We start from the raw sequence: 72,089 nt of genomic DNA on the forward strand, positions 1-72,089 counted from the left end.
AAAGGATGGTCATGTATACACACAGCATATGTACAGTACATGCATCAGTCTTTTGTACTTCTGTCCACTATAACTGATTTGTAATATACGTAGATGTGCAGTACAGAGGTGCTTGTATGTAGGAATGCACGTTCCACATTTCCACAAAATGGAAGATAAAGAGCATATTCTCCATGTAGTTTCCCCTTAAACTAGACTTTTTACATCAAAATAGTCCAACTTCAACAGTATGTCCCTTTGTTTCTATACTGATTCTCCTTAGTGCTTCCCCAAACTGGGGCCATGCAACCATCCATTAAAGGTAACAGTAAAAAGAAGTCATTAACCCCATTTAATTCAAACTAGCCCTTTAAAATTACAAAAAGGAATAAAGTTTGCAAAAGTGCTAATTTTATTCCTCACTCCTACCAAACTGAAAGACTGAGCAAAAGACTGGGGGACGAAGACAGACCCAAAAAGCCTGTGATTTAACTGTGTTAAAATACAACTATATTAAAATACAACTATTTTAATAATGCTGCTGAAAAACAATATTTTTTTATACAAATTGTTCAGGGGCAAAGCTTTTAGGCACCTCTCTGCTTCCCTGAAAGTTAAATTGATTTCTGGAACTGAATGGATTTTCATCATTACTGACTTTTTGTAAATATTTGTAGGTAACAAATGTAAGAACACATGGAGTGGATTTTGTCAAAGGCATAAATATCTGCATCCAGTGATACTTGTAATAAACTGTTTGATCCACAAAATGAGCACAATGAGTTGAAATTCTATTTAGGTCTTAAAGTACCTCCATTTTACTGTTAGCATCAGAAACAAACATGATTAGGATACTGTCCACTTATGCAAAATTAGTGCAGTTTTATAAGCATTACTGTGTGTTTCCTGTCTATCGCTGCCAGATGTAAAATATTTTAGTATTCATATAAAGGTTGACAATGGTCAAAAAAAAAAGTTTTAAATGTTAATGTAAAACTTTAAATTTACTGTATTGGGGCCCCAATGACAACTACTCACAGGAATTATTATTGGATGGAAGTCTGTTGTCTTCAGGATGTTATTTTCCATGCACTCTAGTGAAAGCCAGTTCAAACCATGCAGCCCCACGGTGCTACGAAGTTTCAGTCTTGAAAACAAATGTTCTCCTGTACAGTTAGTCACCATCACGCACATGAACACTCTGAGTGCAATGTAAACATTTGGGAATACAGATTTCAAACAGTCTGAAATTCTAGTACAAAATTAAAAAAAATAAAAAAAATCTGAAAAAAAAGGATTGAAAAATTTTGGTACAAAATAAAAAAAAAAAAATCTCTAAAATGATTTCAAAGTTTCAATACAAAATAATAAAATCTTTATAAAATGATTGAAAAATTCCAGTACAAAATGATAAAATCTACATAAAATGATTGAGAAATTCTAGTACAAATAATAATAATAATAATAATAATAATAATAATAATAATAATTGAAAAGACCTTAAATTAGCAATTAGTAAAGTGGGTGTGTATCATATGATACAAGATGCATTGAAGGGTTTACATTTACAGATTAGCATGGGGCCCCTATGGTTGTGGGGCCCACGGGCAAGTGTCCATCTGGCCTATGAGTTAAGACGGCCCTGCTCACCACATGAAATATCACCCTATTTTAAAAGTTCTGAATGGACAAACACAAACAGTGGATATAGTGAAAGACTTCTGCAGCTGCCTTAGGTCAGGGGGAGATGAGGGCAGACCAGTTCAGTCTGGAATCACATTAAATATTACACACTGAACCTATAATTCATGAGTCTTTATAAATGTTGAACACAAATATTTCGTACTCCAGTATGTGAGTCTAGCGCATGTCTTACTATAGAACATTTGACTTTTGTCAAGATGTATCTGCAGTTCAGGAGGATAATTCAGCATGAGTAAACGTCAGTATGCGTGCACTTATCTAGCGCTGCTTTCTTTTGTTGCTCATTTTGCAGCCTGGCTGTCATACACCACTTCTTTTACCTCTGTGTCTACACACTTGGATCAAGCTGCGTATGTTTGTATCTGAGGGTATTTTGGAAACATTGCTTCTGATTCAAAGCTATGCATCATTTCTATCTTTCCCCCACCCTCCTATGCAATCTCCCCACTCCTTCCACCTGCTGTGGGAGAAACCTGCCCTGGCACATCCTCCTGGCAGAGCAGTAAACACTTCTCCGTTTCCTGTCTGATGATGTTCTACAGAGCTGTGGATACATATCACTCACTCCCTGTGACTCGGTTTTGAAGAAAGTTCTTACATTTTTCAGGGGTGGGAAATTGGATATGGAACTTAAATTTGGCAGCACAGTGACATCCAGAAATGTGATGATATTGTGGTTTTATTTTCCATATACCTAAATGTAGAACACGAAGGATGACTCTGTGCTTAGAAATATTCCTGGGAATAAGTTTTACAATGAAAATACTGTTACCGTAGGGCTTCCGCACAATAAGAAGTCCACAGAGAAGGGCTGCTGCTTAACTGGACTCTGATAGAACTAGTGTTAATCGCTCTGTCTGTCATCCCGCTGCTCCGAGGCAAGATTAAACTGTGGTGTAAACGCAAAGTCAGGAAAACCCCCTAAAAAGACTCTCTGTCTCACTCTCGCTGGCAGCTTGGAGGCACGTGCCAACCATGAGGCGTATCGGTTATCGTGGAAATTAATCTTCAAGACTTCTTGATTACTGAATGGCATCAATGACCCGTCGCCAGCTCTGCTCTGCTCTTTGCCCATTTTGTGAAATAGCCTATAGGAATGTAGGACAGGCGGGGGGGTGGGGGTGGTGGGGTGGTATCTTTTCAGCAGCAGCCAGCCACCATTGTTAAGAATAACATCTGTCGCCTGAAGGAATGATTTGTCATGTACAGAGAGTTCAGGTTTGGTGTCTGTCACTCCCTTTTCAAGTTGGAAAAGCCTGTTTGTTTGAAGATCACTTGACTGTGCTGAATCAATTAAGTCATCCATGGCTAATCCAGGAAGAGTGTGAGGAATTGATTTGGGGACGCTGCCAAGTGATGGGTTTGGCAGTGCATTGTTTATCCTATATGTGCTGAGCCTTGATGTGCTGAGTATGATATAGTTCACTCTGTTAGAAGAGGAACAAAGATAGCAGAGCAGGAAGGCAGTGTGCATGCTGAGACTACTGGTGAACAGAAACAGGACCGACTAAAGAAGAGCTCCACAGAATGCACCCATGCAACAGTGTTTACCAATGCAGAAGGTATGAAGAGGGTTTTCTTTATGGTCAGTCAGTTTTATTTCTAAATACACATCCATTCCATCTAGGGATGCACAGATACAACTTTTTTCCAGACCGAGTACGAGTACTTCCATTTGAGTACTTGCCCATAACAAGTACCGATCCTAGTCCTTAATAATCCCATTCCAGTTGTTAGTTCCTTTTAAATGTGCTTTATTGTCGTTGTCATTAGTCTGACTGGAACAAAGTGCTGCTACTGACATTTAATGTGTTGGAATGAGCATTTGTCAATTAATCCACCAGGGGGCGCCGCTCTGAATTAACCATACTGGACAAATACCACGAAGAAGAGGAACGTTTTTGAGAAGAAGAAGAAAGTCAGTAATAACAAACCTGTAGACGACAGAGGCAACACTATACGCAGATTACAGACAGAACGCTGCATCTGTATCTGTCTGTGTCTGGAACGGTACTGTCAGTCAGCCTTACTTTTATCACCGTCATTTATTTTGAAAAATCTCCATATTCTTTACACTCTTCACTGAATTGTGAACATCACACGGCCGTAAGTGGTATCAGTGCATTCGCATAAGATTACTTCTATGAGTATGAATACAAGTACACACACTAAGTATCGGAGCTGATACCTGATACTCGTATCGGAATCGGTGCATCCCTAATTCCATCCAGATTCCTGTAATTCAGGCCTGCAGACTAGTCCAAACAGAGTTGGAACAGTCATTTAGGACTAGTAATGAGATCAGAACTTTGACACATCTGATGGCATCATGGGATTCATGTCATCATGATGTAGTTCAAAAGGAGCATTCAGGAAAGGTCTAATCCTTTGAGAACATTGACAGACTGAATATTAACAATTTGTTCTCCCAAAAAGAGTGAGAAAGTAAAAAATACACTCCTCAAGGAAAGATAAGAAGATATGTGTGTATTTCACCCTCTACGGTGCAGAACAGAATTAAAAGATCCCATTTGGGGTTGTTGTTTTCCCTCTGATGTGACCCATTGCGGCGTTTGATAAAAGAACAACCCAGGAGAAATGAGGCACAATTCTACAGAAAACATTCAAATGTTCAAAAAGATGGTTACACGTGGGATGTGGTAGTGGTTCAGGGACACAGGTGAAGTGCTCTTTTAGTAGTAGCTAGATTGTGTCCAGTTTTAGACACAATCTAGACCTCTGACCCATTACTATTTGCCTTCCACCACTGGGAGTCTTCCACTTGGACTTGAGTCAAAAACAGTGTAGTGCAGGGAGGGAGGGAGGGAGAGAGAGAGAGAGACAGTGAACATATATAATAAATCCTCCCATAGACAAATTATTTCGGCCAAAACAATTAACTCTTTCCCCGCCATTGACGAGATATTCCGTCAATTGCTTCCCAACGCTTCCCCGCCAATGACGAGATTTTCCGTCAATCCGTGTTTTCACTGTTATACTGTAGTTGGAGGTGTTGTGGATCATGTGAATTACTTTCCTTAGTCCAAAAACAAACAATTAAGCAGCTTTTTCGGAAAAATGACGGGCCGGGTTTAACGTTTTTGCACTGGAGTCTCCGTATCCCATGGCAACGCATCCAGCGGCAGTCACTGAATGAGGAAATGAAGACTGCAGGAACCGCGCGCAGTTTCAAAAGCCTTAAAGATGATTATGGAGACAGAGTCTGACAATTCAATATATGATGGAGCTACAGAAGAACCATTTAGAGACAGGAACGGAGAAACAGAAGGTGAGGGAGACGAAGACGGAACACGGGAAACAAGGAGCGGCTCAGGTCCGACACGGAGGTGCGGGTGGGGGGGGGGGGGGGGGGGCACAGAGCGACACGGAGAAAATGACAGACAGGAGGAAGAGAAAAGAGACATTTGTAGAGGACATTCAAGGAGAAGACAGACATACAGACATGGGACAAGACAAAGGAAAGCTAGTCTGCATCTGTTAGAGTGAGTTCAGATTCAGAGGACACAGAACAGATTCAGCTGTAGAATGTCAGCAGGACACAGGGAAGACACTGTTGGATTTGGCTTTTGTATGAAATAAATAAATACATATATTCATACAGAGATAAATAACTAGATGTCCATATAATTATTTACAGATCAAACACAGCAGCTGGTCCAACAGGAGGACCTGGTGCAGCCAAAGGCCAGAAATCTACAGTATTTAGTGCATTTGTTTCTTTTTTTCTTGAAAATGAGGAATATTGAGGTGTTTATATCCAAAAGCTAAACTACTATGTGTTAGACTTATAACTGATGTATGTAAATGTGCAAAGTTTAGAAGGAACCTGGTGCTTTACAAGATGTTCGGTCTAAAGTTTGGTGTGGATTCCCCTAACATTTTGTGGAATGATGGGATATCTTAGAGCTGTTTGTTACTATTATTGCTGTTATTATTATTTTATTTTGTGATTTTGAAGACAGTGTTACTGTTGGTAAATAAGAAAGAGTCAAAAATGTAAATAGGAAATCAGTTTTCTCTTGAAAATCAATATCTTTGAAAAAAATGCAATTTTCTCAGCTTTTTGCTCAAAATTCAGTTTTTTCCTGAAAATGACCAATATTCAAATGTTTATATCTCACGAACGAATAAAGATAGAATAAAATAGTTTTTTGTGTTTAAAAGTTGAAGTTCTGTTCTTTCTTTTGATGTATTCAGTGTTCACATACTCCTAACACAACATTTTCAGTGAGCCTCCAAAGATTAGTGAAAATGACCAAAACGGCTGGCGCTGGCTACCAACTCACTGGAAAATGCTCTGGCGGGGAAAGAGTTAATCAAACATTAAATTACAAAAACCAAATAATCAGTCTGGATATTGTTTGGACAAGTATCAACATAATACAGAAACCACAATGTAACCTACATCTTACAAAAAGGCACTGAACTCTTAGTCTTCATCCTGTAGTTTGGAAATTCAAATTAATGAATAATTAATGAAGAAGTGATGTGGTCAATGACAAATGCTTATAAAGTTGACAGGTTGCTGTTATGAATGTCTAGATTGTGTGTCACCATATGTGGGTAACATTTCCTGTAAATGGCATATGCGTGTTCTGCTAGTCTGTTGTGTCAACATTGTCTTGTCCTAATGTAAATCACCTCACACCAACAACATTCCAGTCCCCTGGTTACAAAGAGATTTTACAGTCAGTGAAGGGGTTAATGGTTAACTTCTGAGATGAAAACTAACCAGTTGATCAACCAACCAACCGACTGACCAACCGACCGACCAACCAACCAACCCATTGACCAACCAACCAACCAACCAACCAACCAATCAAATGTTACTTATATAGCGCCAAGTCGTAACAAAAGTTATCTCATGATACTTTGCATTTAGAACTGGTCTAAACCAGATTCTTAAGCCAATTCACAGACACCAACAGAATCCTCCAGGAGTAAACACTTCAAAAACCTTCAGAATCCTGAAAAGTGTTGCTCTGCCTTATGTTGGTTGAAGTGGGGGTATGAGGGTTTCAGCAATGCTCCTAAAAAACAGCTGAACCTGCAATGAAACGTGACATCGTCTTCACTTAAATCAAATGTGTAAGGAGAGAAAGTGTTGAGTATAAATACATTTAATTCAACTGAATTGTAACGTTAGCTGTTGCTCTTAAGGGGGAAGTCCGAGGACATTCATCCATTTAGGAATAACCTTCATCCACATAAAAAAAAAAAAAAAAAGATATTAAAACTTTTCTATCCTATAATGGACATATTCCACTCTATTCCCTCATTAGTTATTCTGTTATCCAATGGAAACTTTTCTCCAGATCTTCATGGTAAACTATATTTTTGTTAAGAGCAAATATTTCAAGTGCTGCTCGTCTCCATAATTAGTCCCAGTTAAACATAGGCATCCCGTCACACTGGTCTCCGGGCTTTCTTTCCTCCCTTTGTGGTGGCAGTGTTTACTGAGCACCACTCACCTCAGCCCCACTCCACATGGAGGACCATCACTCCACACACAGATTACTGTAATTGTTCCAACTTTGCTCTGTACCTGATAGAACAGCATAGCAGTCAATGAGAACACTCTCCAATGGAGGGCTTTGAGGACATTAGTATGCCTCAAATACATTTCTGTCAGTGAACACTGTACAATTATGCTGCACCTTGCCCTGCATAATACTTGGGTATCATTCTTTAGGACTTCAGACTGCTGTTGGTTTGTTCTCTATGATAACTTGTCAAAGATAGGTTTGATAAATTGGTGATGTTTATATACACACTAAAAATGGTATGTCTGTGCCTGGGTTGGACACAAATGGTGATCTCAACAGAATGGTGGAAACTGCTTACTTTTTCTACAACGTAGTCTGACTCGTCCTTTTGAAGAGTCATCACATTAACCAGCGTGCCTGTCGGACCAGCATGGAGGTGAAAACACATTCAGAGACTTTCAACACAGCTTCACTGTTGGTTATGAATTTTTCCCAACCTGACAGTGAAGTTTTATTCAGGGCTCCAGACAAACTTTTTTTCCTAGGAGCACAGTGGCCCCTAACTCAAAATTTTAGGGGCGCAAGCAAAAAATTTAGAGGCACACACCGAAATCAAATTGCAAAGTAAATATTCACATTTCCTATCATTTTCACATTTTCTTTGGTAGCATCATATACACCTTAAATTGAAATCACGTTATGACTGTTGAGCACAATTATTTATTACTACTTCAATATTTACTGTAGACCAGAAACCACCAGCCTGTCATCACACCTAACAGCTAATCATCAATTATTATCATTATCATCATATGTTGAGTTAAAACATAGTTTGATTTCAAACATATCTTGAGCATGTGCATGTTGCACTGCCATGTGGCTAATCAAAACATTTGTTGGTTTTCCTTGTTGCAGATTCCTTGCATGTATGATTTCACACTCCTTTGTTGAAACATCGGTGTCCCCATCGATCATGATGGACAGATAAGTAGAGTCCTTAATCTTCTCGTACATCTTCTGTTTCAGTGTATCTGCAATTATGCCAATAAATTGTGCACATGCTGTGTCGTTACTGTAGGTTGCGTTCAGTTTTACACCGTTCTTCCTTTGCAGATCGATTTGGCCTTTAAATTTGGTAAAAGGCAGTTCTTCCTTGGCAATGAAGCAGGCCGTGTTAAACTTTATTATCAATTTCGCCTCCTCGGCGCACTGGTTAGCAGCCTCTTGTCTTTGAAGTGCAACTGGGAGTGGAGTTGCATTTTCATTACACAGGTCACAGCATATTTGATGTTTCAGACTGGCATTGTGCTTGCTCAGAGTGTCGTGTTTTAATTGCGTGGTGCCAGTATTATGAGTGAATTTCGTGTTCCCCGTATGTTGTGGGTATCGACAGCAGAATGTGCAGTTCATTGAATTAGTTTCCTTGCAATACCTCAGCCAGGTGAACTCATGCAGCCACTCGTCTCAAAAACAGAATTTCCTGGCTTTTTTCGCCATGACCGTTTCATCATGATCTGAGTCAGAATCCTTTTCTGTATTTGTCTCCTCAGGAACACATGGCTTATCAGGAAGAAAGTAAGATCTGATAGTCTTCTTTGACATATTCTTTCCGAGAGTCATGTGTTCAACCTGTGGATTCGTGCGACAAGCCCAAGACCCGCCTGTTTTCACACATAAGCTAATCACAGTGGTCACCCCCCCGCACACACACAAACATTGTCCCGCATTCTTCTTCTTTGGTGTTCGCCTCCTTTCTTCTTCTTTTGCAGTTAATATTGGTTGGCATTTGGGCATTGCTGTAAACTACTGGGCTGAAGTGTGGAAGCAGGTGTTTGTCAGCAACAACACACACACACATACAAAATAAAAGTGGCAAATTTACTGGTTGCACATGCACGAGTAGATGAAAAATTTACTTGCACTGTCTCAAATTTCAGTCGCAAAATGCGACCATTTACTCGCAGTCTGGAGCCCTGAATTTAAAAGTTTGACTACAATTTGCTGTGCACTTAATGATGAATTAGAAACTCTGTAATTGAACATACCTTGTTGATATGTTTGTCATTTGTTTTAATTCGCTGAATTGAAGCTTATAGGCTTTAATGGCCTTTCTTCTGTATGCCCAAAAAACATATATGAGCTGTTGGAACAGTGGCAGGATTCTGATGTGAATGGAGATGTAATCCAGTCTAAAAACATTTAAGGAAAGAAATAAAGTCTCAATCACACCAAAAAGCACAGTGTATGCTCCTATATCCACAAAGTTACCTGTTTGACTGAATACACACTCAACATGATTCACTCCTTCTATATATAAAGGAACATCCACCAATGTTAAAATAAGCCATGCATTTCTTTTCAAGCATTCATGTCTACACAATTCAACCCCAAATCTACAATGAAATGTAAACTCTAAACAAGCCACAAAGTCCTACTGCTGTTCAAAATAAACCTGTGATCCTCCTCACTATCACTGTCATGTTATAGTTCTTAGAGTTTACTCCTTTAACTCAAACTTTCATCACAGGACCGTGTTTTCCTCCACATTCATTCATATTTTTTTTTAATTACAAGGGTTTCCTGTAGATATAAAATAGTTTGTAAGAAAATATTTTAAAAATATCAAAATGAAAACAGATGAGGAATAGTTTGCTATCTCCAAACCACACCAGAGAATAGGTGATAAATAATGTATAGTGTATATGTATATGTATTTATAGAAGGGATGTGATTCCCCACCACTGAGGCCGATTCCATACACATTTCCATAGGCTGCCGGCGATCTGATACATTAATGATACAGTGAAGACCCCTGCCGATACGATGCGATATGATTCACCCCATTCATGATGCAATGGAATTCATTAATGAACAATTTGACTTTAAGCGATGCGATTCAAAACGATTCAACACAATACAAAGAATTTACAAGCCCTCACCTGGTTTCTAAACATCATTATTCTTTTGTCCTCTTTCTTTCCCTGTGAAATAAACAACTACCAAACTTTTGATTCGTGTGTCTTCAGAGGTCTGCTGAATATCTCCTCTTTACCTGTTGTCTCCTTCTGTCCATGTTTGCTGTTTACTAACTGCGGCTGCGCCATCCGGCTCCCGTATGTTTTAATAACAAAACACCAAAAGATACTGATGGTGCGTTCAAGGCACCAAGAAAACACAGGTGCAGAGGAGATAGACCAGGGCTGTCAAACTCATTTTAGTTCAGGGGCCTCATTAAGTCAAAACTGACCTGAAGTGGGCCAGACCAGTAAAATAATAACATAATATATAAATAATGTCAACTCCAAACTCTCCTCTATGTTTTTGGGTGAAAAAAGTAAAATTATGTGATGAAAATGTTTACATCTACCAACTATTCTTTAAAACAATGTGAATAACATGAACAAACAGAAATTTCTTCAGAAAAATAAGTACAATTTTAACAATATTACTTCTCAGTTTATCATTTACACATGTGAATTATAATGTACAGATCACAGTGGATCTACAAATACATAAAACATTGAATAACAGGCAGAATATTGGTAAACTTGCACTTCAGACATTTCAAAACGTTCACATTTGTTCAGGTTATTCGCATTTTTGTGAAATGTTAGTTTGTTTTAGTGTAAATATACTCAAATGACATGAAAATGTTTACATTTACGAAGAGAAAAATTTGGAGTTTAGAGTATTTATAGGTTATTATGATAGTATTTTACTGATCACTTGAGATTAAATTGGTCTGCATGTGGAACCTGAACTAAAATGATTCTTATCTTCAGCGTAATTTTTGCATTTCACTAATTCATCCCACAGACCAGACTGGACCTTTTGGTGGGCTGGATTTGGGCCCGGGGCGCATGTTTGACACCTCTGAGATAAACTATGTAATATTCAATGTAACCATGGGTTTTACCGATGTAGACACGCTAAGAAAGACACATTGCGCATTTAGCCGGCAGTTGTATCCGATGCACACTGAAGCTACCGGAGCAGTCGCATCGCAAACGTCTGTCTCGGACCACCGACTCAAATCTGTGAATCTCTCCATCCCTAACATACAGACGGTGTTTCAGTGTCAAACAGAGCTGAAGCCAATAAATACTCTGATTACTCCTGAGTCATCAGACACTTCAACCTTTTTTTTTTTTAGTTTTTTTTCTAGCTCTAGTAGTAGTTTTTATCATAAAACATTAAACATCATAACAACGAATGGAAATATATGAGCGAGCCACTGAAACAGGCTATCACCAGATCATTATATGCATGAAAACATAAAAACTATTTTAACCAAGGAGAGTCTAAGTGCAGTCAGTCAGCGTGTAACTGAGAATATATCAACAATACTTCATATATGAATCAGGATAAATGTTTGAAGTCACACACTTGGAGTCTGTCTTTGTAACACAATTTACACTGAGCGAAAATGTTTAAAGACAACACAGTGTGAATGATATGTCTGGATAGCAACAATTTCTAACAGTGAAAAAGAGGCACCGCTGCTGCAAAAATGCACTTCAAAATTACTACTGTACAATGGAGGAAATTGTAGTTTAGACAAAAGCCAGAGAAAAGTGAGCATTCTGTCAATAAAGGGAGTGGTAATTACAGTAGAAAGAGGCAACTATCGCATCTAATCCTCCATCTCTAACCGACTGCCCGAATCCTCACTCTATCACACACAAAGTAAGTGTGCATGAACACACACATATAAACACAAAGCATCTCCCCCTGTAATAACAGTTTACGCAGAAACATTGTACAGCCACATAATAGCCATGTTATAATTTGCTCTAACAGCTCTAATTATGCCTCTTATTGATTCAGCCACACATTTTAATAGGAGCAGCCACGCCTCTTGTATTACCGCCCATTGAAGGTGTTCAATGGTGAACATTTGAAGCTTCTCCTCCTCTTCATCCCGCATGGATGTGTCCCTGACAGTGTAATTTGTCGCTCCGATTCTGAGGCCACTGTAAACATCACCACAACAACAGTCATTTTAGCACTCAGAGACCTTGTTCCCCCACCTCACCTCACCTCCCTCCAACTACCCCCACCACCACCATCACACAGCAGAGGAGACAGGGAGAGAGGAGACAACAAAAGGTAAAGAAAAGCCAGTTTATTGTTGACTGCACCCAAGTGGGTCAATCTCAGCGACACCTCACCTCATTTTGTTTCTAATTGCAGCCCTGGATGGATTTGAGTCGAGGTTGTTGGAGAGGCGCTGTTGTATACATTTAATCATTTTCCTGTTTGTGAAGCTTTCCTTATGTTCCTGTGGTAAATTTCCAGTTCAAATACAACCTTCAAACTTTAAAAGATCCCTTTCATGGAATGTCTATCTGATATAGATATATTGATTGTAAAAAATAAAAAAAAAAATAGACAAAATATAGAGGATAGAAAAAAACAAACAAACAAAAAATACCCATCTCGACATGACAGGACGTGAACAGAACGGAACAAAACAAGCTGCACCAAGATTACAGCCACTGAAAATTACAAGACCAGAAATCATCCACAACTACTGTCTTCATGATTATGAACAGTTTTGTTTATTCAGTGAATAAAGAACTAACACAACAAGCAGACAGAGGTCAGTTCTTTGCAAGGTCATAACAGTTCTGGATTTTTCCTTAGAGTTGAGTTTTATTTAGTTTTGACTTTTCTTTCTTTAATTCAGTTCATTTTAATTCGTTTTTAGAGCAGTTTTGCTAGTTTTTTTTTTATCAGTTTTCATTTTTTTCTAAATGCTTAGTTTTAGTTTAGTTTTAGTATTAATTTTAGTTTTGTCGTCTCTTTTCTCTTCTTCTCTGTCGTCGTATTCAAATAAATCCCACACAGGACTCTGCTGCTTTCTCCCAACTTTAGTCTCCATGTTTCCAGGTAGAGTGGGGACCAGAAGACGACTGGAAACCACAAGTGAACACAACTGACGGAGCCTTAAATATCATATGGTGACAGCACAGAAAACTAATAGAGCGAAATAAATCGCTTTCGTATCAATCTGACATCGAAAAAGACGAAAACAAAGGAAATTTTATCCATAATTTTTATCCGTTTTAGTTTTGTAAACACACAATACAGTTTCAGTTAGTTATCGTTTCTTTCTTTTAATTATAGTTTTTATTTATTTCAGTTAACGAAAATGTTTTTACAATTCTAGTTTTCGTCATTTCGTTAGTTTTCGTTAAGGATAACCTTGGTTCTTTGGTGACCTGGAAGAAGGCACAGTCACATAGCTCTTTTTTTTTTTTTAACCTGAAAAGCCAGTAAGTGTTTTACCTGATAAAACCACAGCATTTGTTCTCTACTCACTACTGCTCTTCAGTGAAAGCTGTTGTCTCAAGCAAATTCATGATGCATTATAATACACATCATGATACATTTGTTGTTATAATGCACACATACGCAATTCTCAGCGTATGTGGGAATATGTACAGCGTTAAAAATAAAAGTTTCAGGGAAAAAAGTGAAAGTGTAAAGTACATAGTTTGCCCTCCCTTTACACTTAATATGTCTTTACATCTTTTGTTCAGGTTTACTGCATACACTTTTGTAATGTTTCACACCAGGTTTCACTCAACACATCCAGCATTTCTAATGAGTGGGCTGTGTACTGACGTTAGCCTGCAGAAGCCACTAGTTTTTAATACTGAGAAATGAATATTTATGGTATGTTCCATACAACCCTGTGAAAAACACTTAAAGTAGCGTATGACTTTCATCACAATTTTTTTTTCAAATCAGTAAAACCCCAGTCATATTCTAAGTATCACTAATCCATTACTCTTCCTGTGCTTACGCACCTGAATCACTTCCCTCATGGTGAACAACTTCGAAGATGACTCCATCATAAACAGTCTGTTACATAACAAACGGGGCCTTTTCGGAAATTTTGTTGCAAAGTGCATTGTGGGAAGCGAAAGCGGTTTCTCACAGATTCGGCAAGAAATCAAGCCAGATCGCTACAACCTAAACTCCTCCAGTCCACCAGGGTTATTTTACAGAATGAATCTAGTCGGTGGATGGAGGTAAAGGACACATTTGGGTTCAGCATTCACCGAGAGACAATGAAATTACTGCTGCGTGGAATTTCCACTCCCACAATAACCTTTGTGTCAAAGTTTCCAAAAAGTCCAATGTGACATAGTGGTTTGTTCTGCAAACAAACGGACTGTGTTTATGATGGAGTTGTTCAGGTGATTCAGGTGCATGAGCACAGACAGACAAATGCATTAGAGATAATTAGGATATGACTGGGGTTTTAAACATTTGAAAATCATGCACTGCCTTAAGTCAAAGGTGGTATCAGACTTTTGCACAGTACTGTATTGTTATCGTGCCACTGGAGTTTTTCACCACCAGCAGTGATCATAAAAAACAGAGTTTAGCCTCTGACTAAATCTGTTTGAGGAGATGAGAGGGTATGGAGTTTCATTATCTCAGGCAGGAGGAGAAACTCTACCACAATGACTTCAAGACATATTTTGGAACGTCTCTGAGGCAGCAGGAGCCTAAGCTGGAGGTGTTTGTCTCACTCCAGATGTCTCAGTGAAATTAAAACATATGGATGGCATTTGTTTCTCAAGATGCCAATAATTTTGTTGCTTATATGTTCATTTTTGGCAGCACAGAACCTTAACAGCTCTGCTTTTCATCCCAAATTATAGAACTACAGTGTTGGCATAGTTGGCATTAAACTACAATAGTTTTTCTAAATAAATGAAGGGTAAAGGTTGTCTTCACTTTATTGTCCCCAAAGACAAATTCAGTCTCTGCATTTTAACCATCCTACAGTAGAACCTCACAGTACGAATGCACCATCGTACCAGTAATTTATGAGCCATGGCTCCTGAATATTTGTGTCTGGAAATACGAGTGGAAATCTGCAGCACTGGGGAGCTTCGTACTAACCGCCGCTAGTCAGCACTGAGCTTGCACATGCTCAGTGGAGCAGTCTCCACTCGCTCAGTTCATGTGTTCATTTCATCGTTTCGTTCAAGTGACTTTTCTTTGTTTTGTGTGTTTTTTGGCATTACGATGTGCTGATAAATTGCGTTAGCCATGAGTCTGAAGAAAGTTAGTGCAAAGAATAGTGCTGCTACGAAGAAAAAGCTTATTACCACAGAGTTGAAGAAGGAAATCATCGAAAAGCATGAGAGAGTGCATGTACTAGACTTACCAGGGGTCTTGTGGACTTGTTCTACCTGACGTTTAAATAGAAGGAGATTCTCTTTCCAAACAATAACCCTCCTCCTGCACAGATCGTCACATCGTTAAAGAAAATAAATCAATAAAACCAGTTTATTTCTTTTACTTTCTCTATTATTATGTTTTTTATAATCGCTATTTTCTTTCCAACTGCACTTTTTTGTTTTAAAAAACCTTAAAAAAGGATTGTTGAGTGGTTTTTGTGGGCTGGAACAGATTAATTATATTTCAATTAATTTGAAAAGGGAAAACTGAGCTCAGTCATTGGATGAATTAAACTCATACTGCAAGTTTCTCCTGTATACACACACAGTGCCTAGCATTAGCACATAGCACACACTGGGAGCAGTGAGTTGCCGTTGACAACACTCAGGGACTGACTTCAACTCCAGATCTTCATCAGTACCATGGGCACTGACAGCAGGATTAACCTGTATGTATCTGCTTTTAATACAGGGAGAAAGCAGATGAGCTGCAGGAAACCCACATGGTGTGGTGAGAACAGGTGAAGCCAACACTGAAAGGCGCTAACCTGTACCACCACAACACAGCCAATAAATCATATATGCACACTGTTTACACTTTTACATCTGTCTGAAGAGGAAAACTGATACAGATGAAGAAAATCAACCATAATTTGACATTATCTCCTCATTCATAAAAATATGAGACAGCTGAACCACGCAGTAATCCTGAAGAACACATGTGGAATGAGGTGACATGAATTTTTTCTTGACCTTTCCTTAACCCACAACAAAAGCTGTAAAATTACACACATGCAATTCTTGAGCATACATTTCAGATTTTAAACAATAATTTTCAGTACAAAATATTAGTGTCTTGTGTGAAAGTTGTCATGACATAAACAGCCATTTGACAAAAAATATTGACATGTGAAATAGTCACATGTAGGGTACAAAAACAAAATAGGACCAACAGCAGTGGATCTCACCAGTATGTTCTATCAAGAATCAACCCCCAGTTGAATGTGTGAAGTTGTCAGGTTCTGTCTCTATGTTAGAGTCCTGTGGTCTGGATGCCAGAGATCAATCTCCCATTAGAAGTGGGCGGTACTTTCACTGGAGGAGAACTCAACTAATTCAATCAAAGTCCATATATGACTTCTATCAGTGATCAATAGGAACTATTAGGGCATTAACAGAAAAGCCAGTTTGTTGACGAGTCAATGTCTGTGGCACAAGTCGACATTGCTTTGGAGGAGTCGACTAGTCGTGTGTTATTCTCTCTCTCTTCCATAGCCTGTAAGGGTGAGCCTTCATTCAGCTCATGTCGGTACTGTCATCTTTCTACATGAAAACATGGAGCGCAAGGTAGTGATGCGGATCAGCAGACCTGGGTCGGGTTGGTGCAGGTCCAAAAAGTGTCACTTTATTTGCGGGGCCGGTGAAATAATTCCACAAAAGCGTGTTGGAAGAAAAAAAAAAAAAATGTGCATTACTAGCACAAGGCCAAGACTGAAGGAAGAAGACGACTCAGTAGGATTATTAAACTGACTGTGATCCAGAAAAACTCTGGTCTCAGTAATGTTTAGTGAACCACGCAAGCACCACCAAGACCGAAGAACACTGTGGACAGACAGTGGGTTTGGATGATTCTGTTCATTTAGTTCAATCAGACAGTGCACTCTTTTCTCTAATACACTGTGTGTCTGTTCTGCTGCTGTCTGAACCTTTTCCTACTTTATGTTGTTCAGTTAAATTTAAAAGAAAATTCCAGGTGTTAGCCTGTGTTTAGTTTGGTTAAATGTCTGAGAAGGACTGTTGATGATTGTGTCTTAGTTTTTTCTTCTGCTCTTTCCTGTACATTGTTAATGTTCCAGTGAATGTTAGTTCCAGTTGCTCATTGTTGAACGGCTGTGTGTCTGTGTTGTTCCTCCGCTGTCAATGTGATGGCGTCATCATACGATTAGTCGACTCAGCTTCGACTTTATTGACAAACAAGTCGATCTGAAAAAATCTGGAATCACTAATGCCCTATTAACTATATTGATATCCGTAACCATTTCCATGTTATAAACTGTAGTGTAACATTCATTCCAGAACTTTTACTGCCATGCTTCACTTCATAACACAATGGTGCACATGTGCAAACCAGCAATCTGGTCTCTACAGTGCTCACAGTAGTACAAAAATCTTAAGTACCCATAACATAATACAATTATTACATGGTCAATACACCACATAAACCATCAAAAGTAAATTATAAATAAAATAAAAAATTGTCAAATTTCAAAAATCAAAATTTGTCAAAACTGTGAACAAACTTTGTAAATATTGTCCTGAGGAAGCTAGATAAAAAATGTGAAATGAATCCAACCAGTAGTTTTGGAGGGAAAGATTGCTGAAATGTCAACATTGGTGACCTTGAGTTTGACCCTTCAAGGTCACTCAAGGTCAAAGGTCATGGACCCAAATTAAAGTCCATATATGACTTCCTATTGGTGATCAACAGTAACTATATTGATATCTTTAACCATTTCCACTACACATCAATTTTTTAATTAATCTGACCAGTAGTTTTGTCGCACAAGATGTCTGAAGAAATTGCTAATGAAGACGAAGACGCCACCAGACACGCAGTAGCTGATTGGCTGGTGAGCTTAAAAAAAAAAAAAAAAAAAAAAAAGTCCAGTATGTAAAGATGTGTAGCGTCAAAGTCCTTATCACTAGTGTTTTTTATTTAATCTTACTAAACTGGAGACATTTAAATGCAGTCATCTCAGTGCATTATTGCTCTTTGTGGAAGTGTATATTTGCTGCTTTAATCTTACTCCACAGACATGTTCATCATCCTCTTGTTCTCCCACCCTCTCGTCTCTCCATGCCTGTTTGGGAGCCTTTTTAAACCACCTCCTACCCTCGGTGGCCCTTGCAGCCTTTAACCTTTCATTTGTTTAGAACCCCTGTCCTCACTCCGCTAGCCCTTTAAAACCTTGCCCTTCACGCGCCCCTCACTCAAATCCCCACCATAACTCATTTTCAATACACCAGTAGAAACGGAGAATGAGCAAAGATAAAACACAGGTCACCTTCAAAGTACTTGGCATGGTTATGGTGAATTCGCCATCAGAGCAAGTGTTTTATTAGGACTTTTGACAACTAAGTCTGCTCAAACTATTGCATAAAAGCTCTAATACAGTCCACCATTGTCTTCTCAAGGGCTGGACATAAAAATGAAGTGCCGAGCGAAAAGTGTAAATTGGATCCATTTCGAGAACTATAGAGATCTTTTGGCAGTTGGAGGTAATGTGCACATTTTCAGTCATGGCAGCAGCTGAAGGAAAAGTACAGTAACCTTACAAAGACACCTTACATCATCTAGTACCTCAAAAGACAAATTAATAGAAAGATGACGGATGGCCCCAGTTTATCACAACTCGGACAAATCTGTGACAAACGTAACAGTCCATATGCTCACTTCATCATGTGAGTGAAATTCCTAAAAGACAAGTCAGACCAGGCAGAAGGTTGTGAGCTGACTTTAAGAGACACTTGTCAAAATACTTTCCACAAGGTCAATATTGAACCGTTTGGTCAAGGAGATGATTTAAACCAGGGGTGTCCCATCCTGGTCCTCGAGGGCCGGTATCCTGCATGTTTTAGATGTTTCCCTCTTCCAGTCCAGCTGACGGTCATTATCAGGCTTCTGCAGAGCTGGATGACAGGCTGATCATGTGAATCAGCTGTGTTGGAAGAGGGATTGTGGTGTCAGAAACCAGTATTTTAATCAGAAACATTCAATTTGTATTCAAAAGTATTTAACCTGTATTCATTTGCATGCCAGAAGTTATTCTTAGTATAATGTGAAGTAGAGCTGCAACCGATTATCGACTCAAAGTGATCCAAAAAATCATTCAACCACAATTCTCCTGAATCACAGCTTTGTTTCCTTCACTTCTCTGCTGTTAAACATTGGTTCCACTGTTGTGTTTCACACAAACTCTTATTGTGACGCACAAAGAAGCTTCAGCTCAGGAAAACTGCAATAGAATATTTCCCTTCAATCAATTCGAGTCGATTAATCGAATCGGGACTTTTTGCATTGAGTTCAAGCACCTAATCAATTAATCGGTTGCAGCTCTAATGTGAAGATTGTACCAGAGTAGCTGACTTTTTTTCCTGCAAAAAGACACGTGCGCCAATTCAAAGTTTTCAAAACATGGTGGACAAAAGTACACGTGAGTGGAAATTTTGGACATTCTGGGAAATAATTTACATATTCTACAAAAAGGTTACATAATTACATATGATAAATTAATACTGGAAAATAGTTGCATATGTATATATGCTGTCCAATCTAGACAGACACCAGTAAAAATGTACCCCATCGTGGACAAAGCCAAAAAGGCAGGCTCTAACGTGACTAGAATAATTTTCTAAATATGGTCTATGACTAAAACCCAAACTATTTTTTGGGCAAATACAAATGGTCTCCCAGAGTGAAAAACTCAGTTGTTTCTGCAGATATCAACTCAGTGTTTATTTTGTGTATGAATAAACACTTTATACGGCTCAAATTCTGCTCGATCTCCAATTTGACTCTATGTGCGTTTACTTGACAAAGCTCCACTACATGGATTAGGGAGTACAGAGACATAAATTCAACATTCCAGAGCACTATGTGGAAGAGTGTCAAAGGGACCAAAGATGTCTCCCACCTGCAGCCGTAAACTTTACACGACAGGATACATCTAAAACATGCAGGATACCGGCCCTCGAGGACCAGGATTGGACAACACTGATTTAAACAAACTGAAGCTTAGTCCAACTTATTTAGAAGAGAAAGCTGTTGGATCATCTCAGATAATCTTGCTAAATGTGTTCATTTTTTTTTTTTTTTCTTTCCATTGTTATTTTTTTTGGAGTGGCTACCTTCTTGTGAAGTTACACAGCATCTTCACTCTGGATGGATATAATTTTGTACCAATTATTCGCTGATTACTGGTTCAAAGAGTGTTGACTCAGTGTCACATGAAAATATGTTGATCTCCGAGTCTGTAAATATCTGCTTGTAAATTACTACCATAACTAGCGTGTTGACCCGTGTGGATCCAGGGGTTCTAGATGTGGTAATTTTTATGCTGTTGTGTATTTGTGTATGCTGTACCACATTTGTCCATCCGTCACCGCCAAAGCATTCAGGGTATAGAAACGTGATTGTAAGGCTTGTTCTGTTTAATGTACTTATTTTGTTCCCAGTTCTGTGAGACTGAGTGATGTAAGGTTTTCATGGTCCTTATCTGCCATCTATTGGCCAAAGTTGGTAGTGTTTAGGGAATCTACTGATGACGTCATAAATGTTGGACTTTATTCTGCTCGGAAGAAGGACCCAGTGTTGACGCTTCCGATTTTCTCTGTTTGTTCCTGAGCCTCGAGTTGGCCTTTGAAGGCATCGTCGGTATGTTTACATTATGATATGTTATGAATGTGAATATATGAGTTTAACATTAAAATTTGTTGGCCTAAAGCCTTGAAGTTACAGTACAAGATCGTATCTGTGTGTGTTAATGAGCTGGCTAAGCTAATCTAGCTTCAAAGCTATTTCAAAGCCTTCTGTTAGATCGAATTCTAAATGGAATTGTATTTTCATTTCTCAGTTTTACCCTACTTCAGTGACCATAAAGAGTGGACTGGAACTCGTCGTCCGTGTGGTTTATTGAGGAGGAGTTAACTAACTGTTGTCCTTGGCAAGGCGTCGGGGCAGGACAGTACAAGGCTATTGTATTCCAAAATTACTAATATCTCCCAAAATACTGGTCCTATCAACTTGTTGTTTTCACTACTCTGTTCCTTGAACAAAATACATAAGTATGGTAAACAGCAGCAGTCAGCTCTTTAAGAATTTTGTGTGATTCCCAAGACACACACGCACACAGAAGCCACTTGGCTTTTATAATATAGACAACCTATAAATAAGGACAACTCCAAATTTGTCTCTTTGTTTTAGTGTAAAGAAAAATGACATGAAAATGTTAACATTAACAAACTATCCTTTCACAAAAAATGTGACGAACCAGAAAAAATATGAACAACTTGAAATGTCTTAAGAGAAGTATGCGCAATTTTCACAAGAAAAGCACTCGGAGAACGCAGACCTCTGCCAAGACAGATCTGCCCCCACCCATCACCACCAAAATGTAATCATTTCTTCCTTGTGCCAGTATCAACATAATAAGGTAATAATAATAAGAGGTAATAATATGCCTTTTACTAAATGTTTTATGCATTTATAGATCCAGTGCAAGTTGTAATGTGTAAATGATAAGCAGACGCATAATACTGCTAAAATTGCACTTATTTTTCTTAAGAAATTTGAGGTTATTCATGTTATTCACATTTTGGGAGCACAGTTTGTAGAAGTAAACATTTTGATAAGTGTAATTTTAATTTTTCATTGTTATTATTTTACTGGCCCACTTGAGATTATATTGGGTTGTATGTGGCCCCTGAACTAAAATGAGTATGACACTCCTGCCCTAGACTTAGGTTAGACTTTTTTGTAAAAATACTAATATCTTATTTTTTACTCATTCCATTCTCATCAGCTTTATTTGAAACCTTTAATAAGTGATCTGAGGGTCCATTTATGGTTTTTTCGCCAATATCAGATCTTTAGCGCATCAGTACGCTAGCATTTAGCATTACCTCTGTTTATGTTGGCTCTTGTTTAAACTCTTAAAAATATACTTATAATTGTTTTGTATCTAAATTTAAATGTTGTGTTCATCATTGACATCAATACTGATTTTTTTTATGTTTATATATTTATATATCAGCAAAGGGTATTTTATTTTGAAAACTGACTACATCCTCTGTGGTTTTCATGTATCTGACCTGTCAGTCTTGTGTGCTCTGTGCTGCTTAACAAAGTCATGAAGCAAGTTTGTTAAAAATAGACTCACTGTGTATTTTTAGTGAAGCCCTGAGCCACTTCTGGGACAGTTCCAACATGGGCGGAGCATGGCTGGAAGGAACACGGACAGTATCTAGACTCATGGCGATCAGCTTCTTCGACCATGACAGTGTCAGAATGCTACATTAGGTGGAAATCAGGGGTAGAAGCAACACTTTCATCTTTATCATCCAGAAAAAATGGAAGGTGGGGGTGCAGGAGAAGGGTGGGGTCCAGGGTCGGAACATGAGTGGGGATTCAAGGGGGCGAAACGAAGCAAAACCCAGAACCAGAACCCGGTCTGGCCAATCACACCATCTGTGCCCCCCCAGGACAAAGCTCAAAACCATGGGTGACAGGGCTTTCACTGCCACGGCTCCCCATCTGTGGGACACCCTGCCCGACCACCTCTGCCCCCCCACCCACAGACTGAGGACATTTTTAAAAAAGGTCTGGAGACTTTTTTATTCAGGAAAGCATATCCATGATCTCCACACATCTGTGCATGCTTCACCTGTTTTAATTGTCTTTATTTTAAACTGTTTTTATCTCTCTAACTCTGTTTTTATTCTCTGACTTCCCTTTAAATTGTATTTATTGTACCCTGCCTGTAGCACTTTGAGGTTTTTAGATAAAAATGTAAAGTGCATTACAAATAAAATGTATTATCATTATTATTATTATTATTATTATTATTATTAATAAAATTAACATTATGAATGCTTAAAATAACAAAAAAAAACTGATTTTTTATTATCATACACTAATAAAATACAAATAAATCAATAAAATACGATTGTACATCGCTAATGTGACCACTTTTGGAACCAAAGCAAAGAGTTGGCTTTAATACTTTTGGCCTGAATTATGACATTAAATTCCACTGCATTCCAATAAATTTAAAATGAGAAACAACAGCATACAGCAAAGGTATAGGCCTATGTTTGACAACTTTGTGGGATTTACTCAATCGCTGAATGTGTTCTGTGGCAATTCCAAGATATTTAATATTCAGTCCATGCAGTTCTATAGTTCCATCTGTGTAATAATACATTCCTTACCTTCTGTGGCTGCCCGTTTGTTTTTCATGCAGACCCAAATGCTGCTGGAATAGACAGTTGTCTCTTCATGATCAGACTTTAGTTTAGATTTTCCTCCCTTTACCATATATAGACTTTTGTCATAAATTGCACATGTGCAGTAGACCCCCCCTCAAATACAAGACATAGGAGAGCCTGGAGATGCACAAATTTGCACCCAGAAGTACACGTCAACAGACAGCTCAGTAAGTAATGCTGCAGTCTGTGATACAGAAGACTGGGGTTCAAATCCCTGCAAGAGGCCTTATGTTATTTTCCACATTGTACATGCTAAAAAAAAAGGGGGGGGGGCATGCATTGCCGAGGGTGCCAGTAGATAAATCTGCCATTGCTTTTTTTTAATTAATTAATTTATTTTATTTAACCCCCACCACCACTCCTCTTCGGAGGATAACTTTATTTTTAAATACAGCTTGTGTTTAAGTAACAGTGTCAAACTTTACATTCACATGTTCATCCGCTCTTTGCTTTTATACATATACATAGAGGGAGGGCTCATGTAGACGAAAGTGTACAGGGACAGGACAAGACGAGACAGTGGGACAAAACAGACAGAAGACAAGACAGTGGGACTAACCAGCTAAGTGTTTGCTTACTAATCAAATCCACCAGTGCTGACTTGATTAGTAAATAGGACTGGAGTATTAGAGTGCAGAGAGTGTTGCTTTAATTGTTGGTGTATTCATAATTTGTCGATCTACGGCCTACATTTCATATATGTTTGACTATTATGTGCCATCTCAGGATTAAATTCCCAACACTTGAAATTTTCAGCCTAGTTTTTTTTTTTTTTTTTGTTAACCAGTTACAATTTGGCTAATGGCTGCTGTTTCTTCATGTTTTGTGCCACTGCCTTTGTTTCCCTCCTGGTCACAGAGCTGTGAGATTGTTTTAGCAAAGACGAGGTGTTGTTCTTCCCTCCCCTCCTTCCGGGAGGGAGCTTACCCAATAAACGCCAGCCATCCCAGGTGTGAAGTGTGGCTTTGGCTTGGTGTGCTGGCTAGCTACAAACATGCTGTGTTAGTGTGTACACGGGCATGGTATGTGTGTATTTGTGTTTTGAGCGCTTGTGTTCCTTGACAACTTGGTGGTGTTTTCACTGTGTGCAGAGAAGTGTTAGAGGTCAGAGAAGCCAAGTGGTGGGGAGTAAAAATGAAGGGGGGAAGCAGTGAGAAGTATCAGTTTGTTTCATGTGCACTTCACACGTACAAGGCTACATTAATGCATCTAAGTAGCATTCACTTATACATGCTCATGTTCATTTCACTCGCAATATAAAAGCAAACCTGCGCACACACACACACACACACACACACACAGACATTTCCACAGGCCACAGGCAGGGAAGGGAGCCCCTGTTTAATTTTCAGCCTCCCTGTGAAGTTTGCAGAGGGTGCCAGCACTGACATGCAGGTACCAACACCAACAGAGAGGATCACCAGCAGCAGCCGTGTGCTACCCGTCCAGTCCACCCATCGCAGTAGTCAACTGTGACACCCAGAGACACAACCCCACACCCTGCAGGGTGACCCTGGACGTAGAGCAGTGACATGTGATGGAATGAGAAACACCAGGGTGAGGGGGGACAGGACTATAGTAGGAGAGCACAAAGAGAAGGGGGAGTTCAGGGTAACATGGGGGCAAAACAAAGGTTGTGAATGTTCACATATTTTTATTTTGGTAATCAAAACTAGGCCAGAGATATTATGCCGCGTTTCCACTACGTGGTATCGGCTCGACTCGACTCGGCCTTTTTGCGTTCCCATTACAAAAAAGCACCTGGAATCTCGTACCTGGTACTAGTTTTTTGGTCTCACCTCCGCTGAGGTTCCAGGACTGGGGACCAGATACTAAAACATGACGTGTAAACACTGCAGACCACTGATTGGTCAGAGAGTTTTCTCTGTGACCCGCCGTTTAACAAAAAACAGATGCAGATGTTGACAGTAAATCTGTTGGTAGGTTAATCCACATGATGACAGCCCGAAAACTACACCATGGTTTGTTGAGGACGTTCAGACGTAAAAATTCAGCATGAGTTTGACGAGACAACACGCAATGAGTGAGTTTATCAGCAACTCTGAGCAGACGACACCGAAGTAATGCACCGCATCGCTATGACAACCAGGTACTGTAAAGTGGGTAGTATCCTGTAATGGAAACAGTCTGGAATAGGACCTGGTACCAGAGTTGAGTCGAGTCAAGTCGAGCCAGTTCCACATAGTGGAAACGCGGCATTAGAAAAGTAAAAATGGGTAATCTAGAGCAGGGTTGCCCACAGTTTTCAGATTGTGCGCTACTTTTATAATGACCAAGACAAAATGATCTACCACCACTGTAAATTAATGCTTACATTAGCAGGTAGCTCATTAGGCAGCATTACTACCATTTATGTCAATAGTTGGATTGCTCAGTAGCTGTGGTGTGGGAAACTAGGGTTCAAATCCCACTAGAAGCACAAGCCAAACTATTTTACCCATGCTAATTTTAGTTCATTTTTAATGTCATGAGATCTACCTGCACTACCGGTCAATCACAATCATCTTATCGTACACCCCTGATCTAGAGTATTTAACCAAAACAAACCAGAGTTTCTGTTATTGTCTATTGTGCGCTGGGAACTGGTCATATGTTGATGTTCGCACACACTGTTGATGCTCACAACCGCCTCCCCCACCTACATTCATAACAACAGCGTTTAAGCCAAGGGGCTAGGGTAACGGTTCCAATATGAAGCCCATGCAGAATTATCTTACAGTTGTAATATCACTGATGGCCTTGGGGGTTATTCCAAAAGCCTTTGCTCTTATCGACTTACACTGGACTTCTCTCTACAAAAAAAAAGTCATTTTCTTCCAGGGCTCCCACAGCTCTACCCATTTGTCCAAATATGGTATTTTCCAGCAGCAAAAAGTCAACATTTAAATGGCTAAATCACAAATTATTAACTTCAAAACACCAATTCAGATAATTGGGGGGGGGGCAGTTGCTGAACAATGCCAAGGCCCCTGGTTTGCTGGAAACAGCATTAACCAGTACCACTCACTGACCAGTCTACATGCACACTAATGAATGAATGTCTTTATCACTGAACATGTAGAACAAAACTGAGAATGCTATTCCTGTTAAGGTGTAGGCAACATTAACATTTAACAAAGAAAACTTGAAGTTAGACTAACTGCCACAGTTTCTTGTTGACTTCTCTTAATAGATATATCTATATTAGGGATGTAACAGTATGAAAATTTCATATCACGGTTATTATGACCAAAATTATCATGATTATCATTATTATTGCGGTATTGTTGAAATTGTGCTCAGAATGTTCAAAAAGTATTAATACACAGACTGAAATACTTTAACCAAGTTGTGTTTAAAAAAATAAATAAATAAATAGAATAATAGGCACAATGTCCCTTTTGTGTCAGAAATATTCAAATATTAACCCTTAGTGGTCTGAGTCTATTTTGTCTGTTTTTCAGTCCTTTTGATTTGGCCTTATATACAATATAAACAAATGTTTACTATGCCCATGTTTGGGATCTGTTTTTTCAGCACAGCTTCATCTATATCATCTGTCTATTATTTTTTCACTTTAACCTACTATCTAAACATAAAAGGCCAGAAAACACAAAAAAAAATAAAATACGATTTGAAAAATGTATATACTTGAATGCATAAATAACACAAAGATGCTTAACGAACCTTTTCAAAGACTTGTGAATCAAAAGTGAATATTAGTTCCAAATATTAGGTATATAAAATCTAAATTGTAATAAATTAAAACTATACTCAAATATCTGATGTAAAAGCAGATCTTTACATAGGCGTTTTTTTCCCCTAAAAGTGCGGTAATCAAACACAGTTATCATGATAATTAGAATTTAAACGGTAATACTAACCGTCTGCAGTTTATCGTTATACAGGTAATTGTTACATCCTGGATCTATATATGCCCATTTTTGGTTAATCTTAGACATACTAATAACAGTTTTCACAGGGACTAAGTCTTGAAAGAAGTGTTGATGTTGAATTATATGTCACTCTTAATGCTTGAAGGTACAGAATTACCTTCCTTCCTTTTATTTATTTATTTATTTATTTATTTTTACCGCGGCCGAAATTCTGAGAGATATCACAAAACTTGGGAAAGTACAACCTGGTCACAGATAAATTGAAAGCCACGTGCCTTGTATTATGAGTCTGAAGATGAAATGACACTAAGTACTGATATTACTGACTGTGAAAGACGGAGACGGATCCAAAAAAGCTGCAGTGAACTTGGCTCTGTGGTTATCTCAGCCCACCGTAGCTGAACTCTGGTCAGCAGAGGGCCCAGCGTCCACTCCTCTCTGACCACCTGACCGTCAATCTAACTGTCTGTCTGTCTGTCTGTCAGTCAGTAGGTGGATAAACACTCTCACCTCCCCGCCACACACTACCGCCCCACTCCAATGACACTCCATCTTTAATCCCTCCAACCTTCCCTCCCCCTTGAACTTTATCACCTATTAACTGCAGACCAAGTAAATCCCACATGGAAAAAAGTGTGTGTGTGTGTGTGTGTGTGTGTGTGTGTGTGTGTGTGTGTGTGTGTGTGTGTGTGTGTGTGTGTGTGGTGGGGGTGGGGGGCTATATATACACACACACACACACACACAAACACATATAGTCTTTTTCAGTCTATAGCCAGTGGGCTGGCACATAGGTGCCTTTGCTGTATGACATGATGGGGCAAAAAAACAGTTATTTCTCACTACACAGCTTTTCAAATTGAGTCTTATCCAGTGTTGCCATCGTTTTCTCCCCCTCTTTCTCCCCTCTGTCTGCTAACCTTTCCACCCTACCTCCAAAGATCCATCCATTCACCACCTCCGTTACCCTCCAAATTTGTGACCTCTTTCCTTAAATGGTGCTGTCATCAGCGTTTGAAGTGAATTAGTCTGAGGAGAGGGGAGCTGACCTGTGAGATCGGAGCTGATGGCACCTACACTTTGTGGCCGGCGTTATGAGGCCAGGATGTAGCGTGATGATGGCACACGCTTAACCCTCAGCTCCCCATACCTGGACACACAGGGATATCAGCTGTGAGTGATGGTAATAAATGCTTTTTATGTTGAAGGTGAGGCTCATGTTATGGTGGTCTGAAAGCCTGAGATGGGCAAAAAAAATAAACAGTAAAGGTGAACTCATTGGCTTTAATGTCAAATCTATGATACGGATCTTTTCATCAGTACAGTATCTGAAATGACTACACCTATGTTCATTATTTTGTAGAGCCGTGTACTATATCAATACTATATCAAGGTTTTCCACCAATGTTTAACTTCAGATTCAGTTTCATTTGGTTATGTGTGAATAGGCAGAGAAAAAATACATAGTTTTTCACATTTTACATATTATATTCACTAGTTAGATAAATCTAACCATGACGGCATAAAGCTGCTCACACTGATGTGTATGTGATGAATGAAATTGTCATTGTCTGTGTTGTGTGTTTTGCAAGTTGTACTATGATTCACTTCTTGAACTACATTATGGGACAAACACAGTTATCTATCTATCTATCTGGTAAAACAGTAAACAGTAAAGGCAGTACTCATATTTATCTTTACTGACTATTTTTATCACTGCTTTGACTGAGAAACCCTTCCAAAGCACCACATTTTTAATGTTTTAATTTTTTTTTTCTACCTCAGAGATGAGCTAATGCTGTTTTGTCACAAATGTTCATAACATAATCCATCCCATGCATAGAATAAAACATGTCCTTGAACTGGATGGACAGAAACAACATTATCTAACAGGTAATCTGAATATTTTATTAAAGTTTATTCAAGTACAAGAAATTTGCTCCAGCAATTTGTTGCAGTTGCTATATGTAGATATACACACACACACATATATACATACGAGTGTGCAAAAATATTGTTGTATATAATTATGTATTATTATTATTATTATTATTATTATTATTATTATGTATTATTATTATTATTATTATTATTATTATTATTATTATTATTATTATTATCATTATTAGAGTCCAGCTCCATCCACCTGACGATACTGGTCTTGTGGATCAGCCTGTTGAGTCTGTTGGCACTGGCAACCCTCAGCCTGCTATCCCAGCATGCAACAGCATAGAGGATGGCACTGGCCACCACAGACTCATAGAAGATCCTGAGCATAGTCTGGCAGATGTTGAATGACCTCAGCTGCCTCAGGAAGTGCAGACGGCTCTGGTCCTTCTAGTACAGTGATGATATGATTCTTGCCTGGTCCAGTTTAAGGTCAGTGTGTACTCTGAGGTTTCTGTAATCATCCACTACTTCTACATGGACCCCATGGATGGGAACAGGAGTCACCATCAGCTCTTTGGTCTTCATCATGTTAAGCCACAGGTTAGGGATGGGAATCGAGAACCGATTCTTTTTAAGAACCGGTTCCCAGTAGCTCTATTCCTTGGAATCGTTTGCCTGCCTGCTTAACAATTCTGCTTATCGATTCTGCCTTCGTTGCACATGCATGATGACATCATATTTTCTGTGCAGAGATGGAAATATAAAAGACAGTTGATGCAAACACACCTGTTAGTACTCTTTTATTCCCTCACCTAACAAGAATTGATAAGAGAATCAATAAGGAATCAGATCGATAAGCAAAATCAATAATGGAATCATTACATTCTCACTGATTTCCATCCCTTCCACAGGTGGTTCTGCTCACACCATGTGACTAAGGACAAGAACTGCTTGTAATCTTTCTTGCTAATGCTGTTCATTTTGTCCACTGATGCCCACATCACATTGGGGTTAGACAGATGCTGAGGTTTTCATTTCAAAAAAGGAACGAGGAAAAAGCAATGAAATGTGAAGAACGGTTCCACTTTAGGGCTCAGGTGTCAAACTGGACCTGTCTGTTAGTTGTTAAGTATGTGTGCGATTGTCAGCACCCATCTGTGACTGGCTGAAGAAGCAAGCTGACAGTTAGCTGAAAACAGTAAGATGGAGCTGAGAAACTGTGCCTTAAACTAGTCGTGTGTTCACATGTGTGTCTGTCATCTCCGTAGCACAAGTTTTTGTAGGGATACGAGGCTCTGCACACTATTGCACACACTATGTAAAAGCAAAGCGTGAAGTCATTACTTAATATTATCTGTTTCCTTTTAAGTTATAACCAACCTGAATCCACAATGGAACACATTTAATAGGGTGGTCCAAAAAAAATTTTTTTAAGATTCTCTGGATTAGAACCCTGCATTTGGTTCCATATCTGGCCAAATTACTTTGGTCCAAATTTTATGCAAATTAATTAATATTTAGAGGTTGTACAGACAGGTGCAGATTGCTCTATATACTCTAACAGAACTATCCAAATGAATAAGGCAGATTAGAATAATTTGTCATTTTATTCTCAAAATCAAACTGACACTCGCATAAAAATGTTCCTTAGAAAGTCCAGGAACCACTGTTGGTTTATTGAAATGACCAAAAGTGTTCCTGTGTTCTTTGACAACTTGTTGCCAGTACTGTTTGTGATCTGCATTTGTTGTTCGGCTACAGTTGAAGTCTGGAATAAGCTCCGCCCCTCTGTCAGTGACATCACTGAAAACTTTAGTGGAATGCCCAGTTTTCTCCTTCTTCTGAAAGTCTGCATCATCAGCCCAGTCTACTGGAGGAACTGTTCAGAATGTTTGTGACAGATCCAAAGTTTCAAACAAACGCATGGTGCTGGTGGGGACAAAAGCCCTGATCTGCTTCCCTTCACAATCTGACAGATTAAGGACATCCCAACGCTTTAGTGGAACCAAAGAACCTGCATTTAACATCATGTTGTCGACCATCAGCTGCTTCTGCTCTGGTGTCACACTGGAGTCACAGAATGGACCACAACCAGTTCTTCACTCCAGTTCCACAGATGTGGGCGGAGTTACTTCATCCATATATTTACTCCAGTACCACAGATGTGGGCGCTCTTACTTCATCCATATATTTACTCCAGTTCCACAGATGTGGGCGGAGTTACTTCATCCATATATTTCTAGCTGAATCCCTCAAACCTTGGTTTTGATAGTACTGCTCTTCTCTTACAGCTCAGCTCGGCTATGCTGAAAATGAACAATTAGTCCATTTCCAGGAAACTTCCTGCAACTTGTGCAACCTCTAACACATCTCCTTTTTCTTCCAAATTTTTTCCTAAATCATCCTTTGAATGCCAAAACCTAATGCAGGGTTCTAATTGAGGTTATCTCAAACTTTATTTTTTACCATGATTGTTGGACCACCCTAACATTTAATCAGCATGTTGTAGTAGTTCTTACAATTTGCACATTTGGTAGCTGCTTTTTGAACGTAATATATTTTAGGGAGCACTGTCAAAAAAAGAAGCACTTCAAAAAGATTGACCCTCTCCCTGAAAGGTCAAAGTTCAAGAGCACAGGAAATGATTATTATTAGTTTTTATTTTTTTCCCTAGCCTATTTGAAGAATTTGAAAAAGGTTTTCTATCAAAGTCTAACTCACATATTTTTGGACCAATTCTTCCAGATTTAAAAATATAAGTACATTTTCTGAGGGGTAGTGGGTTATTGAACTGCTTTGGTGGAGATTTATATTATTATTATTATTGTCATTATTACTATTTGTTTGTTTTAAATTATTTTGGTACTATAAGTTTATAATGGTTATTTTTTATTTATTATGCGATAGTCAAATTTAATTACAACCACTTTACAACTGTGTCATAGTTAAAAGATTTCCTGAAAAAAATTTAAAAAAAAAAATTAATTAATAAATCTCAGAATTTCTGGTACATGGTAGTGGCTACTGAGAAATGTATTTTCTTAACTCTAACCAAACATTGTGCTTGGTTATTTGTTTATCTATAGGTAGTAGAAATTTAGCACTGAGTTTGGGGTCTAACAAGGATAAGGGTAACATACAGAGCAGGAAACATGCTATACGCCCTATCTGTGCAGAAAATGTGTTTATTTTTTTAATGTAGAAAAATTGCATGTATTGATGATTCATGAAGTTACTTTTTTCTATTAATGTACAATATTTATTTATGACCCCTCAATTTTGTGTCATTTCCATCTCTCATGTTTGTGTCTGAGCCAGATCCAAAATGACAAGGCAGTGGAGGATAAGACGTGGGGGTTGGTGGCGATGTGATGAGTTTTTCTTTTTCTTTTTTTTTCTCATTGTTGCCATTCCTCCTCCTCCTCCCCGTCACTTCCCTTCCTTTAAATCCGTCACCCACTACATGTCTGGACAGCGGGGGGGCTAAAATCAAATTCTCTTCGCCTCCTCTTCTCTGACCTGAATCTCACTGGGGCCCAGTGTAACAGCTCAGAGAGGGAGAGAGAGATGAGGAAGTACAGATGCACAAAGGAGTCAAGAGGAGAAGAGAGGGAGGCTGAGAGGGAGGAATCAACAGAGACATGGAGAGAGAGAAGAGCGGGAATGAAAGTGAGTTGGTGAAGTTGTGGAGAACTGTATTAAGTGTGTTTGGTGGTGGTGTGGGGGTGGAGGAACAGTCGAGTTTTGTGTGTGTGTGTGTGTGTGTGTGTGTAAGAACTTGTAGAGGAGATTGGGAAAATGGAAATAGCAAACATCCTACCCATGATGCACTGCCCTCATAACTTACAAAGAATGTCAAAAAGATCAAGTTTCTAAACATCTTATATAAAACTGCTGATAGATTTTGTGGAGCTTCGTCAGCTGTTTATCATTCCTCCCTCAAAATCATCTTCTGTGTCTTGCTTTTGTCTACATCACACAGGTTCAGGGGTTGCCATCTTCAGTCCTCTTTCAAGGATTACATTATTAAAAAAAAAACAACAACTATTGGACTCAAAGATTCTACCAATCATTGCCTACTAAGTACAAACTGAAAGTTATAATCATCTCACATATAATGTCACATGTCACCATCATGGGCTGTGTCGTTTGTGCTAGTGCACATTTGAATTTAACATCATTTTTTCTCATAAAAAAAAAAAAAACAGACCCATTTTGCAGCATTGGCACAAGTCAACAACAGCAAAACGTAACTGTCACTATGTGATATTGTGTTGTTATTACTATGTGGTGATATTCAAATGCAAATTATCAGAATTTTTATTGTTTTGGTTTTTTTTTACTTCAACTGAATTTCCTACAATATATTCTTAAGAAAGATATATGTAATATTTAGATTCCAAACTATCAAAAGCAGGAGGAAGTTAAAAAAAAAAAAAACAGTTACAGCTACCAAAACCACATGAATTGACATGATGTCTCCACATATCTGTATTACAGTATCAACAAGTTTACACCTTCAGACATAATCTCATAGCTGCTTATTTTGACAGCCGGTATAAATAAAACTGTCTTCTAATCTTCATGTAGGTTACTGTGTTAGCTGGTAGCTTACACACATTATAATGTTAGCTATGTTAGCTTTGCTCTGTTTTTAGACAATACAGTCTCCATATTATTTTCATTATATTATATTTATTTTTAAAGCAAACCAGATCTTTGAACATGAGAACATTCAGTTGAGTAAAAAAGGGAGCCACTGCTATTGGCTTGGAAATGTAAATGCCACAATGCTTGAGGTGCAGTGAAGCTAATATTATGGTATTATTATACGATATGTATTACGAAGAAACAGTCAAATCACAATAGATGTCACGTACAAACACATCAGTCTGTGAGCGATGTAAAATCTAAATAATCTCATCAACAGGAAAACATTACATCATAACATAACCACATAACCCAAATGTTGACATTTCCAGGGACAATAACATGACAAAAACCCAACCAGAGCAGAAACCTTAAAGGTGAGGTAGGAGATCTTGGAAAAACGGTTTGAGCAAGCTACATTTTGAAAATACACAATTCAAAAGTTCAAACCCCTTTCTTCAGACATCCCCCCAAAGCCACGCCTCCAGAGTACTGGCACACGCAATGCTTGTTCACAAGGGTTCACGAGCACTGCACAATTCGCCCAGCCCCAGCCCCAGCCCCAGCCCCAGCCCCGGCCCCAGACCCGGCCCCAGACCCGGCCCCAGACCCAGCCCCGGACCCGGAACTGGACCCGGCACCAACTCTGACCCTGTCCCCAGCTTGCAGATCCATGTGTACCTCATTCACCCTCCTCCAACACCCCCACTCTTACAGAACAGCCCCAATTCATACCTATCTGGCTAACATTACATTTTCTAGTGGTTTATGTTACTGACAAAACAGTTTGCTGGTGAACCTTCCATCCTAATACAGCTAATATATCCAAGCTCTGGCTCTGGCTTCGTTTCCTGAACAAGTGCTCCAAACCTCTGAAAACGCACGAAGAGGGGTACGCGTAGAGGGGTACGCGTAGAGGGGGGAGGGACAACTGACAGTTGAGTTTGATAGACATATCACCGTTCAATCATTTCGATTGGTCGGTTAAAATGATCGGATGTTGTTTTTTCAGTCCTGTCCGTTCCACAGGTGACTACATTTTTTTTTTTAAATTTCTGTGTTAGAGCATTTAATTAATTGGTTGGAATTGGGGTGTGAAGGGGATTTTACGTAATATAGTGAAAAATGCTCCAGGAAAACATCTCCTAAAGGTTTAAAGCTGCAGGACCTGAAATCGCCAAAATTTCCAAAATCTGATAAAACCTGATCAGCAATCAGAGTCACATATTTTAAGAAAGGAAGAGGGTTACATATGTCAATGACGTATTTAATATGTGATTAGCCGAAAGTGGAAAACACAACAACATGATGCAGGAAGCTGTTCAGACTGTCTTGAACAGATCAGATACAGGTCACATACAGGCAAAACAATCGGACTGGGCCACATTTACCTACAGTCTGAACGTAGCCTAAGTACTAGTTTTCCTGCTTATTAGCCTTCTCTAGGGATGCTTTTGGTAGCACCTTAATACTTACTACATGAGTACAACATTTTTGGTACTAATCAACAATCAGAATCATCTTAATTGAAGCGTGGAATATGGTTGACTTTGTTAAGGCCATGTGAAGCTGTTTGACTTTTTCTCTGGGCACAGCTGGCGTTTACCTGTTTTCCGCGGTCACAATAACCGGCAGGAGGCGGCCTGCTTTTATACATGCGTGTGGGTATTTACTGGAGATATCTATGTGTCTGTGTGTGTGTGTGTGTGTGTGTGTGTGTGTGTGTGTGTGTGTGTGTGTGTGTCTATCCAGGGGTGGTCAGCCATTCAATCAGTGTGTCTTCTGTCCAATTCAGTCACTCATTAGTAGTGAAAGAGATCCACAGGGTGGCTCCTTTTACACACATGCACATGCAACATACACTCTTTTGCCTTCTCTCTGTCTCTCTCTCTGTCTCTCTCTCTCTCGCTCTCTCTCTCGCTCTCTCTCACACACACACACACAGAGAGGGAAATTAACTAATTAGGGCCCTGGCGGGACCAGATATGACACCATGAACCATATAGACCAAAGATGTGGGCAAGAGAGTAGAGAACAACGCAGAGAGAGCGAGGAAGGGAGGGAACAGGAGCTAAAATAAGACTTTAATCTAAACTATACAGCTGTCCTGCAGGGAAATATATTTTACAATAATAAATGAAATACTAATTTATGAAAATGGAATCTTATTGTACATACTGTATATAAATCATGCCTACAATTGAATAAAATATACATGTAGGTTAATATAGCGCCCTTCTGCAGTGGCACCAGAGGTAGTCAAAGCAGATTAGTAAAAGTAGAAATACTTTAATGGAATATTACAGTAAAAAGAGACAAATATGGAGAGTGGATGAATGTAAGGACTTGTGAAATACAGAAAAGAAAATTGATCTGCATGGCACAATTAAGTAAAAAAAAAAATCATTATGTTTTGTATCTATTATGATGGGTGTATTGTTAAAGATATCAGTAGTTGCAGTTATATGTAAAGGAACTGCTGCTAAATGAAGTTGTGAAGTGATTCAGATTGTTTATATAACCCAAAGTATTTACTCAGAAAAGAACTTTTATTTACAATGGGGAGTGGTTTGACCTGCTGTGAAGTGGCTCATCATATAATTGCCGTGTCAAAACTTTTCTAGCATTCTCTCATTTGGTTGATGGTCTGGTGTGCCCATTGTTCATGACAGAATATGGCCATTGTCCCTGTGTGTTAGGCCCTTATTAGACTTGGTATTATTACCTCTGCCAGGACGTACTGTGATCGCTTTGCTTTGTGTGTCTGCATGTTTGTTTGTTTGTTTGCAAGATAACTCAAAAAGTTATGGATGGATTTTCAGGAAATTTTCAGGAAATGTTGATACTGGCACAAGGAAGAAATGATTAAATTTTGGTGGTGATCGGGGTGTGTGTGTGTGTGGGGGGGGGGGGGGGGGGGGGGGGGCAGATCTGTCTTGGCGGAGGTCTGCATTCTTCGAGTGCTTTTCTCGTTCGTTTTTTGTGATCCAGTCCCAAGTGGACAACATTATGCAATCATGTTGTTATTATCAGCAGCACGACACAGTGGAGCGATGATGGTGCACATAACTTATTATGTAACATATTGTACCTGAAAATTATGATTTTCAAAATTTTTTTCAGACAAGAATATATTTGTTTCGGTCAGTAGTCACTAATGTTTCAGAGATTTCCTGCTAACTTAGCTTGGTTATTGAAAAATATCCCACTTAGCAACATGTTGATGCACAATTGTACTGATGCAATAGTAGTTCCAACTCTGGGTCAACCAATGTGGGATAATGGCCCAAGTCATTATGCTGACTGGATTTGTAACGTTTCTTTGTAATGGTAAGTTATTGCGCGGACTACTGGCAGCTAACCCATAATGGCCTAGTGCTACTTTTGTGGCAGTTTCCATAAATGTTTTCCTCTGACTGTACCCTTTCTGATGTGATATATCACCATTTATTGTGATATTATCCTGTGTTTTGCATTATTTCAGTGAAAATCATGTATTTTGTTGTATTTAATTTACTGATCATATAGATGTTAATAAAACCTCAGACTGAAGTTGAGGGTTATTATATCAGAAACAGAGGAAACTGAAGAAAAAAGTGACTTTTTCAACTAAATATTCTATCCTACTATATAATGCACATTCTGTGTCCGGCGTCCGTCCATCCGAGCGATGTTGCAGGATAGGAGGGCATTTGTACGGGTTTTCCTCAGCCTTCACAGGCCCAATCGCCGCCAAATGAATAGAAACATTACCTGACTATCTACTAGCCACAATTTTATGTTCGTATTCAAATGTTGTGAGGTATGCTGGGCGATTTTAGCCTCTCATGCTATCATACAATGGTAATACGGGTACAATGCCGCTAGTATCATTAACTGAACAAAAATCAAGCATCTGCATCCACTGTCATTTATCACAGTACATGGGTTTTACTGGTGAATCAATGTTGTAGAAGATGAACGTGTTTCTATGTTCATACGGAGCCTCTGAACGTCCAAATGGGCCATATCTGATCAGTATGAAAAGATGACAAACTGCATTTTACACCAATTATTTTCATGTATTTATAAGATTACTGAATCAATAGTCAATCAATCAATCAATTAATTAATTTTTATTTATATAGCACCAAATCATAATAAAAGCTATCTCATGACACTTTACATATCGAGCCGGTTGAAACCAGACTCTCAAGCCAATTTACAGAAACCCAACAGAATCCTCCAGGAGCAAACACTTGTGAGTGGTGACAGTGGAAGGAAAAACTTCCCTTTAACAGCAGAAACCTTGAGCAGACCCTGAGTCCTGGAGGATGGCCGTCTGCCTTGACCAGTTGGGTTAAAAGAGAGGGGGTAAAGGAGGAGAAAAAGAGAGAGAGAGAGAGTGGGAGAGAGGGGGAGAATGGGGGAAGTAGGGAGAGACACATGGACGCAATTGATGCACAGATAACTGAACTAGAACTGTCAAAACTAGATCAGCTGGTGTTAGTTTAATTACTAAAAACCAGAACAAAGGTCCATGACTGTTAATACTACTACTACATAACAAGTATTAACAGTGGATGTACTACTACTACAACAGTTAGTACAAATACTATAAACCTCTACCATCTATGGAACTACAGGATAAACACTATCACAACTAGGGCTGCTCGATTATAGAAAAAAAAAAAAAAATCACGATTATTTTAGCAATAATTGAAATCACGATTATTAAAAACGATTATTTGTTAACCTTGAAGTTGTTTATTTTTTTCTTGCAAAACAATGTAAACTATACTCCTTAAACATAAATAAAGCTTTTAACCACTAAAACAAAGTATGTTCACTTTTGTACGAAACAAAAAAATCTTTGAATGCAAATAAGTGTACTGTAAATTCAAGTATGTTTCCTTTTGTAAACAAATAGTGCACTGGAATTAAACTGCTATAGAATTGCCATAGAACTGTAGCAATTAAAAAAACAAAAAACCTCACATAAAGTGCAAATTGTAAATTTAAGTATGTTCAATGTAGTATGAAACAGTAAACTCAGTGGCGTGCTGTAAGGTTTCAGTTCAGGCCTTCTGTATACATCAGCCATCTAGAATACGCATGTTAGGGTTATACGGGTTAGGGTTAGGTTAATACAGGAGTTGCAGCGTAAAGAGATTCGGAGACTGAAGATTGCATTGTGGACGAAGTTGCAGATGGAGTTGTTTTTATGTGTTTTAGTTTTTCATAAGATTATGATAAAGGTGGCGGTGGTTAAACTTTAGATGGTTAAAAAGGTTTGTTGTGTTACCGGTCGGTGCGGACACGACTACGAAACACTTTTTGCACGTGATGTGTTTTTGCTCTTCGTCTTCTTCATCAAACCCAAAGTGATTCCATACAATTGAATTTAACTTGCCTTTTTTGTTTACCAAGCACTTCTGCTGTGATTCTCCTGCCGTTTTTCCAGACCCCTAGGTACAACTTTCCTCTTGGGGTGGACCTGCCGGGTAGCTGGCAGCTGTAGCTTAGAGGGGGGCGGGGCAGAGCAGCTCATGGTAGCTTGCATGTGCGTGAATTAAAACGACTCAAAATTAATAATCGTTTTTTCTCGATTACATAATTTTTGTAATCGTTGCGTGTAATAATCGAAATAGTAATTGAATTTCGATTAATTGCACAGCCCTAATCACAACTATATGGATAAGTGAGTGATGATGATGAAGACAGGAAAGGGGCAGGACCACAGCATCATGTTCAGAATGACAGAAAGAACAGGTGTTAAACAGTTTAGATCAGTAGAAGACTTTGGACGCTCATGGATGTTTGGGTCTTAATGGGTTAAGGTGGAATGTTTTCTTTACTGTTACTCATTGAATGATAGGACACTGTGAATCTTTCAATACTCCTTAACTTTCAACGTGATATCATGAATTGCGTACAGATAACACACCACTTTTAATTGGTGTGTTATCTGTACACATTATAAGCTTTCCGCATGTACGTTCACGCTGCGTAAAATAACACACGATTAGCCACATTAGCGGCTAGCACGATTAGCGGTTAGGGTTAGGTTTAGGGTTAGGGTTAGCAGTTACAGATTTGCATACAGACACACCATCAAATAGCGTTGAATAACACACAAAAGGATGAATATGCGTATGTATAGCACGCCATATGCAATAAGAACAGGTGTGACATACAACGCGATTTCATGAGATTAGTCTGTAAATTTTGATATGACTATAACTGTCGCCATATTTGCATTTATTGGCACTTACATGGCCAACACTTAGTAATAACTGAATATTCAAGGTATGAAAACATGTTCTACTAATATGCACACTGTGGATACTGCATTTCCTCATGAAAGGAAAACAGTGTTGTTGTTATGAACTCAGACCACAACACATTGATAAAACCCTCCCAGTATGGAGTGGTGCATTCTTGAAAATGTTCATATATCTGTAGCCCACCTATACCCAGTGTATTAAGGTAAGGTCCCTGAGTTCCTAATTAACTCCGTAGATACTTAAATATATAGAAATCTAATTACTTACTGCTCTTGAGGTCTGTGTGTCGCTATGTACAGTTCTCACCCTTCAAGCAATAATCACATCACATTCACAACATAAGTAAATGTAATGCACTTTCAGTTTACTGAATTAGTAGATTTATGTTAACAGATAACAGTGATCAAACAATCAAAATACTGCTTATAGTCACAGTAATAAAACGTCCTTTTACCTTAATATTGTGGTGGGCCCACACACCATTCACTCTCACACTCACAGGCTTACTACTTTAAACTTTAAAGATGCAGGCCTGACCAATGCTTGTGAGCGGTGAGGCCCAAAACTTTCACTCTTACCAGCCAAAAGAAAAACAGTTTAGCGGTACCTGGTCTAGTGTTTGAAAGTGCAGATGTCTACTCCAAGTTCACCTGCTGAAGGAAGGCGCAGCCGTGTCCCAAGATGGCGGTCGCGTCCTCTGGTCCTGCTCAACTCCACACAGTGTCCGGAGAAATAGTAATCCAAAGGTTAACTTCTCACAGTCTCTAAGATCTCCAAACACGACCAAAGTTCATATTCCAAGCAGGAATTATGAGAAACGGTCTTTATAGAAAGCTGGGTTAGCTACTCTTGTCCACAGAAGCACATCCCCTTAGCCACTGAATGCTAATACACATTAAGCTAAAGAGTTACACTGGAGTCGGAAGAAGTACTGAACTGCAGGACCATCTTCGGGCTGAAAACGTCCACAGCACTCCAAAGAAAAGTAGAATAAGTATCTATCTCCGACTGCTGATTTAACGATCTAAAACTTGTCGACATACTAAAAAAAAATAACAGCGACACATCAAATCTTTCCCCCTCGTAGTTTTTTTCCCTCCATGTTAAGCTAACATTTATCAGTATATTCACTTCCGGTTTCACAAGTATAAAGCTAATACAAATATTGACCAGAAACAGTTGTGTACAGACACTGCACTTCCTTTCACCTTTCAAAATAAAACAAATTTAACCACATACTCTCCATTGTACATTGCAAATGATTTTTAAACTCATGTCCAGGTACTTTTAAATGTTTTAAACATATTGCACTACACATGAAATAGTATTTTAACATATTTATGCAACATTTAACATATTTATGCTTTTTAACCCTTTTAACTGTAAATAACACCATGAACTTCTATTTATTTATTTGTAATATATTCACATTTTTTGTCTGGGATACATATCTTCAAAACTCTTTTTGCTCTTATTTAAAAATGTGTTGCTGTTGAAGCATTGTTATATGTATGTGGCAGAAGGGAGTACTACACTATCCCTGCTTCGTTGCTGAACGTGAGAAGAAGCACACAGTACAAACTGGGACTATTCTTTGTTGTTGGAAAACCCAGCTGCCTAAGATGTGTGGTGTACGAGTAAAGTATATCTGGTCTTTTCACATTTTCAGATGTCATGGGCAAATTTTTCTAATGGCTTTCATAGATGTAATTTTGATAAACATATTTCTGGTCATGCAGAGGATGTCACTTAAGTAAGCAATAGGCTTTACCGAGGTCCTGGATTCATTTCCAAATGTGGGGCTATTTGGAACTGTCCACTCAAGATCAGATGACCCAAGATTCATGCTGATACAGATACAGATTCTCTGAAGACAGCATTAAGAGTATTTTCAAAAACAACTCACTTCTTCCTTCTTTTTAGCAGTATCTCAGTGAGTGTATATGTACTGAAAGCTTCAGTGTGCATGTGTTAAACACTGCGACTGCATGTTTCACACTCTTATTCCTGAAAGCCATACATTGTGTGTGTGTGTGTGTGTGTGTGTGTGTGTGTGTGTGTGTGTGTGTGTGTGTGTATTTGTGTCAGGGTGCATTCAAATGAAGGCGTTATCTCCTCACCCAGGGTGCTGGAGGCCTTGCCTTGCCACCCTCTGATCCCTATCTTTCCCTCAGTCATCCCCTTCTTTCCCTCCCTCACATTCAAATTCTTATCCTTCCCTCTCACTAATACTCCGTTCTCCATGCATCAGATATATGGGAATGATCATCACTGTAAATCTATAGGTCAAACATGATACTTATTCCTTAAAATTGCTTAAGAACAGTTTGCATTTTACATTTTTATACAGCTGGTATAACTCTGATGTTGCCAGTAGTGATCTTTGATTGCATAACTACAGCACTATTGCACAAAAGTGATTGGAAGAATATCCATATCTGTGCTTTGTCCCAAAAAAGAATTTGTCCTACTTAACTGTATCTTGTCAAATTCAATCAGTGCAGTCTTTATTTTTTATTATCAAGTTGACTTTGGAGACACTAAGAGGTCAGATATAGAGGTGAAATTGAAGAATTTACTAAAGGTTAGAGTTGTGGCACAAGGTTAAGGTACAAGGATGGTTGGTTTGTGCAGATCAAGATCTAGACTTGACAGCAGTCAGTTACATTACCTTGAGATTTAACCTCTTAACTGACATGACCATTCTCCTTTTTACTTTCTCATTTTTATTTTTCATTTGATAACCAGGTGTATGGGTGGCACTGGAGAGCACTGTCGCCTCACAGCAAGAAGGTCCTGGGTTTGATTCCAACACCACAGACCTTTCTGTGTGGAGTTTGCCTGTTCTCTGTTTGTGTGCGTTCTCTCCAGATACTCCAACTTCCTCCCACCATCCAGAGTCATGCACTAACAGGTTCATTGGTCAAGCTAAAGTTGTCCATTGGTGTGAATGTGAGAGTGATAGGTTGTATGTTTCTATATGTCAGCCCTGTGATGAACTGGTGATGAACACGTCCAGGGTGAACCCCGCCTTCACCCATAGGTAGCTGGGATGGGCTCCAGCACCCCAGGACCCTCTCAAGGATACAGCATTCCAGAAGATGACTGACTGACTGACAAATAGGTGTCTTGAGAACTATTGTCTACCTGTTTGGATTAAAGGTTAACCCTGTAAAGCCTGAACCATTAATATCATTGACAGAAAATTCCAGTTCTTTGAAACTGGAGCCTTTACTGGTCCTTCTGAACAACCCAAAAAATGTTTTTTCAAATATCATTTTCCATGTATAAGTTTCAATTTTGTATCATATTTGATACATCGGGTCTCGAAGCTCAAATATTTTTTTGGGGGGGGACAAACAAAAACATAATAATAACACAAACACATCACACATATCACACTGATCATGTAGAGGGCTTCAAAACTCATGTATCAGAGTTTTTGTATGTATGATACATTTGGCCTTATAGGGTTAACTTGCTGTATTGTCCCTGTAGGGAAATTTGGTCTCTGCATTTCACCCATACAAACACAGTGCCTTGTATTAGCAGACGTATTAGTAGCAACGAGCTGCCGTTGAGGGCACTGGGGGACCAACTCCAGATTTCCATCAGCACAGTGGTCAGAGCTGCTGATGGGAGAATGTACCCATATGTACTGTGATTTCTGGTCTATAAGCTGCTACTTTTTGCCACACACTGTGAACCAATGGCTCTAAAATGATGCAGCTAATTTATGTTTTCTGGGATAACGATCAATCCGGCTGACAAAGAAGGAAATAGAGCTGCTGCACGTAAACTTGGCATCAATGAAGCGATGGTGAGATGTTGGAGATGGGGTGAGTGCGGCTTATAGTCCGGAAAGTACAGTACCTGTTTTTAATGCAGAGGGAAAAGGAAAGCTCAGTCCAGTCCAACTAAAGAGTTGAACCTGGAACCTCCTGGCTTTGAGGCATAACTGTTAACCACTACACCACCACCATGCTTCACAGTTCACTAAAATTAATTAATTCTACAGAGAGTATGATTGTACAGATTTTGGGGCTCTTTTTGCCAAGAGGTTGGAGAACATTAGCTCAGACGACACTGTCCATGTTAGGATGACTTTTACTCACTTTGCAGATCTGTAACTCATGTTTAGGTTATCTAATACACCTGAAAACTACATTAAATTATATTATATTCAGCTTCAGCTGTATTTCGGCCTTTGCTCTAATCAGCTTCCTAACCAAGAGAAGCAACAAATGAACATAGAAAAGGTAAGCGAAACAAATCAGCAGCATTTATATTTATATTTTGACATTTATATTTTATTGAATGTTGCCGTGATTACAATATCAATACAAGCTCATTTTCTCCTGAAACTTCCCAAAGATCATAATTAGGTAGGAACTGAATCATATGATGTGCTATTCGTCTGAACAGAATTATTTTCTTAACAAAAATCCACGAGGCAAACTAGTCAGCGATAAAATGAGATGAAACACAACCTGACAAGTTGAATTATCGGACTGATCAGAGTGTGAACAGAAGCCCTGAACTCTCCTGCCCCAATAACTGTATCGATCTTTGGCTTTTTCATCTGGAGTCCAGTCACTTAATATTTGAATGAAAGCAGAAACGCACTTGCAAACATGACAATCTGACAAACATTGTGATATGAGAGTCTGATGACATTTAATTAAGCACAATGAGTCTCCATGTTTAATAATCCAGCCTTTATTATGGCACGGTGCCTCAGCTCAGGGATGGACGCAATAAAGTTAGAATATGGGAGGGGTATGATCTAGTACTTTTGATGCTTGGGGATTTAACTATTTAATCCTGAGTTTTCATGGACATGACAATATCCATGTGTTATCAGGAATCTTTTGAAATAATAAATGATTATTTTGTGCAATTTTCATGAAAACTTGGTGAAAAAGTGTTTATTCACCACTGTGACTTGGATTAAATGGCTTCAAAGTAGGATTTAATCTGTTCTTCCTGCCTCTGTTGTTTCAGTGTTGATCATTTTCAATATTCACATTTTCATAGTGCAACACAAAGCAGCTGGAGTAGCCCTTTAAAGCTGAATAATACAAATTGCACCACAACCATGGTAGTTAAATCGTTTTTAAGCTGCAGAGATGTGAGCAATATGCTACATGAAGGCCAATTAATCAACATTATTGAGTATGTGTGCTGGTATCTCCCATAATTCTTCTAAAACCTTAGCTACAGTCTGTCGCCACAGTGGACTGTGAAGTATATAGTTGCAGTGAATTGATAGTTTACTATGAATAAAGACAGTACACTGTTGGAGTGTTACAAAATATGGTCTGGCTGCTGAAGCGCTGCACATATGAAGGATGGTTTAAAGGTAATACAGCAAGAGACCACTATATACTGTAGTGTGATTCCCTTGACCAGGTGTGTGTGTGTGTGTGTGTCTGTGTGTCTGTGTGTGTGTCTGTGTGTGTCAGGCTATGAATTTTATTACAGCTCCAAAATAGACTGTGGCCCCAAAGCCCAAGCCTCTACACATCTTCAATTTCAAAACGGTGGCGAGAAGAGGAAGAGCGGGGATGAGGGGAGGTGGGGATGGAGCTGGGAGGGGGGAGAAGAGAGAAAAAAATGAATAGGATGCCATGAAAAAGAGAGAGAGAGAGAGAAGGGCCCAAAAGAACGGCAAGGGGAGGAAAATGAAAGCAAGCTGATTCAATCTTCAAGCACCTTACAAGCGTTTGCGTCAGGTTTCTTGTTTAAAAGGAGAGGTCGGTGAGAGGATGTGGAGGGAGACAGGACTGTGGCAAAAGGAGGAGGAGGAGGAGGAGGCGGGGGGGGGGGGGGGGTAATGTCCACGGCTCCTCGTTTCCTCTCTTTCTCTCTCACACATTCATTCCTTCTCGTCGTCTCTCTTTTCCAAACTGTAGTGAAAAGATTAAATTGTTTACGAGTGCGAAGCGCGGCTAGCTTGAGCGGATGAGCCAAGAGCGACAGAGATAGACATTCTAATTCGCGGCTGTACTTAGCGCCCGGGTCCCTGTGTGCAACCACTAATTCTTTTATCTGGCTGCAACACTCCGGGCTTCAGCCACATAAAAAAAGAAGAAGAAGAAGAAGAAAAAAAATACATATATTTATATATAGAGGAAGACCAAGAAGGAGAAGGAAGGATTGAGGAGGGGATAGAAAAAAGAAGTGAATGGGGCAAAAAATTTTTTTTTTTTTTACACTGTACAACTGATAAAATAATCTGTACTTGAATACTTGATTTTTTTTTCCTCCTTTCCCCCAATTCTCGTCCCCCCCAATCTCACAAAGAAGGGCCGTCCGAGTGCAGTCTTAACCCTTTATCTTGACTGAGCAGAAAGACACTGCCAGCATCTCTGTCTGTGTTGGGCTTGAGTGGGTGGGGGGGGTGGGGGGTGAGATTTTTCAAGTGTGTGCATCTGAATCTGTCTGTGTAGCAATAACTAGTAGCAATATATGTGTGTGTGTGTGTGTGTGTGTGTGTGTGCGTGTACGTGTGTGTGTGTGTGTGTGTGTGTGTAGGCCCTGTATATGTAGTATGTGCTGGGATTGCAAAGCTTGATGAGACTGTAGGACATGTGTGTTCTTGTGTATATATGTGTGTGTGTATGTGTGTGTGTGTGTGTGTGTGTGCCAGTATGTGTGTATCTGGAAGGCGAGTGAGGTAGAGGGATACAGCATGGAGAAGAATTACTGTTATCTCCCAGGCAGAAGAGGGAAAGGGGGGGTGAAGATAAGAAACTGCTGCAGCCGACAGAGAGAGAGAGAGAAGGAGGGAGAGCGAGAGAATCAGGCTTGTGAGAAGTCATGTTTCGATGGGGGCCGCCGTTGTAAATTTGCAGGATATTCAGAGCGAGCTAGCCCTGCTTGTGTGACTGCATCCATCGCTCTCTCTCTCTCACTCACTCACTCTTTTTTTAACCAGAGGTCTGCTCTCCTGATAGTGGCATTGTGCACGCTGCACTGTATAGAAAGCTCATCAGTGCTAGTTGCCTATTGGGGCGTTATCGGACCTAGTAAGGTAACTGCACGCTTATAGACTGCACCCAGATAATGGGGGGCAGAAGAAAAGAGATAAAGAGGGGGGGACCTCTTCTCATTAACAGCTATCTACTGCACTGCAGACACTGGGCTGTATTGAGTGGTTCCTATGCGGGGCATAAATTAAAATGCACCCACGGAGAGGAAGAGGAGGGGGGTGGACGGAAGGATGAGGAAGAGGAGGAGTGTTGTAAATGACAGCGAAGCACCACGGTGGGGCATGCAAAGGGGAGGGGACGACGGAAAGGCCTGTCCTCTGTCTGACACAGCCTTACCCACAGACTGGACCCACGGGCAAACGCAATGAAAAGCAGATCAAGAATGTCAGCCTGTGTCAGCGCATCACTGATTGTACAGTTAGCTGTGCAGAGAATAAAATGAGTTCATGTTTTTTTTTTTTTCATCCTTCATTGAGTTCCGGACCCTTGCCTTGCGTAGCTTTACCTATTGGTGCACCTCCAGCTGAATTCCACTAGAAACCTCTAGAGATGGCCTCCAAAAGGGCTCTGACTGAATTTAAAGTGTAAGTTCAGCCTGGTTCTGAATCTGAATTTACCCCGTGCATGATTCAAGTCAAAAACAGGCTGAGAGGAGGGTGAGGAGCGCCTGATTGGGTAAGTGTAAATACATGAGTAAGGAGGAGCTCAGGAATGAAATACCACCAAAGCAGATCTAAAGTTATGTGTACGCAGTAGTTTATAACTTTATATACTTACAACATCCATGACCTTTCTACCATATTGTGTTACAGTCTCATATAGTTTGAGAAAAACTGAAGACCTGCAGAGTTCACCTGACAGTGCCATGTACTCTGCAGTTACTTCCATCAGCCTGCTTGGTTGACTTCTGTGTTTGTACATGTTAGCTCAGATCCAAACTGAAAATCAAACTTGTCAACTTAATGCAACAGGAAAATGACATGGTGGTACAACTGTTTTTGTTTGTTAGTTTTTTTTCAAGTGAATGCTGTGACTTAATGTAAACCAATATAAGTGTTTCGCTTCCCATCAGAAAATAAACATATTTGGGTAGACTCCACTGAAGTAAAGGTTATTAAAGGTAAAAATATTAATCACAGTACCTTAATAAAACATACTGAGCATTAAATCATCAAATATATATGTCTGACTTTAAACTGTCTACTATGTTTACCAGTGAGTCTCTGAATTTGGCTCTCTTTGGTATGAGCTGTTTATGAAGTACTGAAAGGGTTAATTAGAGTTTTGGGAAAACCAAACAGAGCAAAAATTGCTTGTGAATGGTTTGTTGGTGACAGTGCTTTAACATTTCATACAGTGTAGTCATTTCATCTGTTACAGGTGAAAATATCATGCAGTTTTAAACTCTTATGATCCTTCTATTCACATCCCTCAAATTAAACATGTTAAATTTTTGCCATAAGTTCCCTTACCTGCATGGATGAGGATGGGGGAATGGGTACTCAGTCAGTCACAATTTGCAACTTCACCACCAGATCCCAATGAATCCCATCCTGCCACTTGTACTTCTGTGGATCTATGGTGGCTTTGGGAATAATTTGATCTATCTATCTATCTATCTATCTATCTATCTATCTATCTATCTATCTATCTATCTATCTATCTATCTATCTATCTATCTATCTATCTATCTATCTATCTATCTATCTATCTATCTATCTATCTATCTATCTATCTATCTATCAAGTCACAACAATGAACAAAATAGAACAAAATAGGCCTAAACCAAATTAGAATAAACTCATTTGACAGTATTTACATTGCATAACCAAAATGTGTGTAAAAAATAGAAACAAAGTACATTCCTGGTGGTGTTACCATGGTAACAGTTAACCATCAACTTACATGATAATAATTACAGACCAACAATGGTAAAAAAAAACAAACAACTGCAATACCACAAGTGGTAAAGAACAGCAATAATTACAGACCAACAATGGTAAGAAAAAATAAATAAAAAAACTCCACCAGCACTAATGGTAAAAGACAACCCATCCCAGCCATGGTCAGAACAACAGCAGATGGTAAAGGACAACACAGAGCAACTAGATGAGGAACAACAAACACACATGAACATATAAGACAGAATATTGATGGAACATCAGTTTTCAGAGCCTCCATCTTTATACTGGGACCAGATCATATTTTTGTAGAACAGTTTAAATCAGTGGATATTTTGCTGTTGCTTGTGTTGGATGTCCAGACTGTTCCAAAGTTTCACTCCACATACAGACACACAAAAACGTCTACGAGTGGTTTGAAATTTGGGTCATACCAAATCTGCACAGCCTCTCAGATTATGAGTACTCTCCTGAATTGTGAAGTTTTTTTGTATATTACTTGGTGGTAATCTGTTGAATGCTTTAAATAAGGTTATTGCTGTATAATTTATCACTATTTTATCGATGTTCAGACATACAATAAGTGTCTTTAGATCAGAAATACCAAACTGGCCAACATGATTCAATGGGGAATCATTACAATGTTGCTTCTCATTGAGGTTTTAGCATGAGCACTGTGTCTCACCTCCTCCCAACTTCATATGATGACAGAACATCACCTTTTAAGGACTTTTGTCAGGTTTTTAGAAAAGTACCTTGATGATGAAACTTAAAGCCCTGCTGTAAACGCTGCCGTGGAACCCCCCCACCCCCACCCCGTCCTTCTGTTCATCTGGTGTGTGTTTGTCTGATTCCCACGGCCCTGTCCCCAGTCTGTTCACAGAGGGGCACATATCAAACAGGTCATCTCTGACATAGAGGCCCGGTTCAGTTTGGACTGGAGTGCTATAGTGGGTGGCTTTAGCTCACCTGTCTGCATACTGATACCACTGCATCTGTGACTTTATGGCCACAGTGGGTGAGCCCCACTCACAGTGTGTGTCCCAGTCCTTTTCTGTCTGGTGCTGTTCAGGGACACAGTAAAGAGGGAGAAGAAACCGCCAGCCTTGACAAAAAAAAAAAAAAAACAATAGTCTTTCCTCTTTTCCTACCCCTCCCCTTCATCATTTGTACTGACACACACACACACACACACACACACACACACACACACACACACACACACACACACACACACTGACACATGCTGCACATTTTGTGTGTGCACATGTGTGGACAAGACAATCAGCTAGCAGAGCGCATGTCCTGATAAACCATCTCTCTTACTTCCCTCTCTCTTTCATTCTCTCTTGCCTCTCCACCCCCCCACCCCCCCCCCTTCACAATGGAGCCTATGCCTTCATTTGCATGGTGCAATTGGCTCTCGGCAGCGGTGTGTTGTGGCGAGACAAGTGTAGCATTACGGGGGGAACAAGTTACCATGGGGGAAGGTTAATACAGACAATAAGGGAGGCAGATAATGGGAATTGGGTTCCTGTTTTTCAAACCTCTTATCGGCCCCGGCGCGAGAAATCAGGCCCCTGCTTTGAATAAAGAGGTGGTGGGTATTTAAAGGGCCAGCTCTGTCAAGAGTGCTGCATGTCCCTACACGGCTGAGATTTGTTCTGTGACATTTCCACAGGTGAGGGAGAGAAGCCAATATGACGATGGTGCCATAGTGTGATAAAACCTGTCCTGACAAGTTACACAATACAGCTACTTTTTCCCCCTTCAGTTCCACAATGGATTACACTAATTAGAGATTTCTTGGCAGAACTGGATTCTGGGCTCCGTCACCCATTTTCTTGAATGAAAACCTCTTGCTGCATGTAAAAGTGCATCACTGTCTGGCCACATGGGGTTACACTGTAAACTGTCATGTCATTTTCACTTCATTTACAGCTTAAGTAAATGTAAATGAAAATGCAACAACATGGCCCAGTTCATCAGGTTCAGGTTCAGAACAACAGTGGCTGTCAGGTGCAACAACAACGGGTCAACAGTGGTTTTGTTACTGAGATAAAAATGTCTGTTATTATCTAAATCAGGTGCACTGATTCCAAATCAGAATTTCTCTAGTAGATTTTGAGTTACACACATTGTGCACACCAATATGTATACACTGCAAAATCTAAACCTTACAGAGTGTATTTTTATCTAATTTATCTCATTTCTAGTCCAAATATCTCATCATATTTAAAGAAGACATAATCACCTAAAGAGTAACTTTTCAGTGAGATAGAAGAACTGATTTTTAGACAATAGATCTGGAAAATCTGATTTTATGAAATCTTACCAAGATAATTTTCATTTGTTTCACTGGCAGATTTTTTTTTGCTTATTCAAGATTTTTTTTTGTTTAATTAAAGCAAAACAAATCTGCCAAAAAGAAAAGTGGAGGAAAGGAAGGAGAATGTGGACCTGTCACTGCTCAGGGACAAAAACCAGCATGGCATGGAATTGAACAAAATGAAACATTAATATTTTTAGCAACAATAAACATATATGTTGTGTTAATTAGTGTGCGGTTTTATTTGTGGATATCTTTAGTATGTTTGTAGCTGCAGGTTTTAACAGCAGTCAGAGGGTCATCTTGAAGGTTGGAAACCATGTCTGTGATGAATATCAATGAATGTGATGCAGGACCACAATTATGTAGCTGCAACCAGCGATGGTGCATCATTATTATCATATTTTGCTCAGAACTTTATACGTTGTTGTCCATAGGATAGTGTTTTGTTTGTCACCTGCTACTCATGTTAATGTTATAATAACTAACAAACCAGGGTAAAGTTCCAGAAAACAGCTGCTTACACTTATCACCACCTTCCACTGATCTGCCCCTCCTGTATTACCTGCCTTCCCTTCCCTTTCCTCCTCTTTTGCACTCTTCCTTCCGTCTCTCCTCTAGTCTTCCCTGCAGGCAAATGCAGCCCAATTAGAGTTTTGCAACCTACTGATAGGCAACATAGTTGCACAAATAGTTGCAGCAGCTCAGTGCTACTCCAGTCAGTGCTTTATGTGGTGGTATGTGTTTGTGTTTTTTCTCGTCCTGTGTACATTCTGTTGGGTGAACGACACCTGTACTGGTCAGTCTCCTTAGGACAGGAGTTTGCCATCAGTGGAGGATTACAGCTGAGTTTCTCCGCTCACACAGGACCCCTTTGGACAAAGCAAGGAGTCTCCGTGGATTACCATCCCCATGGTGAAGAGGTGAAGGAGGTGCAGAGAGAGGAAACAGAAGCGAGGCTGCAGGACCAGCGTGTTGGCTAGGCTACAGAGACCACCTGTCCCCAGCCTTTTTCTGAGGAGCTCCAGACCACCTCCTCACACATCCTGAAGGACAGTTGTATTCTGCTGATCACAGAGACCTGGCTTCGTTCATTTGTCCCGGACGATGCTATCGAGCTAGCAGGCAACGCAGCACAGCGTCATGACAGGACCGTAGACTCAGACCAGAGGAGGGGAGCATTGTGTGAGCGTCAATAACAACTGGTGTCCTGACACAGTGAGTGTAGGCACCCACTGCTCCCCAGACCTGGAAGACATGACTATAAAATGCAGGTTAACTGACCTTCCACTGTGGTCATGATTATTGCTATTTACATTCCACCAGATGCTAACACCAGCTCGGTTACTGGCTCTTTTTCATGGCGGCGTTGGCCATCAGCAGAGCATGTATGCTGACGCTGTGCACATCATTGCAGGTGACTTTAAATGTGCAGACTCAAAGACAGTGCTCCCTAAATTCCACCAGCTCATATAGTGTGCCACTGGAGGAGCTAACTCACTCGACAAGGTTTAGTCCAACATCAAGATGGGCTACAAGGTCAGACCACCACCACCAGCCCCACCTTCATAGAGGAGGAGCACTAGGTGAGGCACATGCTGTGGAATGTCAACCCGAGGAAGGTGTCTGGACCTGATGGTGTCTGTGGACAGATGCTGAAGGGCTGCACCCATCATCACCCATCATCATTCCTCCCGCTGACCTTTGACCCACACCACTTTGCCCTAGGGCAGGGCTGTCAAACTCATTTTCTTCCAGGGACCAAATTCAGCCCAATTTAATCTGCAGTCAAATAATAGCATGGTAGCCAATAAATAATGACAACTGCAAACTGTTTTAGTGCAAAAGATAACGTTAAATGATGCCGATATTTACATTTACAAACTATCCAAACAAAAAGGATGTGAATAACCTGAAAAATGAAATTTGTTTAGAAATACAAGTATAATTTTAACAATATTATCCTCAACTTATTTATAGGCTACATGTGCATTACAGATCAGATCTAAGAAGGCACAAAACATTTAGTAACAGGCAAAATATTGTTAAAATTGCACTTCATGTTCTTTAGGTTGCTCATATTTGTTCAGGTTATTCACATTTTATTATTAAGGAATAGTTTCTTAATGTAAATATTTTCATAATTTAATGTTTTTTGCACTAAATCAAAGAGAAAAAAATGGTGTTGTCATTATTTCTAGGTTATTATGATATTATTTTTGAGCTTGATGCTGTAACTTGCACTTTGCCAATTCATCCCGCGGGCCAGACTGGACCCTTTGGCGGGCCGGTTTTGGCCCCCGGGCCGCATGTTTGACACCTGTGCTCCAGGGCAAACATCGTAGCCACAGCCCTCCATACCGCACTGTCTCACCTGGAGCAGCAGGTGCTTCTACTGTTTTGGATTACAGTTTGACATTTAACATGACCACAGACTGGTGGACAAACTGGTGGACCTGGGTCTCCTGCACCCCACCTGCACGTGCCTCAGGAGTGTTCTGTGTGGTTCTGTGAGAGTGGGCCGTCCCACATTCATGGTCCTCAACCTCACCAGCAGTTCCCCACAGTTCTGTGTGCTGAGCCTCCTGCTCTGCACCTTCTGTACTCAGGACTGTCATAGTAAAAACATGGTCAGATTCACTGACGACACCATAGTAGTGGGACTCATCTCTGGGGGGAAGGAGACCACCTAGAGGGATGAGGTGGTAGGGATGGGAATCGATAAGAATTTAATGATTCCGATTCCATTATCGATTTTGCTTATCGATCTGATTCCTTATTGATTCTCACTGGGTGAGGGAATAAAATAGTACAAACGGGTGTGTTTGCATTAAGTGTTTTTTTATATTTCCATCTGCACAGAAAATAGAACATATACAGTATAAAGCATACCGTATAAATAATAATAACAGATGATGCTGGGCCTGGTGGGGGGGTGGGGGGGTGGCACAGTAAAGATGAAACTCCAGACTCTTCACTAATTCCTCTATTGCTGCATTTCCACTGTGTGGAACAGTTCGACTCTGCTCGTCTCCTGTTGTTGTGCTCCTCATTTCCTTTCCTCTACCTTCAGAAACTTGTATTTGAGGGGATACGACGTTTGTTGCCCGCACCAGAACCAGAACTGGGCCCAGATGACGGCCTGGTGTTCAGTCTGCCGCTAGATTCACAAGCACCGCTGAGTAGAGAATCACATGTGGACAAATGTTTGAACAGACTGGAGGGATTCCACCTTTAGAAGAACTGGAAGCTTTGACAGAGTTCAGCTGGACCTGGTGTGGTCTGTTTGGACCTGGTGTGGTCTGTTTAGACCTGGTGTGGTCTGTTTAGACCTGGTGTGGTCTGGTCTGTTTAGACCTGGTGTGGTCTGTTTAGACCTGGTGTGGTCTGTTTGGACCTGGTGTGGTCTGTTTGGACCTAGTGTGGTCTGTTTAGACCTGGTGTGGTCTGTTTAGACCTGGTGTGGTCTGTTTGGACCTAGTGTGGTCTGTTTAGACCTGGTGTGGTCTGTTTGGACCTGGTGTGGTCTGTTTAGACCTGGTGTGGTCTGTTTAGACCTGGTGTGGTCTGTTTGGACCTAGTGTGGTCTGTTTGGACCTGGTGTGGTCCGTTTAGACCTGGTGTGGTCTGTTTAGACCTGGTGTGGTCTGTTTAGACCTGGTGTGGTCTGTTTAGACCTGGTGTGGTCTGTTTGGACCTGGTGTGGTCTGTTTAGACCTGGTGTGGTCTGTTTAGACCGTTTCTGCCTCAACACCATGTTGTCTACGTTATGACCAAAACAATACAGCGTACAAGTGATGTCATTGCGCATGCAAAAGGAAGGCGGAATCAATAAGCAGGCAGGCACACGATTCCAAGGAATCAAGCTACTGGGATCCAGTTCTCAAAAGGAACCGGTTCTCGATTCCCATCCCTACGAGGTGTAGCAACTGACTGTGTAGTGTGAGGAAAACAATTTACTGCTCAACACCTCAAAAACCAAGGAGGTAATAATAATAATACTAATAATAATACTAATACTACTACTACTACTACTACAACTAATAATAATAATAATCAGGAAGTGCAGAAAGTATTTTTAGTGCGAGTTATTATGGTGAGTAAGCCACCTCGAACAGGTGGGTCTTGAGTCTGGATTAGAAGATGAGGACAGTCCCAGTTTTGGATGTCTGGGGCTGGGGAGCAGAGCCTTCAGCTGCTCATAGAACTGAAACAGGCAGAAGACAGTGAGGTGGATGGAGGAGGATGTTAGGGAACGGCCTGGAGTGGTGATGTGAAGGAGGACAGGTATGAAGGAGTGAGATTGTGGATGGCTTTGAAGGTGTTCAGGAGGAGTGTGAATTTGATTCTTTGCTTGATTGGGAGCCAGTGAAGTTGCTGTAGGATGGGGGTGATGTGGTGGTAAGAAAATGTAGAAGCTTATGGAGGGACCAAAGAGGAGAGAATTACAATAATCAGTGCAGGAGGTGACAAGGCTGTGCACTAGGACGGAGGTGGTATGGGGGTAAAGGGAGGGATGGAGATGGTTAATGACACGTAGGTGGAAGTATGCAGACCAGCTGATGTTATTAATTGTGATTTGAAAGATAGTGAGCTATGGAGGATGACACCCAGACTGTTAGCCTGGGGGGAAGGGGGGGGGGGGGGGGGGGGACTGAGGAGCTGTCAATTATGAGAGAAAAGGTGTTGGCACTGGATAAAGTGGATCTGGTACCCATAAGGAGAATTTCTCTTTACTTTAAGAAAGTTTGAGGTGAACCAGGATTTGATTTCAGATAAGCAGGAGGTGAGGGAGGAGGGAGGGAGTGAGGAGTTTGTTTTGGTGGAGAGGTAGAGCCTGGCAAAGCGGAGAAAATGGGTATCTAATTCACAGCCAGGGGCCCTAGGACAGAGCCCTGGGGCACACCTGTGGTGACAAGGGAGAGATCTGATCTGAAAGATTTGAAGTGTATGAGCTGATAGTGGCCTGACTGAAAAGAATGGAACCAGCTGGGGTGAATGGGTAACGCCAGTGGAGGAGAGTCGACGGAGGAGTAGGGGGTGTGAGGTGGAGTCGAAGGCCACAGTCTGTTCAAGGAGCTGAGGATAGAAAGCAGTCCAGACTGTCGTGTCAGGAGGAACATCAGGGTCCTTGTACCACTGTACATCAGCAGGGACTGTGTGGAGAGGATGGAGGGGATGGGAGTCCACAAGGACCAGACCTGGGGCCGGAACACCTCTGAGCTGCTGCAAAAGACTGAAGAAGAACCACATCTGCCACAGACGGCTGGTGTCCTTCTGTCGGTGCTGTTTCCAGAGCATCTGAACATACTGTACATGTGTGTGGGAACAGCAGCTGCACAGGAGTTCAGAGGAAAGACCTGCAGACTGTCACCAACACAGCTCAGAAGATCAGCAGCTGCCCTCTCCAAACAGTAGAAGAACTACACAGGTCCTGCTTCCTCAGAAGAGCACAGAACATCATCCAGGACCTTTCACAGCCCGGACACACTCTGTTTGAACTGTTGAAACAGGCAGACAACACAGGACAAAAAAGACAAGAACAAACAGATTGAACAGCAGCATCCACCGCATTCAGAGCAGAAAAACACATGTGGGCGGAGTCAAGGGAAGGCTAACATCTGGTCAAAACAATTAAATTACAATAATCTACACCAAACTTATATTTTTGGGTAGGTAGTTACTCATATTTTCATGAAAATGTATTTTGAAATGAGAAAAAATTTGTGGAAAAAAATTTTGATTTGTTTGGAAAGTGACAAAGTTTAGTGCTGTCATTCTGGGTTCATTTTATAAACTCTAGAAATAAACTACATTGATATTTGACTATTATATTATTGATGTCATATTCTAAACACACGGGGTTTAAAATTAATAAATGCATATATCAATGCAAAATAAATTTGAATATAATGTGATTATTATTTGTATGTTGTAAATATTGTAAAAAAAAAAAAAAAAAAAAAAAAAGTGTATTATATTGACAATTAAAATAAAACATGTTTAATTTGATATTTACTTTTGTTGTACATCCATGATGCTGCCATTTTTCAAAACTCTTGCTATTTAGGTTTGATCAAATATTTTTTTCCTCTATAACCAGTTATTGGGTTGTAAATTGGAGGGTTTAAGGTTTACACTGAATATATTTGAGGATGAAAATGTCAGAGGAACTTCACTTTGGAGAACTTTGGAATTCTGGCAAAAAAATAGACATTCATTTTTTGTCCATCCGTGATGCAGTAGTTTTTGATATTTTTAATTTAAAAATATCTGAAACTAAATGTTGCCCTTTGAGTCTGTTTCAGATGGCATTTAGACCTTTACAATTATGTGGAATATTTGTCTGAAACTTGTCTAGTTTAAAAGTTATGAATCAAAAAGAAGTGGATGGTCCATCTGTGACCTTTGACCTCACCCATCTGATGTGCAATATGTTCAGTTCAAGGTATCAGTGCAATGACAGAATATATGTTTGTGTGTGGGTGAATGGTTTCTTGTAGTTTTTTTTTTTTTTTTTTACAATTTATTTTAGCTTCTTTTAACTTGTTTTTCTTTTTGTATATTTGTAGTATGTTCTATATGTTATAGATTGGATGGCACTTTTAATTTTGTTGTACTGGTAACAATGACAATAAAGATATTCTATTCTATTCTATTCTATTCTATTCTATTCTATTCTATTCTATTCTATTCTATTCTATTCTATTCTATTCTATTCTATTCTATTCTATGTGCTCACACAGGTCCTAACTAGAAAACAATATCTGGGCCTTTTTCATCCCATACTTTTAGGGGGAGGGTGTGCAGTGGAGTGAGGGGAGGGCTGATGGTTTGGTGTTGTGGGGGGGGTCTCCCACAGCGGCTGCAGATGGGATCTGATGGCAGCGGATGTTGTTAAGGGTGAGGAATGGGGGAGTGAAGGCCTCACATTTGGAATGAAGTTTGAAGCCCCAGGTTGCCTCGGCAGAGTGTGTGTATGTGTGTGTGTATGTGTGTGTATTTGTTTCTGTGCATGTAGAGGGGGTGTCTTAGATGGACCGGTGATGGGGGACAGTTCTTAATCATCCCCCAGTCAGGCTTTGGTCCTCTTGTCAAGTGGTTCCCATCATCATGACATTTAAAATATTCATTAATTATCTCGCTGACTTGATGAGCTTTCTCTGATGCTTACATCCCCCGACACACTCGTGCACGTGCACACACACACACACACACACACACACACACACACACACACACACACACACACACACAGACACACACTACACTGTGAAATAAATAAATAATGGGCAGACGTGTCATTCCCCATTGTCTTGCATCATTCTGAAGGAGCGGCTGTTAGATACTTTATGGCCTATTGTGGGACTGTGGCCGTTACACTGGAGCTCTCAGAGAATTATGTGGCCATCGTTAATGTAAATGTGGCTCCCCAGGCCCACTCATCCTCATAGCTCTCTGCTGTCCCTCTGTGATGCTTCGCTGTGCTCTCGGTGGTCAGTATTTTGGTGACCTGTCGTCCTCCTCTCACTAATCCTGTGGGCGGTTGGAAGGAAGGAATTTCCATGTCAGAGCCGAAGCCTGTACGACTGCACCGTACGTGGTCATGAGCAGAAACTGTCATGCAGGGAGGACAAAGGTACACACACCTGAGAGGATCAGGGTGTTCTGGTGAAATGATTTTTGATGGTTTTAGATAGGGAGGGGAATCGATAAGAATTTAACGATTCTGATTCCATTATTGATTTTGCTTATTGATCTGATTCTCTTATCGATTCTCATTGGCTGAGGGAATAAAAGAGTACAAACAGGTGTGTTTGCATTAACTGTCTGTTATATTTCCCTCTGCACAGAAAATAGATCATATACAGTATGGACAAATAATAAGATCAGATGATGCCGGGCCTGATTTGGGGAGGGGGGGGGGGGGGGGGGGGGGGGGGGGGGGGGCACGGTGAAAGTGAAACTCCAGACTCTTTACTAATTCCTCTATTGCTGCATTTCCACTGCGTGGAACTGGTTCGACTCTGCTCGTCTCCTGTTGTTGTGCACCTCATTTCCTTTCCCCTACCTTTGGAAACTTGTATTTGAGGGGGTACAACGTTTGTTGCCCACACCAGAACCAGAACTGGGCCCAGATGACGGCCTGGTGTTCACTCTGCTGATAGATTCACAAGCACCGCTGAGTAGAGAATCACATGAATCACATGTGGACGAAACGAAGGCAGAATCGATAAGCAGAATCATTAAGCAGGCAGGCAAACGATTCCAAGGAATCAAGTTACTGGGATCCGGTTCTCAAAAAGAACCGGTTCTCGATTCCCATCCCTACATAAGGCAGAGCTGGGGTGGGCGTGACCTTAGCTCTCTATAGTATTCACTCTAAAGCCAACTTAGTACCATTATAAATGAAGTGAACTGCCTCTGTGTGGTATTGATGACCTCCAGCTTCTGCACACTGTTGGCCTTCTGACATGGTCTATTATTCCCATGACTGCTTTGCATTGTGGGATATTTACTCTAGTAAAGTGTTCAGTGTTTGTATACTGTGGTATTTTGTTATGATGTACAACAAAATAAAATTTGTTTGGTTGATATTTAAACAGAAATAGTATGCAGTTCACATGTATTATGTATACTGATACTTTGTTAATCAGTATGTTTTTTTTTTCCCAGCAGTCACTGTGGTCTCATCAGTTTGATGTGGAACATCTTATAAGTGATCTGGTGGTCTGTCAGATAGAAGCTTTGGTATCTGCTGTGTCAGGCTTTGATTGACCACTCAGTATTAGAGCTCACTTGTTGCCCAAATTGGACTTGGCAGTTTGTTTTTTGTTTTTTTTTAATAAAGCCCTTTTTTTTGCTGACGAACGCTCCACTGTAGCTGTGGTTCATAGGTTCCTTTAACAAGACTGTAAAATGACGTTGTTGTGCTGCACTTCAGCAAAATTACCATTTTAGTTTAGTTCGCTGGAGTCAATAAGCTAGCACATACCATCATCACCTCTGACCCCTTGGGCTCTTGTAGTTCCACCCCTTTTGTCCAAATATGGTGACTTCTGGCTCCAAAGTACCAACATGGCAACAGCCGAATCACAAAGTACTGGCTTCAAAATGTCAGACCAGACACCAGGGGATGTTCTACACAAATGATATATACAGTCTGAGATCAACACCCAAGAAAGTCCCATCTCAAATGAGGACAACGAAGTTAAGGAAAATCTTAAAAGTACATTGTGAGTTGTTTTATCACACAGACTTTCATAAAATAAACTCCAGTTACATGAGGATGCTGTAAAACTGTTGTCATAAGTATTAACCTGAATTAAACCTGGACATAATAATGATTCAGCGTAAAATAAATTATTAATGTGAAAGCCATCGTGCAGCTCGTCTCTTGTGTTTTCAGCAGAGCTCCTGCTTCATACAAGGTTTGTTGTCAAGACAAAACCATGACTGAATAACAGCAGACAGTATTTATCCAAACAGCATGTGATCAGTAACGACCACATGAGACCATGTGACCGTCCAGGTCATAGAAGTGATGACTAAAAATAGAAGGGGATAGATTTCCTCCAGGGGGATGACATCCCATTTGTTTTCATTTTGCAGATGGCCGTTGTCCCAGGCCCCGCCCCATGTTCACATCACACCCCCACCCCCCAGGCACCCTGTCCCCCCATACCCTTCCCATTACACCCTAATAGCAGGGTTGGTGGACAAAGCAGTGACCTACTAAGGATCAGACGGCGAATTCATGTTTGATTTATTTGTGTACCTCTTGATACCAGCTCATGGCTCCACACTATCAACTCCAAACCCCAGCTGACCTGCACCGCAGCAGAGCGACGGACCCTCTGTAGGACAGAGGAGAAGAGCTTTTATTACTGACACATGAATACTTGTATATGGGATTAGTTTTATTTCACAATAAAACAAAGCTTTCACATGATTTTAAGAATAAAAAACAGATTTTTCATCCAAGAGGTAGAGTCCATGAACCAGTAACTATTGAAAATATCAGAACTGAAGTGTGTTCTTATGTGGACCTATGGGTGTTTGGATGGACCCTAGACTCCAGTGGATAAATACTGTCAACTACTTATGGTTTAAATTAACTCAGAGGCTGCATTTTCTCAGAGGACACAAGATCATGTTAATTTTTTATAACACCATTGCAGGACTTATTATTAGATACTACCTGGCAGAATGGTTTGGCACTGTCACGGTACAGAGAAAAAGTAAAAGCCTGGTTCAAACAGAATAAAGGTAATAGGGCAGAAAGAATATCACTCTGTCCATCAGTTTAAGTTTCCTCTGCACGTCCATGACTCACACATCTTCAATTTATGGCACTGTTAAGCCTCTTATCTGGTGTTCAGTGTTTTATGCTTTATGCTGGTATATACAGTGTGTATATATATATATATATATATATATATATATATATATATATATATATATATATATATATATATATGTATGTATGTATGCATGTATATATAATATATATATACACACACATATATATATATACACACACACATTTTTATATATATATATATATATATATATATATATATAGATATATAGATATATATGTATATATATAAAATTTTGTATACTTGTGATTATGTATATTTCTGACATTTAATCCTGACATCTGTGTTTACTGCAGTGTCGTCTGTTCGTCTTTCAGACAGTTGAAGCTCATTGCTGCTTGCGTAAAAAAAAGTCCAGTTCTTTAAACATAAATTCGTCCTCCGTTCCTTTTTCAGAAAAAGCTCAGTGACCTTATCTTACCAACTAAACAAGAAAACGCTGAAATTATGTTAAATTGAAACCAGTTATTCCAGTGGTTGTGTTTTCTTTCAGGTCAGTAAATGAACAGTTCATCTGGTTTCTGTGATTTCACAGCAGAATGTGTGACGGTATTAAACTGAACTGTGTCAGTGAAGGAGCAGATCTGAAAACAGCTGTCAATCAAACCGCATTCAGCCTTCTGACCCGTCCTCCAATCGGCACGCGGAAGCTCGGCGTCTGGCCGGCCGAGCTCCACCCAGTTTCACTCACCCCCAGAGACGCTGAGCGTCTGGGGGCGGGACAACAGGGTGTGATGTGTCCAGTGCTGGTCCAGTCTGTAGTGGTTTTAAAGCAGTTCCACTCAGTCCCATTGAAGTGCATGGACGCTGAGCGTCTACGGACAAATGCACTGAGCAGAGATGGAATGAACAAACACAGACACGGGAATGGAGGAGAAGTGAACAACATCCAGTCCACTGATCTGGGATCAAACTGATTCTGAACCAACTGGTCTGAGAGATGAACGTGTTCCAACACATTTGGAGTCAATGAAATGAAAACAATTGAACAGATTTGAGCATTTAATGGGAGTCATTTTAGAGGCAGAGGAGCTGCAGTCTGACACAAACACCTGTGCTTTACTGTGCACTGATGTTAGGATCATATAACTGTTGTGTCAGAATATTTAAATCTTAATCTTAGCTACATTTAACAGATGACAGATGACTTTGGACTATACTACTGTTTCAACATTTCATGCCCATGTTCCAAAGTAAGCTTTTTTTTCTCTTTTTTTATAAGTATTATATTTATGTTGTTCATTTCCAGATTAACCCGAGACATTTCTGCTGTGGCAGCCGTACTGGACATACGTCTGTGTGAGTGTCTTGTGTTTTCTGAAACACTTTGAACTGGGCTTTGAGGATCTCCAACACTAAACTATTGATTTGAGTCACAAACATGCTGTAAAAAGGCTGATCAAATCTAAATGGATTTTCACACATAATTAACATGATCGAATTTGTGAATCTAAACTTGGGGTGTTTCTTTTTGGTTTGATGTTTAAGGGTTTTACAGAATGATTGTCATGTTTTTATACTTGTTACCTCCACCAGGAGGGATTGAGATCACTTTGGGTGTTTGCGTGCGCGCCTGTTTGTCTGATTGTTTGTTTGTTTGTTACAAGATAACTCAAAATGTTATGGAGGGATTTTCATGAAATTTTCAGGAAATGTTGATACTGGCACAAGGAAGAAATGATTACATTTTGGTGGTGATTGGGGGGGAGGGGGGATCTGTCCTGGTGGAGGTCTGCGCTCTCCGAGTGCTTTTCTTGTTCATATTTATTTGTGATATAAACTGTGATGGAGGAGACTGCTGCAGTGTGTGTGATGTATCACAGAATGCAGAACACACCTGAGGAGGACACCTGAAGGATGGTCCAACAGAACAGTGGGATTCTCCATTAACAGTCCTTCATCAGGCGGGTGTTGTGTCTTATTGGCAGACCCAGTCATTACCTCACATATGCAGCTGCTGTTCGACACCTCTGTTCCTGAAGCTCCATTGTTCCACTGACAGAAAGAACCTCCAGGTCATGATGGAGCCTCCACCGTGTGACTCAGAAGACATCTGCAGTGAAATCTCCTTATGACAATAATGTTGGAAGCCATCAGGACTGTCCAGGGGGAATTTTTAATATATATAAATAAAACTTTCTTCTCCTTTCAGTGCCACAGGTTTGGTGGTGCCTTGCAAAGTCTGAAGTTTGTGGTAATGGAGGAACCATGATCTTTGAAGATGTCGTTAGTTGTCAAAGCCCTTCCTTCTCAGATCAGGTCTTCTGTTTACTGGGCTGCAGTCAGAGCACTAAGGACCTTCATTTGGGGCCTGGGTCTTCACAGACAGCCCATCACATCCTCCGGCTCAGCACAGGGGAATTTTTTTGGGTGTACTTTGGGTGACTTTTTTATCCCATAACTAGGGATGTGCCGATACCACTTTTTTCCAGACTGAGTACGAGTACTTCCATTTGAGTACTTGCCGATACCAAGTACCGATCCTAGTCCTTAATAATCCCATTCCAGTTGTTAGTTCCTTTTGTAAATGTGCTTTATTGTCGTTGTCATTAGTCTGACTGGAACAAAGTGCTGCTACTGACATTTAATGTGTTGGAATGAGCGTTTGGCAATTAATCCACCAGGGGGCGCCGCTCTGAATTAACCATACTGGACAAATACCACGAAGAAGAGGAAAGTTTAATGAAGAAGAAGAAGAAGAAGAAAGTCAGTAATACCAAACCTGTAGACGACAGAGGGAACACTACTGTGATACTAATGCTGCAGCGTTTTCTCTGGTAAGGTTTAAAAGTTTAGCTTCAGCAGGAAGAGAAAAGACAAATGAGTGACAGGTTTGGTTTTCACTTCCGCTGGCGGCGGTCCGCACCGCTCCGTACTCCCACTGGTATTCTCTGTCTGGGTACTCATCCTCCATCAGCTGGAAAACAGATGGAATGTAGTCAGATTACAGACAGAAGGCTGCGTCTGTATCTGTGTCTGAACGGTACTGTCAGTCAGCCTTACTGTGATCAGCCTCATTTCTTTGGTTCAGTCTCCACACTCTTCACACTCACACACATTATTCCTCCTCCTCGTACCTGCTGCACTGAACTGGGAATGTCACACGGACAGAAGTGGTATCAGTGCATTTGTATCAGATTACTTTTACGAGTATGAGTACAAGTACACACACTGAGTATCGGAGCCGATACCTGATACTGGTATCGGTATCGGTGCATCCTTACCCATAACCCTCAGGATCTTTACAGAATTTTCAAATGACTGTCTCACTGCGTCCGTGCTCAGCAGTGATGGCGCGCTGTTTGTGCAGCTCAACAATCCAACCACGTTCAACGACAGAAAGCCTTTTTGCCTTCGTCATCAGGAGTTCATGACAGAGGGAATGCATGAAAGAAAATGACATGAAAGCCAGAATTTTGTGCAAACAGCTGTTTGAGTTAAAATACATTTTCAGAAAAAAATATTTCCAACTCTCTTCTTTTTGTCTCTTGCTCCAGTTTCTTCTTTTTGGATTTTGAAGTTCGACTTACAGTCTGGTTGTGACCCACCTTTGCAAAATACAAAGTCTTGTAATTTTTTCCTGGTCTTAACATTTTGTTCAGGAGTCGGCCTGATCCCAGTCCTGGGTACCAGAAAGGGTGCACATATAGAGACAAAATAATACTGCTCTATCCAACATCAGACAGGCCATTAGATTGTCTGATATTTCTCTTTTAAAGTCCAAAATCTGTGTGTATTCTGGTGTCTCCTCTAAATGTGTCAGGCTTGTACCCCTGTCAGATCACACATTCTTGGCTGTACGGACACTCCAGCCTAACAGCCTCCATATTTAATGCCTACACACATATACAAATGTTTCAGACCACAGCAGAATCATGCATTGTTTCTTGCATAGATGTGGTGTCCAAAGCATGCCTGCTGAAAAATTCCATATATTGACAGAAACAGTCAAATCAGAGCCACATATTTAGAATGTGGTGTACGGACACTACTGGTGTACGGACTCTAGCAGATGTGAATGGAAATGTGTCTGAGCACATGGTGGCATCTGTGTTCCATCTGGAACTAAGTCTTCTGGTACAGGAGGACACAAACATGTGGAACCAGTGAGAACAGTAGATCTGTAAGGCATAGAGTCCAGATCAGTGATGGAAGTATATTGGTGTACGGACACTCCAGGAATTTGGGTGAACAACGCACCATTGAAAACATGCGCTTCCGCGTAAACATCCGTTTGACACATTGTTCCAAATGTTGTGCAGCATACCAGGGAGCAGAGCCACATCTGTCTAGTTGTGCAGATTTAGTCCTAATAATACTGAAAGAACAGGTTCCCATTCTATTATTCCAATTAAAGGGCTGGAAAAGAAGGGGTTAACAACACAATGGTGGATTGTCTTAAGACTGAAAATAAGAATTGATAATCAAACAGCTGTTCAACAAAAAGGATCAATACATGAAAAGCAATGTGATGTGTGTATTTGGAATAAAAAAGACACAGGAGTTGAGTAGGAATTATTTATTGTGTTCCAAACATTCTGGACAATCATTTTGCTCTGTTATAATAATCAAACTGTGCACATGTTTTCACACTCATTGGGTCGCCATTTGATCAGTTTTGATCTGATTTTCTTCAAATTTGGAGGATTGACAGATCTAGTAATAAGATGGACAAAGAAACATTTGGAATGGTTTTGGAGGATCTGTTTGAATACTGATTAAAAACTGATGCAGATATACTGGTACACCTGGACTGGGATCAGGCTGAGTGTATTACAAACACCAGGACGGCTTTCACAGGACTTGAAAGCAGTGAGTGTGTGTGCACATCTATACGCACGACACAAACAGGACATTTGAAGGTGCACATATGCACACAGTGATGTACACCCACACAGAAGCACACAATGAAAACTGCATGCACAAAGGCCCCGCTCTTATCAATCTTTAACCAGGCAATTTCTCCTAGTGCAATAGTGGGCCCTGCAAAACAAACAGGAGCAAAAATTAATAAAGGTCTTTGAGATAAATAATACACTGGAGCGTGATGTCAGGCCAGAATGTGCTGGTATTTTTAGTTAGAGCTTTCGTCAAGTTGACTGGAGGTTTTTTTTTTTTTTTTTTCTCACAGTAAAGGCTGAAATCTGTTTATCAGGTCTTTACCCATGCCTTCTCCACTGCCCTTAATTGAATTAGAGGTAAATGAATTTAATTAAATGCTTCTCGTAGGAGGTGTCACCACATATTAGAATTATTTAAGAAAATGTGATGGCATCAGTTGGCAGTGAAAGGGTTGACATCAGTGTTGAGACTTCTGATCGCATGGACCACCGCTGCATGTTTCCTCCTCAGGTTCGACCTTGTTGCCACCTTGAAGCTGTTGGCGTTTCTGTGGACAACTTGAGAAGCAGCCACGTCTCCAACATCGCTGGGCACAGTGTGGCTACAGTCATCTACACTCATGTCTGTGCATTAGTCCATTCTCTGCTTTTTGGCCGTGCTGACTTTGGCTCCTCATTAATTTCCTCTCATCTTTTTTGCACACGGTGCACCCACTGTACATGCTTGCGTCCATCCATCTTGTGCGTGAGCTGTGAGTTTGACTGATGGCTCGGCGGTGGCCGGAGCGGCGTGGATCTGGAGTAGCGACTGACAGGGTTCTCCTGCAGGGCCGTGCCTGGTATCGATCGCCCGAGCCTGGCTAGGTGTCCGCCTGGGGAGGGGAGAGAAAGAACAAGATCAGCCATGCAGACCGAAAGAGGGAGAGAGGGAGGACATGGGCGGCTGGGCTGACCCTAATGGAGGGTATGAGGAGGTGGAGCAGGAGGAGCTGAGGAAAACAGACAGAGAAGGATGGAGAAAAAGGTCGAAAAAGGGAAAGAGTGCACATACCTTCTAAACGATCATTCTAATAAGTCTGGAACATAACGATGGAAAAAACTCTAATGTTCTGGTTTGTTTCATCACATTCCTTCAGTCAAATCTGAAGGAATCTGTGGGACTTTAAAGGTGCAGGAGACTTTCCTGACCAGTTTTTCCTCAGATCTGTCCATCCTCAGTCATATCCTCAGTATCATGAATCCGTTCATCTGTCTGTCATTCCTCAGCTGAATCTGTTGCATTACGCTGAACACTTTCTTAGTTCCATCCACCACAAACAAACCATGTGTTTACAAACTGACCCAGGAGGGAACTGGGCATCTGAGGAATTTTGTTGTGACGTGCATTGTGGGAAACGGAGGCTCATGCAGCCACCTGACAGCGGCAGCGCGACCATATGATATTACAGGAGGTCCTCGGGTTACGAACGAGTTCTGTTCCTACGCTGGCAACGTAACCCGAATTTCCACATAAGTCAGAATGAACCCTTTAATACCCCCTAAATACCTAATACTAGGTGGCTGGAGAAGAAGGAGGGGAGGCTGTGAGAGCTGCTGCTGGGGAATCCGGATTATCTGGAGGGGTAGCAGGTGCAGGATCTTCTGTAGATGTTGAAGGTACGGGTTCTACTGGCCTCTCCACCTTGGTGAAGTACTTGGAGATGACCGTCTGGAAGGAAATCTTCCTCTTTTCCTCCCAGATCTCACGGTAGCACCGTACACTGTCCATCACTCCCCTTGAAGCTTTCGAAAATCGTTCCATATTGGGATCCTCTGCGGACGAGACTCAGGCGTCATAAAGTCAAAACAGCATAGGCCGAGTACCGCGTAACCCGAGGACCTCCTGTATATGGATGAAACAAACACGCAGAAACGTGGAAACAGCTGGAGGAATATGCACAGAAGGAAGGGAGTTCCTGCTGTTTCCGATCGTGTCTGTTCCAGCTGCTGCTGTCAGGCGGCTGCACGAGCCTCCGCTTCCCACAATGCACGTCACAACAAAATTCCTCAGATGCCCAGTTCCCTCCTGACTCTGTTTGTAAACACATGGTTTGTTTGTGGTGGATGGAACTAAGAAACTGTTCAGCGTAATGCAAGAGATTCAGGTGAGGAATGACAGACAGACAGAAGATACAGAGGATATGACTGAGGATGGACAGATCTGAGGAATAATTGGTCACAAAAGTCTCCTGCGCCTTTAAACCAACTGCAAGAGATTTCTATGTAAAACTATGTCATCCTCAGGTTTGTATAGTTTAATCCAGTGTCTGTTTTTTATTAACACAAGCATTACATAAAGTGCTGATAGGAGTGGAGACAGTTCAGCAGAAGCTGATCTAACTCCTGACCTCCCAGTATTCATTTTCTGTTCACTGAGCCGACCCCTGAACATATCGAGGATCTTCCAACCCCATACATGTCTGGGATCAGCTGGGATCTGTCTTTGCGTCATTCCCAGAAAACAAAAACGAGACTCATGAAATTGAGAAGCATATTTTCCTTAATGAGTCATTTATATCTACAGTGGGAGCAGGGACAGGACACCGTTCACCGTATTAGAATGAATCACAATGGACTTGATTCTTCTTTTGGCATCTATTGTTCATGTGCTTTACTGTTATTACTAAGGCTGACTGTGGACCAGAGTAACTGTTACTGAGTATCACGTACTAAATCACAAACTCTCCTCCTAAAAAAAAAAAATCATTTCTTATTGTGGAATCATTTTGCTTATTCATTTTTTTCTGAAGACTTAAAAACATGATCATAATAACCTATAAATAATGACAACTGCAAATTTTCTCTGTTTTGGTGTAAAAAAAGTAAAATTACATGAAAATGTTTCCATTAACAAACTATACTTTTACAAAAAAATGGAATAACCTGAACAAATATGAACAACATAAAATGTTTTAAGAAAAGTAAATGCAATTTTACCAACATTCTGTTATTAAATGTTCTGTGTGTTTGTAGATCTACTGTGATCTGTAAATTATAAGGTACACATGAAAATGATAAACAGAGGCAGAACAGTTTTTAAATTGCACTTATTTTTCTAAAGACACTTGAAGTTGTTCCTATTATTCAGATTTTAAAGGAAACTTTGTAGATGTAAACATTATCATAATTTAATTGAACTTTTTTCACTGTTCTTATTTGACGGGTCCGGCCCACTGCAGATCAGATTGTACTGAATGTGGCCCCTGGACTAAAAGGAGTTGGACACCCCTGGACCAGAGCATCATGGGTAATGTCACGTCCGCCCACCAGCAAAAGTTTTCACATACACGTGCTATTCCAAATCCAATGTTTATGAAAATAGAGCTTCCACTGTCAAAGAATATCAGTAGTGTGTGCACAGATGGATTAGCATTATTTCCACACACTTCTATGACTTTAGGACGACTGGTTTTTTTGGACAAAAATGGACACTCATTTGAGCCCCTAAGTAAATTTTAGCCAACATAAATATTACTGACCACTGAAAACATTGTCTTTGTCTCTCACACCCAAGGACAAATCCCTTCAACCAAACAGAGCAGCTGAGCAGGATTTATGTTGTGGACTGGTTTGCTGCCCTGTTTTTTATGTGAGTGGTGTAAACCCTTAACAGACTAATGCATTAACAATATCCTCTTTTAAAAATCCTCAGCCCTCCGCCCCCACTCTCTCATATCCTGCAAACAGCTTAAGCAGCCTGTCACCTCTTTCCCCTGACATCATTATGTGAAAGTAATTGCGACCCTTACTCCACGGCTGTCATCCCTCCACATCCACCTTCCTCTTTCTTGTAGCGTGGAGCTGCTTTTGATGCCTCAGCCCTCCTTTGGTAGTTAAGGGTAAGGGCTTAAAGGTGCCTTATCTCAAATTCATCATGGCTTCAGCTGCTCTGGGGTCACTGACAGACAGCTAGAACCCCTTTGAGGACGCTTTTATTGTGTAAGGGAAGAGAGGGATATCACAAAGCAAGTGGGTGTCACTTGGAAGAAACAATGTTTAATAGAACACATTCTACAGGACTGTCTGGAGTGGCTGTTCCACTGGACATCTGCACAAAACTTTACCCATATTTACTAAATGTCCAAAAAAACCCCCAAAACAGAATGTTCGTTTTTCCATTAAATCACAATTATTATATTATTATTATTATTATAGGTTTATTTCTATAGCGCCTTTAAAAACAAAGTTTACAAAGTGCTTTTGTCAGACAAAGCAGAGGACACAACAGCAGGACACAAGATGAAAGTGAAGACACTAAAACAGAAGCAACACAATAAGAGCGATGTGGACAACAAACACAAAAACATGACACTAAGAATAAATGAAGTGAATCAGAGTAAAGAGGGCAGGGAGAACATAACATGATACTGTTAAATCAATGTAAAAATAAAGGAATGAGATAAAACCACATCATGTATGAGAATAAAAAATATTAATCAAACAGGATAAAATAAAAAAAATAAAAATACAATTAAAATTAAAAGGGACAAACATCACATAAAAGCAAGTCTGTAAAAATGTGTTTTATGTAAGTGTTTATTTATTATTGCGAGATGACACAAGAAGTTATTCCGTAAACATGGCGACGAACGTAAATATGGTGTTGATTCTCAGATATATTCATTATTATTAAATATTACCCCAGGGTTTTTCAACCTTGGGGTCGGGACCCCACGTGGGGTCGCCTGGAATTCAAATGGGGTCGCCTGAAGTTTCTAGTAATTGATAAAAAATTTAAACTTACTAATAAAAATGGACATTATACAGCCCAGATGTTTTCTAAAATGAACGTTTATTTGCAACATATTATAACAAACTATTACACGATCAAAAACTAATTAATTTTAGCAAATAAAATGTCTCTGTTTTTGAATGTCTGGGGTCTCCTGAAATTTCTAATAAGTTATTTAAAAAATTAAAAATTAAAACTTACTAATAAATATTTGTAATTATATAGTCTAATGTCGTCTAAAATCAACATTTATTTGCAACATAGTATAGCAAACTATTACAGGATCTGGGGGAACATAGGTACTGGGGAACATAGGTACTGGGGAACATAGGTACTGGGGGACATAGGTACTGGGGGAACATGGGTACTGGGGAACATAGGTACTGGGGAACATAGGTACTGGGGAACATAGGTACTTGGGGACATAGGTACTGGGGGAACATAGGTACTGGGGGACATAGGTACTGCGGAACATAGGTACTGGGGAACATAGGTACTGGGGAACATAGGTACTGGGGGACATAGGTACTGGGGAACATAGGTACTGGGGGAACATGGGTACTGGGGAACATAGGTACTGGGGAAACATAGGGTACTGGGGAAATAGGTACTGGGGGACATAGGTACTGGGGGACCATGGGTACTGGGGAACATAGGTACTGGGGAACATGGGTACTGGGGAACATAGGTACTGGGGAACATAGGTACTGGGGGAACATAGGTACTGG

The sequence above is a fragment of the Sphaeramia orbicularis genome, chromosome 13, assembly GCF_902148855.1.
Source record: "Sphaeramia orbicularis chromosome 13, fSphaOr1.1, whole genome shotgun sequence".
NCBI classification, from domain to species: Eukaryota; Metazoa; Chordata; class Actinopteri; order Kurtiformes; family Apogonidae; genus Sphaeramia; species Sphaeramia orbicularis.